This window comes from Macaca mulatta, chromosome 4 (assembly GCF_049350105.2).
Source record: "Macaca mulatta isolate MMU2019108-1 chromosome 4, T2T-MMU8v2.0, whole genome shotgun sequence".
Classification (NCBI taxonomy): Eukaryota; Metazoa; Chordata; class Mammalia; order Primates; family Cercopithecidae; genus Macaca; species Macaca mulatta.
In genome coordinates this window covers 152059618-152129640 of record NC_133409.1, presented here as the reverse complement: position 1 = coordinate 152129640, position 70023 = coordinate 152059618, and the positions used below count along the sequence as shown (strand labels likewise).

At 47.8% G+C, this 70023-nt stretch overlaps 4 protein-coding genes and 1 long non-coding RNA gene across 17 annotated transcripts in view; 3 read left to right on the top strand and 2 right to left on the bottom strand.

Moving 5' to 3' along the window:
- The window catches only part of VARS2 (valyl-tRNA synthetase 2, mitochondrial), a 12531-nt gene extending 12295 nt beyond the window's left edge, over positions 1-236 (top strand). For all 13 annotated transcript variants that reach the window (XM_078000590.1, XM_078000586.1, XM_015135892.3 and 10 more), the window contains one exon: positions 1-236. This exon is cut by the window's left edge and continues 115 nt beyond it. The gene's annotated coding sequence lies outside the window, so the exon portion shown is untranslated.
- A 4870-nt stretch (positions 237-5106) lies between these two features.
- SFTA2 (surfactant associated 2) lies at positions 5107-5948 on the bottom strand. The gene is made up of 3 exons (XM_001109943.5): positions 5791-5948; positions 5463-5551; positions 5107-5329 (listed from the first exon to the last, which is right to left on the bottom strand). Exons 1-3 carry the CDS (start codon positions 5945-5947, stop codon positions 5243-5245), a joined length of 333 nt encoding a protein of 110 aa, XP_001109943.2. The 5' UTR covers position 5948; the 3' UTR covers positions 5107-5242.
- An 8526-nt stretch (positions 5949-14474) lies between these two features.
- Positions 14475-25780, top strand: MUCL3 (mucin like 3). Its single transcript, XM_078000591.1, has 3 exons — positions 14475-14631; positions 22117-24629; positions 25083-25780. Exons 1-3 carry the CDS (start codon positions 14475-14477, stop codon positions 25227-25229), a joined length of 2817 nt encoding a protein of 938 aa, XP_077856717.1. The 3' UTR covers positions 25230-25780.
- On the bottom strand, positions 19572-26970 carry LOC114677648 (uncharacterized). Its single transcript, XR_013416694.1, has 3 exons — positions 26884-26970; positions 24492-24661; positions 19572-20148 (listed from the first exon to the last, which is right to left on the bottom strand). It is a non-coding gene; the product is annotated as an uncharacterized LOC114677648 (long non-coding RNA).
- Positions 26971-55738: 28768 nt separating this feature from the next.
- Positions 55739-60198, top strand: MUC21 (mucin 21, cell surface associated). Its single transcript, XM_078001337.1, has 3 exons — positions 55739-56052; positions 58236-59338; positions 59656-60198. The coding sequence occupies exons 1-3, from the start codon at positions 55992-55994 to the stop codon at positions 59836-59838; spliced, it is 1347 nt and encodes a 448-aa protein (XP_077857463.1). The 5' UTR covers positions 55739-55991; the 3' UTR covers positions 59839-60198.
- The last annotated feature ends 9825 nt before the right edge of the window (positions 60199-70023 follow it).

The window sequence follows — 70023 nt, the reverse complement described above, 5'->3', positions numbered from 1 at the left end:
TCAGTTTTCCTCCCTCTCAGACCTGTCTTTGAGGACAAACAGATTTGTCAGCTGTCAGGGTGCAGTGGGACATCAGAGACTATGTGGTCCATCGCCTTCATTGTGTAAATGAGGAAACAGACTGGCTTGGTCGCAGTGACTGTGGCGTCCTTGAGATGCTCACATTACTGCCCGGCCTGCCTCCCACCAGGAAGTCTGGGAATGAGGAGATTCAGATAAACTTTTAAAATCTCAAACATGTCTGTTTATGGCTCTTTGGTCCCCTTTGCTCCTAGTGGTGCCTTTTGTGCTTCTGAGTTGTCCCCTGAGAGCTTGGTCTGGGAAAAGAGGAGGGGGGGTCCTCGCTGGAGGAAGAGGAGCTTTCTAGTCATGGGTAGGGCTTGGGCACAGTGGTCCCGGTTCTACCTACTTTCTGGACTAACTGACAGTGCCCTGGCTTTTGCAGGCTCTTTCTCCTTCACTTCTCACTAAATGGAAGCTTCCCTGCTCCTTGGCCCTATCCCTAGAGTTGCTGAGAGAAGCAGGACTTCCTCCAGACCGGATGGGCTGCGGGCTGTGCTGCAAATGGCGTGCCCCACCTTCTGTGCTCTGACACCTGAGTGCCAGAGACACACTGCCCAGCCTCTGAGTTACACATTCACAGCACAGCCAGCCACCTTACACACGCCAAACACCGCCTCATCTCCATGGAATTCAGGGGCCTGGCCCTTCCACACCCAGAATACATTCTGTCCAGCAGCTCTGAGTAGCCTGTCCTGGGCTAGGTCCTCTATGGTGCTAGATGTACAATGTCATTTAATCCTACTGAAAACCTCACGAGGCGGGTGTTAGCTCCATTTGGAGATTTTTATTTTTACTTTATTTTTGAGACAGGGTCTCACTCTGTTGCTCAGGCTGGAGTGCAGTGGCATAATCATGGCTCACTGTAGCCTCAACCTCTAGGGCTCTAGCGATCCTCCTGCCTCAGACTCCTGAGTAGCTGGGACCACAGGTGTGCACCACTGTGCCCTGCTTTTTTTTTTTTTTTTGGAGACGGAGTCTTGCTCTCTTGCCCAGGCTGGAGTGCAGTGGCGAGATCTCAGCTCACTGCAACCTCTACCTCCCTGGTACAAGTGATTCTCCTTCCTGCCTTAGCCTCCTGAGTAGCTGGGATTACAGGTATCTGTCACCACGCCCAGCTAATTTTTTTTTTTGTATTTTTAGTAGAGACAAGGTTTCATCATGTTGGCCAGGCTGGTTTCGAACCTCTCACCTCAAGTGATCTGCCTGCCTCGGCCTCCCAAAATGCTTGGATTACAGGCGTGAGCCACCACGGCTGGCCCTGCCCTGCTAATTTTTAAAATTGTTTTGTAGAGATAGGGTTTTGCCATGTTGGCCAGGATGGTCTTGAACTTCTGGGCTCAAGTGATCCACCTGCCTTGGCCTCCCAAAGTGTTGGGATTACAAGCGTAAGCCACTGCGCACAGCCCCTCATTTAGAGATGAAGACATGCTCAGAGAAAAGTCTCCACTGGGACCTATCCCAATAAATTAGGTGCAGGCTCTTTCCAGCTGCTGTAACTAAACTTCAAATATAATGGTAGCTTAGAGGAGGGGAATGTTTCTTCTGCTGGGCGTCTAGTGCAGAGATCTGCAGTAATGGGGGCCCACACCTTCTTCAGTCTTATTTTCCTGCCATTCTGATACATTGTCAGACTTCATGTCCAAGGTCTGCACCAGCTCCCATTACTGTGTCTGCATTTCCACCCAGAGGGAGGAGGGAAAGAAGGGGATGGGCCGTTCTCTTTTTCTTTTTACTCTGTTTCAACAAGCTTGCTGGGGTTTTTTTGTTTTGTTTTGTTTTTGTTTTTGTTTTGAGCACCTGCCTTTTTCTGGACACTTAGATTCATCAGTGAATGAAACAAAATGCTGTGCCCTTGCAGTACTTTCCTTCTAGCAGGACAGTCAGAAATAACATACAAATAAGTGAACGATATACTATGTTTGAATGTCATGAATGCAGGGGAGGAAAAAAGGATAGAACAAGGTAAGGGGACTCTAATGTGTTTGTGTGTGGCGGGGGCAGGTTGTACTTTTAAATAGTGGGCTAGGGCAGAACTCACTATAAAGTTGAGGTTTAAGCAAAGGCTTGTAGGAGGTGTAGGAAGAGCGTTCCAGACAAAGGGAAGGGCCAGAGGAAAACTGAGATACAGGCACACTCGGACAGCTCTAAGAGTAGCCCGGAGACACTGTGGTGGGGCAGAGTGAGAAGGGGAGGACGGCAGGAGGTGGAGTAACAGAGGTAAGGGTGGGGAATTGGTGGGGGGTAGGGAAGACTTAAGGCGGACAATCTGGGGCTTGTGTCCAAAATGGTAGCCACTTGGCTACCTAAAGTATTAAATAAAATAAAACGTTCAGTTTCTCGTCGTACTTGCCATATTTCAAGTGTTTTGGTAGTTGCATGTGGCCAGTGGCTACTATATTCGTCAGCACAGTTATAAAACATTTCCATCATCACAGAAAGTTCTATTGGAAAGCACTGATCTAAGACCTTATAGGCTGTTTCAAGAACTTTGCTTTTCCTCCTCTGAAATGGAAGCTCCTTTCTTTTCAAGGATACTACCAGGAAGTTGCCCACCTCTTTTCTACTTGCATCCTATTGGACAGAACCTGATCACATGGCCACAGTTGCAAGGGAGGCTGGGAAATGTAATGAGCCACATGCTGATAGTTGAAATCTACATTACTATCCAAAAGGAGGAGGATGGCTGTTGTGGGGGGGCCAGTTAGCAGTCTCTGTCACCCCCAGGTCTGGTGAACCCCAAAGCACTCTTCACTGCACTGCTGTTTTGAGCCTTGGGAGAGAATTCTTTGAGAAAAATAATCTGGAAATCACATCCTGGTGATCTCAGGCCCTGAGGTGAAGGAACCAGGTTGAGGTGCATTTAGCTGTCTGCTCTACCAACCTCTTGGACATTCAGATATCCAGTCCCCCAACTTGTTTGGGGATCCTCACAGCTGCCCCATGGGCATCACCTGTTCACTACTGCAGGCTAGGGGCAAATCATAACATACTAGTCTCCTTTGGAGCCCCCTGCTACTTCTCCTCGGGGTCTAATTGTCCCAGGACAGTTGTGAAGGAAGGTAGACCAATTTTTTAAGTGTTTGTTTCCACTCTGCCGTTTTCTATGCTCCCCTCGTCTTCAGTGACACTCCATACTGAACTCTTGTCGTCTTCTGTCTCCAAAGGAGTCGGTCTCCAATTTCATATGGAGATAATGGAGGGTTGTGTAGGTGTGGTGGGCAGGGTAGGTACCACAGGGGACAGAGAGCAATCCTATCAGTACCCCCAATCGCTCAAGTCTGAGCTACAAGTTTGTGTTTTGAGAGCTGGTGAAAAGTCAAATTTTTTTTTTTTTTTGAGACAGAGTCTTGCTCTGTAGCCCAGGCTGGAGTGTGTGATGTTGGCTCACTACAACCTCCGCCTCCCAGGTTCAAGCAATTCTGCCTCAGCTCCCCCGAGTAGCTGGAACTACAGGTGAGTGCCACCATGCCCAGCTAATTTTTGTGTTTTTAGTACAGGAGGGGTTTCACCATGTTGGCCAGGCTGGTCTTGAACTCCTGACCTCAGGTGATCCACCTGCCTTGGCCTTCCAAAGTGCTGGGATTACAGGCGTGAGCCACCGTGCCTGGCCAAGATAATCTTGAGAAGGTGGTGGGGAGTGTCTGCCTCAGAAATCAGGATGAGGACCCTGAACCCCAGGGGACTGGGACATATGTGTTGGGACCAGGTTTCCATCCTAACAGCAATCCCTACTATCCTGCTGACAACCCATAAGACAGGCTGTGGTATGTCCCTAAGTAGCTACCTGTGTGATCCTCACAATCTGATGGTGCAGGAATAATGAGAAAAACTCAGAATTGTGTAAAAAAAAAAAAAAAAAACAAAAACCCACCTTCCCCCAAACTGGGAGGGAGCTGAGAGGCCAAAAAGTGACTCAGACAAGTCCAGCTTGGTGAGTAGACGAGGTTTTTAGGACTTACATACAAGGCACTCCTGGATGGCAGCGGACAGCTTTAGAGATCTGTGCTGCCTCCCATCCTGAAGCTGCTTTCAAGCTAATTTTCTGACTCTTTGCTTGCCGTGTGTGCAAATGGACTGTTTTCCTTGGTGGGTTCCCAGATACTCTACAGGATGTTTGGGTTGTCAGGGACACCTGGCTCCTCGGCCAGGCACCGTGACCTTGGCTGGTCACCTGGCCTTCAGGATTCAGGCAGCGGCCTACACCTTTAAGTAAACAGGTAGGGGACCTGTCACACTACAGCAGGTACCATCATTGTCCCCATTTTGCGAGTGAGGAAATGGAGGCTCCAAGAGGATGAGAAACATGCCCAGGAATTCACCTGTGGGCTGGTGTTACCTCATACTCACATGGTTAGCCAGCACAGGCTCAGCTTGCGCCTGGCCTCTCCTCCCCAGCACTTATGCCTGGCTGGGCATCCTCTCACAAGCTGAACCCCTCATCTCTCAACTGAGTGCCCACCCACTTCCCACCCTGATTACCTGTGTGGATCCTTGGGTCCGGGGAGCCATGTCCTGGGGTGTTTGCCTATGTCTCTTTCTTTGGTTTTTGAGTCCCCAGACCCAATGCTTAAGCAAAAGGAAATGAAATAAAAATCTTGCTTAAACCAAGACCTCTGTCTGGTGCCTGACTTCTCCACTGCTACTAGACCTCAGGCGAGTGACTTGCCCTCTCTGAGCTTCAATTTCCTTATCTGTAAAACAGGATAATGATACCTAGTACGCCACATTCAAGACTGCTGCAAACATTGAAATAGGGACGCAGGAGAAATGCAGGACTTCAGTAAATGTTGCTTCTCTTTATTCCCAGGTGTTCCGAAGATCTCAGTTCGGGGTGTGTTCATGTGCGTGCGTGTATGTGTGTGGTGTGTGAGTGTCCCCAAACAACTCCCCAGATGCCTTCTAAGCCTGTGACACTGGTGTTGAGGGAGAGAGTGTCCATCCCTGGAACCCTCTGCTCAGCAGGGGGACAGTCAGAGACTTGAGCATCCAACCCCCTCTTCCTGCCAACTCTGTGCTCAGGGACTCACAGAGTCAAGCAAGTTATTGAATTCAGCATACACTGAATTTTATTTATTGCCACTCAGGAGGGTGGGGGCAGCTGAAAGACAGGGTCAGGGCCCACCCCCCGCACCCCCAGCCCAAAAGCCCGGGCCAAGAAGGACACAGGCTTCAATGGCTCTCATGTGTTGCAGACAACATGGTGTTGAGATCTTGCATGGTGGAGGGTGACGCTGGTCCCTGAAGGGAGATGGAGGAGGAGGCAGAGCTGGGAACAAATGGTGAAAGGGCGCCATGTAAGAGAGCTCTCCATTCCCACCGCGGAGATAGCCAGACCCCAGCAGAGGCCCAAACTGACTCACAAACACACAGCCCCATCTTTTCCCCTCCCAAAGAACTACCTTTTCAAGCAATTCCAAGAAGCTGGACTCATAGGAGGAATTCGTCAGAAAAGACTCCTTCAGCTTCAGTTGCAAAATCATACCTGGCCCTGCGGATCCAGAAGTACGGCTTAGGACCCGGCAGTCAGGGCTGATTCCCCCGGAGACGCAGTACCTTCCCGCCCACGCTCCCCAGCACAGTTCCTCTTCCCCAACAGCGCCCCTCCAGAGCCTCCTGGAAGCTCAGGATGGGGTGTCTCTGTCTCTCTCAGGGACCATGGAGTCCCACTCCCTTTCTCTGGCCTCTTCACGCCACAGGGACCCAGAAGTCCTGCCCTCTAGCCCTCACCTGTTCCATGTGAGCTGCCAAGGAGGGTCAAGAGGAGGACAAGGGGCAGCCCAGACCCCATAGTGGCCACCGCACTCCTGGGATGGAGGAGACACTGAAGTCCCAGTGGCCTCTCCTTGCCAGGCCTGCTTTCTACACCCCACTCAAGCCTTAGCATAAGTGTTTGAGGGGAAGTGGGAGGGGGAATCTGGTCAACTGAATTTTCCAGTTCTCCCAGTAAGAGAGGACCCAGGAGAGGACCATTCACTGTGCTCTTGGGGAAAAGAGAAGGAGATTCCCTCTCTTCACTCTGTCCCACCCCTACCTTGTGTCTCCAGGTTTGAGGGAGTGAGTGCTGGTCCTACAGACAGGGAGATGAAGAGGGAAGCAGGGACCAGGGAGGCGTCCCTCCTGCAGGTGTCTGGACCCCACCCATGCCCGGACCTCCCAAGGCTCTTTAGAGATTAATTATTAACTGCAGTTAATTTTCATCATTCTTGACACCGAAGGACTCAGGAATGTGGGCCCAAAAGGGAGGGGTGGATTAAGCCAAGTTTCTTCCAGAACCCAGGTGTCCTGCTGCCTCAGCTTTTTTTTTAAAGACTAGTCAAGTGCAGTAGTGAAAAGGGGAGAAGGAGTAGAACAAGGAGTTGGGTCTATAATGGACTGTGAACACTGCTCCCCAAGCCTTGGTGGCTTTCTAGATGAGAAATCTGGTCATGGGAACTTCCATTGCTGAACATTCTGTTTTACTTGCTCTAACGCATCCTAGATTGTCAGGTGGAGACACGAGTTTCCTCAGACATTCTCCCACCCTTGCCTTGTGCAGCCATGAAAAGAGGACGCCCACCTACTCCCGGCCGAGACGCCTACAGGCAAGCGCTGGGACAGGCAAGCACAGGACAGATGTGCAGAGGGAGTTACTGACCCTCTTTAGAAACTAGGAAAGTAAGGCACAGAGAGGGTAAGTGACCTGCTAAGGTCATCCAGTCAACCAGTAGCAGAGCGATTAGAACCTATCAGACACAGGGACACACCAGCCATGGAAACTCGCTTGAACACACAAGGGCACAGGCCTGCGTCTTCCTATCTGCCTCTTCCCTATGCAGCCTCTCCACCTTCCCCAAAGCCAGTGGGACTGAGCACAGAGGGACGAAAGCAGAGAGCGCACTGGGCAGAGGTAGTGGGAGAGCAAAAGCAAGATGGGGAAACAGAGATAGAGGTCTGCACTGTAAATGTAAAGTGAGGCAACCAGTGACTCCCAGACTTGCACAGGAGAACAGGAAGACCACAGTGGGAAGAAAGTATGGAGGAGAAGAGCAGCAGGCACAGGAGGAATGAGCAGGAGGTAGAATTTGGGAACGCAGAGAGATTTTCCTTGGAGAAGAGTAGGAGCCCTCCCTCCCTCCCTTCCTCCCTCTCTCCTTTTTTTTTTTTTTTTTTTTTTTTACAGGGTCTTACCCTGTCACCTAGGCTGGAGTGCAGTGGTGCGATCTTCTCCTGCCTCAGCCTCCCGGGTAGCTAGGATTACAGGCACCCACCACCACACCCGGCTAATTTTTGTATTTTTAGTAGAGACGAGGTTTCACCATGTTGGCCAGGCTGGTCTCCAACTCCTGACCTCAGGTGATCCACCCACCTCGGCCTCCCAGAGTGCTGGAATCACAGGCATGAGCCACTGCACCTGGCCTCCCCTACACTTTCTACAGGCATGTGCTAGGCTCATCACTAAGTATTCCTTTATAGCTCATAAGCACCTGTGAAGTAGGTACTAGATTACCCTGAGTTTACAGGTGAAATTAAGACTTAGGCCTGTGGCTTGCCAGAGAATGCACAGCTCAGCAGTGGTGGATGCCAGTGCAGTGGACTCAGACCTCGTGCTGAGCTTCTGGGGATTCAGGGCTGTCTGGCTCCAGAGCTGGGTTCTGACCTTCCATATCACACTGTCCCAAAATATGACACGTATCTTCCTTGGTGCCCCTTATCTCCCCTTTCCCCTTCCCTGTCAAAGGAACGGAAAGCTCTGTGAGCCGCAGCCATCTAGGTGAGAGATGGCTCAGGTATTGACCTTCCCAGCCCACCCTTAGGTTTCCAGAAGGTCAAATGCACAGTCCTAGACCCTCATCGTCCCCCTACAACCCCAGCTTCCAAATCCTGCTTCCCTGAGGGACTCATACGTCCTGACTTCCAATGGTTGTACTTCTAGGAACAAGAGGATGACCTTGGGATAGGACATTTGGGTCTACCCTTTTAAAGGATGGTCTGGGCTATGGATTGACTCAGACCTGGGGGACAGGTCCCTAGTCCAGGAAGAGCCCAAGGGCCAGGTGGGGGAGCCCGCAGGCTCTTACTCACTCTCCCCCTCATCCAGTGCTTCCTGGGATCAGGCTGGGACAGGTTAATCCTCTGGGACAGCTTGGTGACCTCTCCCTAGGGATGGAGATTCTGGTGTCGATGGAGGCCCTGGCATACCTGGCTCTCCCAGGACTCGTAATAGGCCCCAGAGCCTTTAAAGAGCCTGGGAGATGGGCCTGGCCAACATGCTTCAACTGGCGCCATGGACACTGTGCTGGTACTGCTCCTGGGCCTGCAGGCCTTGTCTGGAGCCAGAGAGCACTTGGGCCTGGACAGGAGGTCTTGAGGGAGGACATGAACTTTGGACCCAGTGGGATGGCCAACTCTTCTATGGTTTTTCTTTTTTCAACAGTTCAGCTGACCCTATGGGGACTTCTGACACAGTATCCCCAGGTCTCCTCTCTGTCTCTGGAGGTCTCCCCTCTGTCTCTGGAAGTCTCCCCACTGTCTCTGGAAGTCTCCCCACTGTCTCTGGAGTTCTCCCCGGTTTCTGGAAGTCTCACACTGTTTCTGGAAGTCTTCTCACTATCTCTGCAACTGTCCCCACTATCTCTGGAAGTCTCCCCACCACCTCTGGGAGTGTCTCAACAGCTTCTTCAACCTCTGGGAGTTTTCCCAGCAGTCCTCAGCCTTTAGCTCCAACTGTTTCTAGGAGCACTTCAGGAACAGTCTCCACATCATCAGGTGATATTTCTGTTGCTCAACCCATCTCTGGAGAACTCTTCAGCTCGGTCTGTAGCTCTGGGGTGGGGCTTCCTGCAAGCCTGGCAGTTTCCCAGAACCTCACTGGAAGCAGCTCCCTTGCCTTTGTGGCTATACAAGGGTCTCTCTTTCTGTTTTCCAATTCATCACCTTTTTCTGTCATGATTACTGCCTTTTGTATCCTAAGACTTTCTGCTTACTTCAAGGTCATGAAAATATTCTCCTCTGCATTCTTCAGAAACGTTATTATTTTAGCTTTCGAACTTAAGCCTATTATCCATCTCAAATTAATTTCTGTGTACAGAGTAGGGTGGAAGTCAAGATTCAATTTTTTTCTCCTTATAAATATCCAGAACCATTATTTCCAAGGACCCTCCCCTGTCCCCGCCACTGAACAGTGAGCACCTGTCCTGAAAGTTGAGTGACTGTATTTGTGTGGGTTTGTCGGTGCCCAGGCTGGAGTGCAATGGTGCGATCTCGGCTCACTGCAACCTCTGCCTCCTGGGTTCAAGTAATTCTCCTGCCTCAGTCTCCTGAGTAGCTGGGATTACAGGCGCCCGCCACCACACCCAGGTAACTTTTTTGTATTTTTAGTAGAGACAGGATTTTACCATGTTGGCCAGGCTGGTGTCGAACTCCTGACGTCAGGTGATCCACCTGCCTCGGCCTCCCAAAGTGCTGGGATTACAGGCGTGAGCCACTGCGCCCGGCCTATCGGTCAGTTCTTACTCCAGGGCCACAGTGCTTAAGGACTACAGCTTTGCAGCAAGTCTTGAGATTATAGTGTAAGTTCTCCCTTTTTTTTTTTTTTTTAAGAGACTGTCTTGGTTATTCTCAGTCTTGATAACATCAGTTCATCAATTTATTCCAAAAGCTTGCTAGGGTCTTGTCTTTGGGTGCATTTGATGTGACTTCTGCTTTGCTCTTGCTTGAATCTCTTCTGTTTTTTCCCTCTGCCCTCTTAGGACCTGCCTCCTCCAGTGCTCCTGGAACTGCTCCAACTGTGCCTGGGACTTCAGCACTGAGTGTTGCTGTCTTAGGGGGTTCCACTGCCACCATGGCTGGAGTGGCCACCACGTCCCCTGGGCTCACATCCTGGCCAGTTAAGGCACTCTTCTCGGCATTACAGTAAAAGGTTGATGGGCCTATTCGATCTCATTCCCCTGCAGCCACCCCTGGCTCCTTGGGAGGAGTTCAGGGATAGTCAATAGCGCCTGCTTTCAACTGTGTTTTAAATCTGTCTGAGGATGTCTGTAGCTCAAAGGTGTTTTGGCGGCCTCTGGTCAGACCAACTGCCAGATGTCTGTTACCTGGCTGCTTTCTCGAAAGGTTTTCATCTTCCTCATGATCTAATCTCTCTGTCCAGGGCGAGAGGCATTCCCTCCAGAGATCACCCCTCTTTCCTCCATCTTCCTCCTCCCCTCCCTTTCATTCCTAGAAGGGGAGCTTGAGGAATACCCCGCAGGAAGTCTGAGGGCAGGAAACGAATGGAAGGAAGACAGGAGAGCAGGCTCTGGTTCCCCTTAAGAACAAGAATCAGGGTGGAGTGGTGGGGAGAACTGGGGCTAGGAGGAAAGAGAGTGCCTACTGAGGACCCTCCCAGTGCAGAGGCATCACAGACCCAGGGATGCGGACAATAGGGCCTGAGAAAGTCAGTGAGGTGGGGACCTCAGTGATGAGTCTGGGACTGACAGACGTGTCCACAGGGAAGAGGCAATTGAGACTTGGATTGAAGCTCTTTAAACCCCCACCCCCACCCCTGCTGAGATTCTGCTTCCAAGGTGATAGGAGAAAACACCAGAGAGATGAGGTCTCAGAGTCAGGGACATCAGTCACAGAAAGAAAGATGGAAAGTCGGAGGGCAGTGGGGGTCTGGGGACCTGGAGGCATCACCTGCCTCAGTCACTGGCCCTGTCTTTGTGCCCTAGGTCTGAAACCCCAGAAGGACTCTGTCTCAGACTGGGCCATTGTGTTGATCACTCTCACTTTGGTGGCAGCAATTGTCAACCTAATGTATGGTATCAAGAAGGTGAGCAATGCTGTGGTCCCATGTGTGGGATCCCTGTGCCAGTGGGGCTGGGACCTGGTGCCCCAGGATTCAGAGGAGAACAGGGCTTTGGGGAGGGGAGTGACAGCTTGCAGGGCTTGTTGCAGGGAGGGGAAAGAGAGCCGTTGTCTCAGTGGCTGAGAAAAACACTGTTCTGGCAGGGACGGGGCGTTGGGGCCACTGAAAGAGGTGGGGGAGTGCTGGAGGCTGACTGGCGCGTGGAAGCACTCAACTCAGCTCTAGGCAATGAAGGACCAGCTCTGTGGAGCCACATTCACTTGGGTTTGAATCCTTGTGCAAGTTACTTAACCTCTCTGTGCTCCGAATTCTTCATTAATAATAATACTTTAATACTTACATCGCACTGATTATGTGCTAGGTGCTGTACATATTTTAGTTCACAGCAAGCCAGTGATATAGGAAATACTACTCCTCATTTTCCAGATGAGGTAATTGAGTCCTGGATAAATGAGAATGATGGCATCCATCTCAAAGGGTGGTTGGGAGGATCAAATAAGCTTACGCAGAGCGAGCACTAATGGTGCTTGGCATGTATTATAGTAAGTGCTCAATATACAGCCTTATTCATTGTTATTGCTGTTTTTGCTCAAAGAGGAACGCTGAGTGCCTGGGTTGCCAAGAGGAAGCAGCAGTTCACAGGAAGAGCTGGACTGAGCAGCAGGTTCTCGGGCCCCTTGATTGACCCGTCATACCCTTCCCTCATCTCACAGGCCTGCCAGTTCCGGAGGGAGTGGCTGTGGCTCCGTGTGACTGTGGCTCTCTGTGGGGTGTGACTGTGGCTCCATGACCCCTTACAGCTGCCACCATGAGGTGGAGGCCACCAGTCAGCGCTACTCTGTCAAATGAAAGGTGGGGCAGGGGCAGCTGAGCGCCTACCCTTTGGCCTTCCTTCTTCGTCTCCCAAATAGTCTCATTCCCAGACTCCCCTATCCCATTCACCCTAGCCGGAACCTTTTTCTGCAGGTAGATTCCTGGGGTCACTGGCCCCCAGGTCTCTTCTACCCATAGCGTAAGGAGTCGTCCACTGTCAGTCACGAGATTCTGCTCTCTGCTCTGCCGCCAACCATGCAGACTGCGGGAAGGTGCCCAGCTTCTCCGAGGACAGTTTTCTCATCGGTGGAAGGAAGGACCAGGGCTAAGTGGCCTGCAGGCACCTTCCAGCCCTCAAGGAGCCCAGGTCTGGACAGCTGGAATCTCTGCTCCTCACCCTCTCTTCCTAGTCCCACCCTCCTCCCTGACGATCAGAGAAGCTCTTTAGCTGAGGACAGTCTGCTCATGGCTTCCCTTCTCACCTTCCTCCACAGGGAGCCCCCTCAGGCTGGCTCTTGAGCCCCCAGGGCCCTCCGATTCTTTCCCCTCACGGCAGGTGCAGAACCGTCCTCTGTGCTGCCCCCTCAGTCCTCTCCAGGAGGGTGGTGAACAAGTTACTGCTAAATAAAATGGCACTTCCTCCACTTGTCTTGCAGATGCTGCGGGTTTGCCCAAATGCATGGGCTTTTGTGTCATGCGGGCCCAGAAGGGCCAAGCCCGGTCTCTGCCACTTACAAGGGCAAGTCATTCCCTGATCTGAAGCTCATTTATCCTCATCTGTAAAGTGAGGGGTGACAGGTGATGACTCATAGGTGAGGTGCTTAGTACATTCTTCAGTACATAGAAATGCCCAAACATTGGTAGTTGGCAGGGCTGTTTTGTGACTGGTCTCTCAGCCTCCAGCTCAGACGAAGCAACATGGACTGACTGTAAGAGACTGTTTTGGGCCTCCACCTACCTCCAGGTTTCTCCACCCCAGACACCAGCGTCCTTGGGGTGGAGTTGTAGCTAAGAGAGAAGGGAAGGGGGTGTTCATTCACAAACCCTGGTTAATGCTTATTCTAAAGCAGAGACCCTCAACTTCAGCACAATTGGTGTCCTGGGCTGGGTAATTCTTTGTTGTGGAGACTGCTCCGGGCATTACAGGATGTCCCATAGCATCTCTGGCCTCTACCCCCTAGATGCCAGTAGCATACCACTCCAAATTGTGACAAAAATGTCTCCAGAAATTTCCAAATGTTCTTTGGTGTGGGCAAAATTGCTCCTCCCTGTACAGAACCACTGTCCTAGAGGCTTGGGTCCCTGGGGAAAGGATGGGGAAGGGGACCAGTGAAAAGGGGGACTGTCAGTCAGCCGAGTCCACATGGAGTTGCAGAGGACAGCCTGTCTCTGCCTTAGTTTCTCCATCCTGCAGGATACATTGCCTGGGAGGCAGGCTGCCCAGTTCTGAGTAGTCAGTCTTTGGCCTGACTCCATGGAGCCTCATTAATCTCCCATGAATCACATTGATAAGCAGTTGGCCTCCTCTTCCCACCTATTCCAGCCCTGCCCAGGGCTTAGGGATAAGTCACACCAAGTAAGGAGAGGAACCCACGTGTCCAGTTCTCTAGTCCTCTCATGAGCCCAAATGCCCTGAGGGCCTGGCCTCCTGCCCTCAAGTCCTGGACTTCTCTACGGCCTTTGCCTGCCCCCACTTCCCTCAGAAAGGCATCCTCTGGCCCTGGCTTCCACTCCGTCCAGGTGGAGTGGAAACATTTATTGATTGCCTACTGTGTGCCAGACACTGTCCCAGGCTCTGACGACACAGCAGGGATCCAAGGTGCCTACTTTCCATCCATGGAGACCCACAGTGGGCAGAAAGGGGTTGTGACTTATCTGTGCTAGAGTCCCAGGGAGTCTGTCCTCCCCTACTCCAGCCCCAGGCACTGTCACTGGGGAGACAAGTGAGTCTCTGAGCTAATGCTTGCGTTAGGCAGGAACTGAGGAAGGGAAGGGGGAGCTCCGGGATGCTCCTAAAAATGAGATGTCTGCATTTCTGTATAGGAGTGAATGGGGACTTCGAGGCAAAGAGACAGCCACTGAGCTGAGGTGGGAGGGAAGAGGTAGAGTGAAAGCAGAAGCCCCTGTATGTCGAGCATCTCTTGGTCAAAGATCTTGGCCTTGGTCCCTCTGGGTGGCCTGACCTGTGTCCCTGGTGAGGGGTGTGACATCTGTCCCTGTGGTTCTGTGTCTTGTCTCTGTCACTCCGTCTGCACTCTCCACACATTGTTGTATGACCACTGAACATCACGAAGCACCTGTCTCTGCAGCGACGGTCATTCGAGGGCTTTATCTCGCCTTTGCTCTTTCACCTGATCCTCGTGGACAGCTCCGCCCAAGGTGGCAAGAATGACCATGTGTGAATAAGGGGTGTGGAAGCTGGGCTGACGCGGGAGAGGTAGGAGGGTGCATGTGAAGCTGGACACAGATCAGAATGTGAACCCCACCCCGTCCTGCTCCCAGCCAGAGTTCAGTCCTTCTAGAAAGGGCCATCTGCTCCCCAATTCCTCAGAGCCCTGGAGGCACCACCCTTACTTCTCTCCACTGGGACTGGCTCAGGTGCCTGCTCCTTTCTGGTTCCTCTGCCCTGCCCCCAGATCCCACCCCTCAGCAGGCACCCACGTGCCTGGCTCCATGACGCAGCAGCTGCGGTCTCCTCTTATCAGGGCTCCCCTGTGGGTTGGGGTGGCTCCATTTGTTTAAGACTTAGTCCTGAGGAGCCCCAGCCCCCATGACGTCAAGATTGGCTCCATATAAGGTGAGGGGTCCGCAGCCCATGGTCCCCACGCAGCCACCCAGCTCCGACATGGCCCAGACGGTCCACAGCCTCTGCTCCACCTTTGGCCTCCAGTGCTGCCTCCTCTTCCTTCTAGCTTCTTGGGAGGCAGGTAAGATGCCCACAGCGGGTACAGAAGATAGAAACAGCTTGTTTCTTAGTGCTCATAGAGTTGGACAACAAATAGAAAGGAATGAAGGGAGCGGGCACAGGGCTGCTACAGACAGTTGTCTAGAGTGTTCTCTGCTCAAGTTTGCTGGCTAAGGGACATGTAGTAGGAGATGAAATCCAGCCTGTGCTCTGCTCTTTAAAACATGGCTCACAGGGCTGCGCCCATCCAGAGGGGGTTTCAACTTTGCATAACGACACTGTAGAGGGTGGCAGCCCTGTGTGGTGGGGGTAGGCACCTGATAGTCGTTGAACACCAACTCCAGCTCCGTGCATGGAATTCACAGCTGCTCATGGTGATTTCTTTCTTCTTCTTCTTCTTCTTTTTTTTTTCTTTTTTTGAGATGGAGTCTCGCTCTGTCGCCTAGGCTGGAGTGCAGTGGCGGAATCTTGGCTCACTGCAGCTTCCACCTCCCTGGTTCAAGCGATTCTCCTGCCTCAGCCTCCTGGGTAACTGGGATTACAGGCGCCTGCCATCATGCCTGGCTAATTTTTTGTATTTTTAGTAGACAGGATTTCATCATGTTGGCCAGGCTGGTCTCAAATGCTTGGCCTCAAGTGATTTGCCTGCCTCAGCCTCCCAAAGTGCTAGTATTACAAGCGTAAGCCGCCGTGCCCAGAGACTCATCTCATCTCAGCATCCCCTGAGGTGGCTAATAATATTCCATCTTATAGTTTAGGAGAGTGGACTCAGCGTGATTATGCGCCATATCTCACAGCTAGAGGGAGGTAAGCAGAGATTCCACCTCCACTGCCCCCAGCCCTGGGGGACAGGTGGAACTTCTCTCTTGAGAGCTCTGTTTTGTGCAGACCTAGTTTCCAGTCCTGACTCTGACCCATTTGGCTACTCTGGCCTTCCACACCATCTGTAAAATGGGCTGGATGCTGCTGCCCGGCCGTACCAATATTTGTTGCCTACAGAGCATTTGCACGGCACCAGGTGTTGCTCTAGGGACTTCATCCACGTTTACTCATTTAATCCACATGGCAACTCAGAAAAGTGTGCATCAAAGGCTCTGTCCTTGTCTTACAGTTGGAAAACATCTCAGGGCTTTGAGAGAAAATGAGTATGGACAAGTTTGACGAACAAAACAAACCCTAAAGATAAGATGAAATTGTGAAATTAGTTCACTTAGTCAAGAAACGGACTGCAACTGAACCCAGGGAGCAGAGATGCTAAACACAGGGGCGCTGTAGAGGGCCTGGGCAATTTGGAGGAGGGTCTCCACAAGGCAGATGTACAGCAGCAGATTCAGAGACACTGTCTACCCACTGGACAGTCATCTAAGGACAGAGCCATCCACAGTAATGGCGCTGATGATCTGGAACCAGGGCTGGGACAGTCGTGAGTCTGGAAGTCTCCTCCAAGCAGTACTGGGGGCAGGGCAGGCAGGCAGCACCTTCTCCTTCCAGTAGTGCAGACAGAGGGTGATGTTAGAGGCAGTGCCCCTTCCCTGAGCGCAGGCAGGTTGCGGCCAGGGGTGGAGGCAGGGGCAGGTGGGTGGTGAATGGCGGGAACTGAGGAATCTTTGAGCTGCCTCTGAAAGATATCAGCAGTGCGTCCTGTCTGTGCCCTGACTTGATGTCTGTCTCCCCTACCTTGAGGGTCTGGAGACAGAGGCACCAGAGCTGCCCAACACCTCCTGGCCCCATCTCGCCTGCCTTTCCTTCCGCTTCCCCTCAGGCGGATTGTCCGCCGGCTGCTCTCTCCTCCTTCCATCTTGCAGCTTAAGGAAGAGGAACCTGCAGGGGGCGGAAGGGAATCCACTCCATTCACAGTAGCTCTGAGATTTGCTTCAGGGCAGAGATCTGAATTCCTGAGATTCCGATGGGGCCATGTGGGCGTGGTCTCGGAGAGGAGATAGGCGTGGCAGGGCGGGATGGAGGGAGGGGTGGGGAGGACATGGGGAGCTGGCTGCTCCCATTCTGCAGATTTTGAAGACAAGAGCGAGTAGGTGACAGGTGGGGATGGCTTGAGGCTGGGCTTGGGTTGTGATGAGGTCGGGTGGAACTGGAGTGTGAATCAGGGCTAGTCCATGGCTGTGCCCAGCAGAGAGAAAGGCCTGGGCAGGACGAGAAGAGGGACAACTGGGATGGATGAAGCCCTTTAGTCTACCATTCTGGTGAGGGGGCCCTGACATTTGTCCACAGGACCAGTCAACACGCAGACAGATAACTAGATCCTGGAACCCCAGAGTCTGCATCATGCAGTCACAGAACCACGGGTACAGTCTAGATTAAATCATCAGGGGGAGCACAGGTGCAGTCTAGCTTAAATAATCAGAGGGAGGCACAGATGCAGTTTAGATTAAATCATCAGAGGGAGGCACAGGTGCAGTCTAGATTAAATCATCAGAGGGAGGCACAGGCACAGTCCAGATGAACTCACCTGAGGGAGCACAGGTGAGTCAGGAGATGGGAATTGGGACTGGGGTCCTTGGAAGAATCTAACAAGAACATTTTCCTATAACAAATGCTATTTGATTTAATTTCCGTAACAAATAATGTATGCTCATTGTAGAAAATGGAAAATAGAAAAAATCAGAAAGAAAAATAAAATCTCTCTGTATACTCCCTAGTCCCCAGGCAATCATTTGATTATATCTCCCTTTAGCTTTCCTTTTTTTTTTTGTTTTTGTAGAGACAGGTCTCGCTATGTTGCCCAGACTGGTCCTTCTGCCTCAGCCTCCCTAAGTGCTGGGATTATAGGTGTGAGCAACTGTGCCCACCAGTTTTCTTTTTCTATGTCTGTGTTTTAAGCCACTTATTGAACTAATACTGTATAGATATTTTAACAAGCATTTACCCACATTATTGCAAATGGAGCATGCCATTTATGGGGGTAAGGATACCAGGAAACACTAGAGATGCTCTTTTGGGAGAGCGTGCTCTGACAGAGACTCCAAGGCATGAGTTGCTTAGTAAGATGTTCTCTCTTCCTCCCTCCCTCCCTCCCTTCCTTTCCTTCCTTCCCTTTTTCTCTTTCCCTCCCTCTCTCTTCTTCCTTTCTTTCTTTCCCTTCCTTCCTTCTTCTTTCTTTCTCTTTCTTTCTCTCTTTTTCTTCTTTCCTCCCTTCCTCCCTCCCTTCCTTCCTTCTTTTCTTTCTTTTTTCTTCTTTCCTCCTTTCCTTCCTTCCTTCCTTCCTTCCTTCCTTCCTTCTCTTTCTTTCTTCTTTTGACAGACTCTCGCTCTGTGGCCCACGTTGGAGTGCAGTGGCATGATCTTGGCTCACTGCAACCTCCGCCTCCCAGGTTCAACTGATTCTCCTGCCTCAGTCTCCTGAGTAGCTGGGATTACAGGCTGCTGCCACCATGCCCGGCTAGTTTTCATATTTTTAGTAGAGATGGGGTTTTGCCATGTTGGCCAGGCTGGTCTCGAACTCCTGACCTCAGGTGATCTGCCCACATTGGCCTCCCCAAGTGCTGGGATTACAGGTGCGAGCCATTGTGCCCAGCTGATGTCCTCCCTTTCAAATGAGTGAACGAAGCAGATGGCAGGGACCTTTGGCACTGTGCATTGTTTTGATGTTGTGGGATTTGTTCTTATTCTTTTATCCCGACTGAACATCCATCCACAATGTCTTGTGCTAAAGTTGGATTTTCTCTTCTGCACCTCCTGCCTATTCTTCAATGACCAAAACAGTTCTTTTCAGGCTACGATGGTTGTATGTGGAATGAATATCTCCTGGTGAAAACTTCCTAGGGAAGTAAGTCACTACCAAAAGTAGATCGTCTGGGGAAGAGATGCTTCTTTTGTCCTGGGGGTTTACACTGATTTGCCTCTTGGCTGTGTCAGGACCAAGGAATCCCTTGAGCTTTACCTCAGCTTTTTACAATCTATGGTTCCACAACTGTTTGATGCAGATCTAAAATTCTAAAATCTTGTTATCTGAGTCTAGTTATGGACTGTGATCCTGTGGTTTAATGAGAACTGGTATCCCAGAATTGGTGGGCCAGAGGCCGCCTTTCAACATCTTTTCATCTCAGAGCTCAATTACTTAACAGCGGAAGTTGCCCCTTGGTGTTCCAGCCTGCGGAGGTCACAAATACATTTGGTTTCTACTTAATGTGCATTATGAAACGTTGTTGGCAAGGCTTCTAAGGAATTTTCATCAGTCTTGTTCTTTCATTCATTATTCGACAAATATTTACAAAGTGCCTCCTATGGACCAGATACTGTTCTAGGCTGGAGACAGTGACAAACAAAACAAATAAAAATCCCTGCCAGGGCAGGCCAGGCCAGGCGCAGTGGCTCATGCCTATAATCCTAATACTTTAGGAGGCTGAGACAAGAGGATCACTGAGGACCATAGTTTGAGACCAGCCTGGCCAACATAGTGAGACCCTGTGTCTTAAAAAAAAAGGGGGAGAGGGGCATAGTGGCTCACATTTGTAGTCCCAGATGACAGGGGGCTGAGGCGGGGGGATTGCTTGAGCCCAGGAGGTCAGGGCTGCAGTGAGCTGTGACCATACCACTGCACTCCAGCCTGGTGCAGAGTAAGACTCTGTCTCAAAAACAACAACAACAACAACAACAACAACAACAATAATAACAACAACGACAACAACCCTGGCCGGACGCGATGGCTCATGCCTGTAGTCCCAGCACTTTGGGAGGCTGAGGTGGGCAGATCATGAGGTCAGGAGATCGAGACCATCCTAGCTAACACAGTGAAACCCCATCTCTACTAAAAATACAAAAAATTAGCTGGGCGTGGTGGCACATGCCTGTAGTCCCAGCTACTCAGGAGGCTGAAGCAGGAAAATCACTTGAACCTGGGAGGTGGAGGTTGAAATGAACCCAGATCACACCACTGCACTCCAGCCTTGGCGACAGAGTGAGACTCCGTCTCAAAAAACAAAAAAACAAACAAAAACAAAACCCTTGCCATAGTGGAAATTTAATTGTATTTATCACATATCAGAAAGTGATGATCAGAAAGTGGCCCAGGAATGCAGAGGCTGCTGTTTTCAAGAGGGTGGCCACAGCAGGTGAGAGGTGGATGGGGCAGGCAGGAGGGTAGGGCTACTGCTCAGGCTCCCCTTACAACCAGGAGAAGGACAGGGCAAGGCATGAGATTATTTCAGAGACTACAATGTGGATTCAACAAACATTTAAACAGCTTCTGTGCTCCAGAGTCTGCCATGGTCCACACTTCCTTTAACCCTCACATTCAGCTGGTGCAGTCAGCATCATGGTTATTTACAGTTGAGAACATGGAGCTTCAGAGCACTTAAGTGACCTGAGCAAGAACGCAAAACTGTTGAGGGACTGAGCCTGGATGCCAAACCTGTCCTCTGATTCTTTAAGGCCAGTGGAAATTGCCCTTTGCATTGCTGCCAGCTCATTTATTCACTCGATAGATAGTCATTCATCCCTTATCATGTTTAAAAGCCTCTGGGGCACAGTGAAAAGTCTAATTTTGCCAATTACTTAACCTCTTTGCATCTCCTTTCCCCACCTGTAAAACAGTAAGATCACCATCCTCACTTCACAGGTTCATAATTATTTGATTAAATAAACAAATATATGAACAGCACCTTTCAGGGAGTCCACACATGTCAGTGTCCTTCCTTCTTTAAAAGACTGGGCTGACCTATTGGCTGTGCACTGTGGTGTTCACCAGCAGCGAACTGGGCCCAGGAGCCCAGATGCATGTTCAGATTCTGTCTCGACCACTTACTTCCTGGGTGTCCTTGAGAAGATTACTTAACCATTCAGAACCTTGTTTCTTCATCTATACAACTGGGAGAATAGGAAATAGTTCTCAACCTCAACAGGTTCTTGTGAAACGTAAGTAAGTTAACGTACGCCCTCACTTGTAGAACCTGCCTCTCTCGTTGTAGAGCTCCAGAAAGGTTGCCCGTTGCTATTGTTGTGGGACTATGTCCAGGTCACTTTTCCTCCATGAAATGTAAATTTCTCAGATGTAAAATAGGGGAACTTGACCGCTTCTAAAGAGCCTTGTGGAGCACTGGGAGACCAATCACCATAGAAGAGAATCCAGAAAGAGAATGTCTGTGAGGCCACCAGCCACGTCCCAGGGCTGGGGAAGGTGTCCAATAAACAATAGCTATTACTGGTATTGCTGCCAAGGAGATCATGTAATGGGATTGGGAGAGCAGAGTGCTGGCCTGATCATTCAGCCCCCTTCTCTCCCCTCACTCGCAATTCCTTTCAGAGACTTGGGCTTCTCTATTAACCTCACACCCTTCTTGTCCCGCCCATATTTCTTTCAAGGACTGAGCTCCCCAGGCTGATTCTGCCCATCAGCAGGCAGGTGGACTGTGGTTTCTTGTGATTGGGAATAGGTCCAGGTTCTGGTTGCCGCCTTAAGCTAACAGGGACTGGAAACCTCAGTTATGTAACGACACTATCTCTTTCACTCTTTGGTGATCTCTTGGCCTTCACTCTTTCGGCTAGGTATCAGAGACCTCTCCTCTGTCTCCATCAGGTTGTTTTTCCATGGAATTAAGGCGTGCATCTGTCCACTGATAGGGGCATTTTCTCTCACACCCTGTCCTTAAACATAGTCAGTCCCTCCCACAAGCTAGTTGCCTCGTTTACTCCTGTCAGGACCCCCAAGCAGATCTCTTTTCCTTTCAAGATGGCCCCCTTCATCTATCCCCAGTTGGCTTTAAATGTGTGAAGAGGGGGACCCAGTGGGGTGACCATAAGGGTTGGGTCATCTCATCCATTCTCCTCATCCAACTTTATCTCCGAAATGAAAACTTCCCATCCCCTTCCTCTACTCATCCTCCATTCTTCTTATACATCTCTCACTCACAACCTGTGTCTACCTGCTAATCCCTATTTGAAGTTCTGCCAGAGGTCTTACCTCAATTTCTCACACTGTTACATTTGGGATGGTGTTAGAATGTTATGGAAAGGTGGAGAGTCTAATGTTTATTTCTGGTCTTCTCAGCTACGCCATGGAAAGGAGACTCCATTCCATAAGTTACAGACCCTAAAGGGGCACCTGCACAGTAAAATGCTAGTCCATATATGCCCTCAAAACCTTATCATTGGATAGGCGTAGCAGGGAGTGGAGGTCGGCAGGCACACAAACAACTGTAACGTGAAGTTGAAGGTAACAGGACAGAATGATGAATAAAGACCTTTTCAAGCACTGAAATGAAGCTGGATTTAATCTGTTTAGGCAGATCAGAAAAGATGCCCTAAAGCCAGAAGGCCTTGAGATGGAGAGTTGAGGAGATGTGGAAGGGGATGAGGTGGCAGGCTTGCTGAAGGCACAGCCTGAGCCCAGAGGCTGGAGGTGAGAATGGGGAATAGATATCATAGTATTCAAAGGAGACTGACTGGGGAGTCATACTGTGGGGAGCAAAGAGATCTCCTAGAGAAGGAGGTGGGAGGCGGGAGTTGGAGAAGATCATGGGGAAGTTTCTTATTTGCCTCTCTCCCTCCACAGGTGCTACTGCATTCCAAGAATATCAGAAAACTGGGGAACTCTCAACATCTGATCACATATTTCCCCTCACTCCAGGCCTTGTTTATAGTATCCCTTTGGATCACACTGTTCATTCAGGACAAAGACCTCCAGAGCTCCCTAAATCTACAGAAATCCATGAGCGAAAACGCCACTGCACCACCACACGCCCTTCTAAGCCAACTGACAAGCCTATAGACAACTCCAAAACTACAGAGCACAAAAGCTCTACAGATAATCATGAGGCTCCTCCCTCTTCTGAAGAAAACTCCAGCAATCAAGGGAAAGACCCAACGATCCGGAATCAGCACTCTGTTGATCCTGCTTACTCCACTACCGCACATAAAGAATCCTCTGAAAAACAACATATAACGCCAGCACCCAAGAGCAAAATAAATTGTCATAAGTCCACAACAGGCAAATCAACAGCAACAAGAAAACCAGATGAAACTGGAAGATCTTTGGAAAAGTCCATGAGTACTTTGGATAATAAAAGTACCACCTCACATAAGACTACAACTTCCTTCCACAACTCAGGCAATTCACAGACCAAGCAAAAAAACACATCTTTTTCAGAAAAAGTCACAGCAGCCTCAAAAACAACATACAAGACTACAGGAACCCCAGAAGAGTCAGAAAAAACTGAAGATTACAGAACAACAGTTGCCTCAGATAAGCTCCTGACAAAAACTACAAAAAACATACACGAGACCATATCAGCCAATGAGACACAATCTCTAGCAAAGCCTACAGAACATGGAGAAAGGACAGCCAATGGGAACACCACACCATCCCCAGCAGAGCCTACAGAACATGGAGAAAGGACAGCCAACGAGAAAACCATACCATCCCCAGCAGAACCTACAGAAAATGGACAAAGGACCCCATTTGCCAATGAGAAGACCACATCATTCCCAGAAGAGCCTACAGAAAATAGAGGAAGGACAGCCAATGAGAACACCACACCATCCCCAGCAGAGCCTACAGAACATGGAGAAAGGACAGCCAATGGGAACACCACACCATCCCCAGCAGAGCCTACAGAACATGGAGAAAGGACAGCCAACGAGAAAACCATACCATCCCCAGCAGAGCCTACAGAAAATGGACAAAGGACCCCATTTGCCAATGAGAAGACCACATCATTCCCAGAAGAGCCTACAGAAAATAGAGGAAGGACAGCCAATGAGAACACCACACCATCCCCAGCAGAGCCTACAGAACATGAAGAAATTACCCCATTTGCCAATGAGAAGACCACATCATCCCCAGCAAAGCCTACAGAAAATAGAGGAAGGACAGCCAATGAGAACACCACACCATCCCCAGCAGAGCCTACAGAAAATGGACAAAGGACCCCATTTGCCAATGAGAAGACCACATCATTCCCAGAAGAGCCTACAGAAAATAGAGGAAGGACAGCCAATGAGAACACCACACCATCCCCAGCAGAGCCTACAGAACATGAAGAAATGACCCCATTTGCCAATGAGAACACCACACTATCCCCAGCAAAGCCTACAGAACATGGAGAAAGGACACCATCAGCCAATGAGAAGACCATACCATCTCCAGCAGAGCCTACAGAACATGAACAAATGACCCCATCGGCCATTGAGAACACCACACCATCCCCAGTAGAGCCTACAGAATATGGAGAGAAGACTACATTGGCCAATGAGAAGATCACAGTATCCCCAGAAGGGCCTACAGAACATGGAGCAAAAACTACGTTGGCCAATGAGAAGATCACACCATCTGTAGCAGAGCCTACAGAACATGGAGAAAGGACCACATCACCCAATGACAAGATCACCTCATCTGCAGCAGAGTCTACAGAACATAGAGAATGGACTACATCAGCCAATGTGATCACACCAGCCCCAGCAGAGCCTATAGAACATGGAGAAAGGACCACATTGGCCCATGAGAAGATGACACAAGTCACAAAAAAGTCTACAGAACACCCAGAAAAGACCATGTCAACCGCAGAGAAAACCACAAGAGCCTCAGAAAAGCCTACACTATACTCAGAGAAGACCAGATCCACCAAAGAGAAAAACACATCAGTCCCAGAAAAGCCTACAGAAAACCCGAGGAACACCACACTGACCACTGAGACCATAAAAGCCCCAGTAAAGTCCACAGAAAACCCAGAAAAAACAGCAGCAGTCACAAAGACTATAAAACCTTCAGTCAAGGTCGCAGGAGACAAATCTCTCACTACTACCTCTTCTCATCTAAATAAAACTGAGGTTACTCATCAGGTGCCCACTGGTTCTTTCACCCTCATTACACGTAGAATGAAGTTGAGTGCTATCACATTAGAAGCCCCAGGCAATGAGAGCCATCCATACCTCAATAAAGATGACTCACAGAAAGGTATCCACGCTGGACAGATTGGGGAGAATGATTCATTCCCTGCATGGGCCATAGTTGTTGTGGTCCTGGTGGCTGTGATTCTCCTCCTGGTGTTCCTTGGCCTGGTCTTCTTGGTAAGGGACAGATGTGCCCCATGGAAATCAACCTATGGGATAGGGAATTGGGGACACATTAAGGGTCAGAGTTACAGGGAATAATGAGTCTAGGAAAAGAGACATGGCAGAAGTGGGAGGAACAGTAATAGAGGAAGAGTTTTGGTGAAAACTGAGGAGAAAGACAATAAATACACAGGAGGTAAAAAGCTGGAACTGGAGAGAAGGCTGTGGCTGAGAATGAAAGGGCGTGAAAGAGAAAGTGTCGGGGATGGAGAGTCTGGGGTATGAGAATAGGAGGTATAAGGACAAGGAGAATATGGTAGAGGAGGGAACTGGGACTTATTGTATCGGATCTAGAGCTGGAATAAACATCAAGATGGAATCTTGAAAACAGAATGAAGACCTGAGGTGAGTGTTGAGAAAAACAAATCGCAGATGGTTCTCATTCCTCCTTTCTCATCCCAATCACAGGTCTCCTATATGATTCGGACACGCCGCACACTAACCCAGAACACCCAGGACAATGACCCAGAGGATGAGGGTGGCCCCAATTCCTACCCAGTCTACCTGATGGAGCAGCAGAATCTTGGCATGGGCCAGATCCCTTCCCCACGGTGATCTTGGAATAGGAGCCCAGCCCTGGCTCTTCCATGCTCTGCCCCTTTCCTGGATGAGGAACTGGACTCACAATTTCTATTTCCTGGACTACAGGAAGGGCAGAGAATACTGATGGTTACCAGTATTAACCCTTCCTCTGTTCTTCATTGAAACTGGTTGGCGAACGAAGTGATAAGCAAGGAGGGTGTAAGTTTAGGGGTCAAAGAACAAAGAATGAATAATACGAGCAGACATTCTCTGTAGAATGTGATGGTCTGAGAACGAAAAGGTGTTTGATGGACATGTTGGGGGACCAATGCAGAACTGCACTGAGTCCTAAAGAAAGGACAGGAGCCTTAGAAGGCAATGCCCCAGACTGACTTGTGAGTGGGGATTATGGGGAAAGGGAGAGACTGAGGGCAGAGTCTCTGGGTTTCAGGACAGCATTGTTATTTCCATTCACTATTATTTAAGAGTTTGCATGTAAACAGGCTCATCTCTGAGTTCTCAGGACCCTTGCTTCCGCCCCATTTTCTTAATAAAAAAACACAAAAAAACAAAACAAAAAAAAACGGATCCAAGAAGAAAAAAGAATTTATTTCCTTCTCCACTCTCTCCATGCCCTGGAGAAAAAAAAATTCAGAAGAAATCACAAATCTCTCTCATCCACATGGTTGACCCCTCTTCCTCCCAAATCCCTTAGTTTTCCTAAACGTCTACAGCGGACACCCTGTTGGTTTGGCTTGCTGGGTTGTGGGTGGACACACAAGGAGGGGATTTTTGTTTGGCCAGCAGTCTCACCCACTGATCTCCATCCCAGACTTTCCCTGATGGTGTCTCAGCATTTATTTTCCTGTCTCTTCCACCAAAAGTCAGCTGTGGCTTTATGTCGTAAAAGTTACCCATCTTCTCTACCATCCCCATACTCTCCCCTCCCACCTTCACCCCAGATTCCAATTTTCCTCCTTGTAGTCATTTCATCTATGTGTTTTCTACATTTTCTCTCTCTCTTCTTATGGCCATTTCACCTTACTACTGATTGGGCAGAGGGGAAAAGAAGAATGATGATAATAGTTTCCTTCTACTGACCTTTTTTATAATAAAGTATAACATGTTTATAAAGGGCATCATAGTTATTAGACTATCTATTGGGAGAAAGTTCTGACTGGTGTTCCTGGCTCCGGCTGAGACCTTACAGAAGAGGAGGAGCCGGAGGAGATGGAGGGCAGGACTGGCAATCTATGGAGGGTCAAGAAAGGGGAGGCTGAATTTCTATTGCTCCAAAAATGCCTCCTTTCTGGGTTTAGATAAGAGCCAGCCTTAGTGCAGGCCGGGTTTATTCGCATGGTGGCAAAATGAGTAGAAAAACCTGTCAATTAAAAAGTATTTTAAAGCACCTATTATATACTCTGTTGAAGATATAAAGAAGTATAAGACATAGTTCTCACCTGAGACACAAAGATAGGAAAATTAAAATTAAATAATTTAACAAGAGTTGTCACAAGGTAGGTGCTATACAGAATAAACAACACCCTAATTCATTAAGCCCAACTCCGTGAGTATCTGCTATGCCCCCTATTTATGTTAGGACACCAGCCCTCCTCCAAAACCATTCTGTGCCCATGTCAGTCCCAACAGAAACTTCCCATCACCCATGCAGCCTTGGCTCTCTTACCAGAGGAAGATGGCATCATCACTAACAGAAAAGATGCCCCACTTTGCTGCCAGGCTCCTAAACGTAACTCCATCCAGAATCAAACAGTGGGGCCACAGGTCACTCACTATCTGTTCCTTTGGGCATCCCCATTTGCTGAAAGCTGGAAACCTATCATGGTCAGTAATCCCAACACTGACACTGATGTCATTGAACTATCTGGCCCTGGCTGGGCTGGGAAGGCCCTTATTACTGAATCTCCCACCAGAAACCTACTCTGCTAAGTGCAAGATTGAAGCTTGACTCTCAGAGAGCGGGCATGCCAGGTGCCAGAGGGACCCAGATTTAGGCCCCTGGAGAAAGGAGGTAGAGGGACACCTGGGTTCCGGAAGGGGCTGGAGAGCCCTCGAGAAAAGGAGGAAGACGCCTGGATTTTAGTTGTCTGAGCAGGTGGTGACTCAGCTTGTGGTATCTGCCAGGACAGGAGTCTCTCTCTGCCCTGGGAGGGATGCAGAGACCCTTAAACTCAGCCTGGACCCCAATTCAAAAACAAAACGAAATAAAAACATCTCTGCCCCTAGAGTCCTAAACATCCAACCGGGCAGACCCCTCCCCTATCAAGACACCAAAATGCAGCACTAGGGGTCAAACGGGGATGGGGAGGTTCTTCGCCCGGCAAATGCGGACTGGGGGCCTTGGGGCGCGGCGGGTGTCTCCTTCCCACTTCTCTCCCCTCTCCATTCCCCGCTAATTATCACTTTGAAATCCAGGTGGAAATCCTTTAACAAGCTCCAGGACTGGGCCCTCATTGGGGATAATTACTTAATGAGTAGGACACGAGAGAATGCGCTCTCTCAGCCCCCAGGGAGGACACGAGTGCCCCCAGGGAGGAACGAGTGCCCCGAGGGCAGGCGGCGGCCGGGGCGCCGGAAGCTTCTGTCCCGGCGGAGTTGGAGAGGGGACTCCGGTTCCCCGAGACTGCGGTCCTCCCTCATTCTTCCGGGTTCCACTTTGCGGGCGGCTTCTGATCTCTCGCGGACAGCGCAAATTTGTGGTTCGAGGCCGCTGCTCCCGCAGCGCCCCAGCCCGACAGCGCCGAATCCCCTCCTCCCAGCTCAGTTCCCGGGGGGGAGGGGGGGGCGGGCCGCACTGACAGGCCTGGGCGTCGCTCCTACCCCTGAGACATTGGCCATAAAACTGACACACGTTTGTGATGTGCTTTCACTTACATCGCACCTGTGAACCTCCCATCACCCTGCGAGTTAGGAGGCCTGTTTCACAGATGAGAAAACCGAGGCTCAGAGAAGAGCCCTGTTCAAACCCACACGGCTCCTATGGAATAGAAGACTTACTTTATTTTTCTCCATTCACTTTGTTCCTCAGTGGAGCCAGGTTCTCACACCGAGGCAGCCCCAATCTAGGTGGGTGGGATGTTATATGGACCACCTAAGGAACAGAATATAATTTAGATTTGCGAGAGTGTGTCCAGCCTCTTCTTCCAGAGTCCAGGCCTCCCTTTCCAGTCCCTTGAACGTCCAGAGTCGTCTTCTGGCCTCACCGCCAGTATCCCACGGCAGGGTTTTTTTCTGCCAGCCTCTGTCCCCTGACACACATTAACTGGCCTGATAGTCACAGGCTCTGCAACCTCCCCTCACAGCTGTCCCTGGAGAGGTGCTGGCACAAGAAGATCCAATGATTTGGGACACAGTAACCTCCATTTTTCTCCCCTCTGCCTCCTACAAAGGCCTCTGTCCCAGAAATGAGACATCCCCAGAGAAAACCGGTTTCTGCTGACCTGTGGCTGGGAGGGTGGGTCTCGTCTCCTCTCACAGATTTGATCCCCTTGTTCTCTCTCCCGTTCCCTGCTTCTTCCCTCATGTTGTCAGGGCTTTAAGATGTCCCTCCCTGGAGAGGGAGGGTCCAGAAGTTGTGACCTCCCCTGCCTGGTGGCAACTATAATGCCACAGCTATGGTCAAGTGAGAAAAGAAACTGAGCCAGACACATTGTTGGAGCAACCCTCAGAAACCAGGAATCCAGCGTTCCCAGTCCTCACTGTCTTGGATCCTACCCCACCTGATCTTACTCATCCCAGAACCCTGCTCCTGGCGAGTTTTTAATTCTTTCTGCAATTTCACGTCCCATTGAGACACCAGGCATCAAGGGCCCCTCTGGAACCCATCTCCGCTCTAGAACCCAGGCACTCTAGATAACTTCCCACGTGGATTATTTCAAGATGAGGTGAGGGAAATTAGCCCCCACCTCCTGCATACAGGTGATGCTTCTCTTTGGAATCTTAACTGGTAAGTGAATTATAAATTGGAGAGGACACGAAGGGCACAAGTCTGAAGGAAACAAGGGTTCCTGTCCCATTGTTTGCTTCTCATTTTTTCAGCGAAAGCAAAATGCAAGCAAAGGTGAACTTTTTCACCCCTTTCTGCAGGTCAGTACTAACGATGATTCTGGACCCCCCCCCTCTTTCACTTTGCAACAAACCCACCTTCATCCTCTCCTTCCAATGCTCCGCTGTAAGCATGAACGCAAACAGCTGCATTGCATTTCGTGGGCTTAATGGCTGCTCGACAAATCCTTTGTATCTAACTTGAAAATTCTAATTTCAGCATCATCCTTAAATCCTTACTACAGCTAGGCTCCAAGTCTAAAGCCAAGCCAAATGAATATATCACAGAAATACTGCCTAAATTAAGATCCTCAGCCGGCTTTCATAATCTCTGGATAGAGACAAGTAGGTATCCTGGGATGAAGGAACTATGTATGGGTTTTATATCAGGCTGGAGACCTGGAGAGTTCAATCCGCATTCATGTCTTCCTAGCCACTTTACCTGATTCCTCTTCTTGCTGCCTTCAGTGTTTCCTCCACGTTTCAAGTTTGTCTGCCTAACGACTACAACCCAATGTCAGGCAGATTTATAAAGCCCCTTCACTTCCACTGTAGGATAAAATGTCATAAAAAGAAAGTGAGGAAGTTGTTTAATTAGAACAGAAACTAACCCTAAACTGAATAAACTGCTTTGTGGTGTTTTCTCTTATGTCTGTTGCCGGGGTTCTCTCGCGTGCGGAATTGATAGATTTTTGGTCTTGCTGACCTAGAGGATGAAGCTGCAGACCCCCGCAGCACGTGTCGCAGTTCTTAAAGATTGTTCTCCAAAATTTGTTTCACTACAGACGTTTGCATGCGTCTGGGCTTTTTCCTGTTGGTAGGTTCGTGGTCTCGCTGACAGAAGCAAGGCTGCAAACCTGCGTGGTGAGCGTTAGCGAAAACACAGCGTATCTGGAGTTTTATCATTCTCCCCAGTGGATTCGTGGTCTTGCACTGACAGGAGCAAAGCTGCAGACCCACGTGGTAAGTGTTAATGGCCTATAAAAACAATGTATCTGGAGTTTTTCATTCTCCCCAGTGGATTTGTGGCCTCAGTCAAGCTTTAGGAGCGACGCTACAGACCGCTAAACAGCGAGTATTACAGCTCCTAAAGTCAGCATACACCCAGAAAATCACCAACAATACTACACACAACGAAAAAACAAAACACCCACAGCACAAAGACGGAGCGTATTGTTACTGGTTAGCGCTGGCAGCCTGCTTTTATTCCCTTATCTGGCCCCACCCACATCCTACTGATTGGTCCATTTTACAGAGAGTTGATTGGTCCACTTTACAGAGAGCTGACTGGTCTGTTTTGACAGAGTGCTGATTGGTGTATTTACAAACCCTGAGCTAGACGCAGAGTGCTGATTGGTGCGTTTATGATCCCTTAGCTAGACATAAAAGTTCCCCCAAGTCCTCACCAGAGTCAGGAACCTAGCTGGCCTCATTTAGTGGATACCGCAGAGTGGTCGGGGCCAGAGCTGCCGGCTTAATCCCGCGCCGTGCACTTGCGTTTCTCAGGTCCTGGATGGTTGACCGGACCTAGCGCCGTGGAGCAGGGGGCGGCGCTCATCGAGGAGGCTCGGGCCGCGCAGGAGCCCACCGCAGGGAGGGGTGGGGGGGGTTCGGGGACGGTGGGCTGCAGGTCCCGAGCCCTGCCCCGCGGGGAGGCAGCTGAGGCTCGGCGAGAACTCCAGCGCAGCGCCAGTGGGCCGGCACTGCTGGGGGACCCGGCGCATCCTCTGTAGCTGCTGACCGGGGTGGTGAGCCGCTCACTGCCCTGGGCCGGCAGGGCTGGCCTGCCTCTCTGAGTGCGGGGCCTGCCCAGCCGTTTACCCGCGCCCGCCGGAACTCGCGCTGGCCTAGAAGTGCGCCGCGCGCAGCCCCGGTGCCAGCCCGCGCCTGTCCTTCCATGCTTCCCCGCAAGCAGAGGGAGGCAGCTCCAGTCTCGGCCAGCCCAGAGAGGGGCTGTGGCGAGTTGAAAGGATCCTCGAGCGCCGCCAGAGTGGACGCTGAGGCTGAGGAGGCGCCGAGAGGAAGGGCTGTGAGCACGTTGCCACCTCTCACACTCTGCTCTATCCCAGGCACTGTTCTGGAGACTGCCTTGCACATCCTGTTCTTTTCCTCCTCCCTGCGTCTCTGTGAGCTTGTTCATTTTAAACGGCCCAAATTATTACTGCAAGAGGCAACTTCCAGACTCATATGGCTACCTTGGCTCTGAAAACCAGTCCTTTGTTTTCAGATGTTTTTCAATAATATCTTCACTTGGATGTCATGTCATATTGAACATGACATTCATGTGTTCATCTGGCAAACATTTTTGAGCATCTACTCTGCTAGTTTTGAAGATACATTAGTGAACAAAGCAGCAACAGCCCCTGCTTTCAAGAAGCTCAAAGTTCACTAGGAAAGGCAGAGATCACACAAAGAAGGCATATAATAAAAGAGAGGCACAGGTGTGCAAAATGCTGTCAGGCCCCTCCTCGTCTTCCCACCATCAAGTCTAAAAAGCTGCCGTCATCAGCATCGATTCTCCCCCACTAACATCGGAGTGTTGGTGCACCGTGGCTCTGGCTCCCACATCCCACCCCTCCTGCCTTCTTCATGGGCTTTTTCCCCTTCCAGTTTTTACTTCTTCCTCTACAGGGTCCTTCCCATCACCAGCCAAATAAGCCCTAAGCGGTATGCACAGGAAGCACCCAGAGGAGAGTATTTTTAAAAAGTAGATTCCCAAAGGCCTGGCACCGTGGCTCACGCCTATGATCCTAGCACTTTGGGAGGCATAGGTGGGCGGATCACGAGGTCAGGAGTTTGAGACCAGCCTGGACAACATAGCGAACCCTGTATCTACTAAAAATACAAAAATTAACCAGGCGTGGTGGAGCACACCTGTAATCCCAGCTACTCGGGAGGCTAAGGCAGGAGAATCACTTGAACCTGGGAGGCAGAGGTTGCAGTGAGCTGAGATCGTGCCACTGCACCCCAGCCTGATTGACAGAGTGAGACGCTGTCTCAAAAAAATAAATAGATAAATAAAATGGAGAGGTCCATTGGATGCAGTGGTTCAGGCCTGTAATCCCAGCACGTTTGGAACACAAGGTGAGAGGATTGCCCAAAGCTAGGAGTCAGAGACCTGCCTGGGCAACATCACTAGACACTGTCTCTATAAAAAAATAAAAAAAATTATCAAGTTCCTCAGGCACTCCTGATGTGGTCCAGGGACACACTTTGGAAAGCTCTGCTCTGCTGGAGGCCATCTTAACAGACCCCCACCCACATGTTTTCAGCCCTGCCCCCATCAGCTCCCCTTCATCACCAAGACTCTTGAAATAATCCCCTACAAACACTATCTTCATGTCCTTATCACATACTCTCTGTGTGTATGTATTTTTTCTGCAAGTTTTACCAGAGCAATCCATGTATAGAGTCCAATAATTCCATAGACTTATTGCAAAAACTAGCAAGGATGCACGCTCCCCCTTTTCATGTCCGATTCCTGTTCTTCAGAGGAAACGACTTTTAAGTTTTAGCTTTTTATCCCAGTATTTGCATGTACAGATTTAAACATCGTGTCCATATTGTATTGCAATTCATAGATTTTTAAAAATGAGACCTTAAATTGCATCTTTTATTGAGCTAAAGAATATTGTAAGGCTCAAAATAGCTTCTTGTCCCAATTTCACCTCTGAAAGGACTTACTAATTTAAATATATGTACTATGAACTGAACAGTGTCCCCACTAAATACATTTAAGTCTTTTTTCTACTTTTTTTTGAGACAGGGGCTTTCTCTGTCATCTAAGCTGGAGTGTAGTGGCGCAATCATAGCTCACTGCAGCCTTGATCTCCCAGGCTCAAGCGATCCTCTCATCTCAGCACTCACCCCTCCCAGAGGTTGCCACCATGTCCAGCTAATTTTTTTTGTTTTAAATTTTAGTAGAGACCATGTCTCACTATGTTGCCCAGGCTGGTCTTGAACCCCTGAGATCAAGTGATCCTCCTGCCTTGGCTTCCCAAAGTGCTGGGATTATAGGCATGAGCCACAGTGCCCAGCTCATATGTTGAAGTCTTAATCATCAATGTGACTATATCTGAAGATAGGGTCTTTAGGAAGTAATTCAAGTTAATGGGGTCAAAAGAGTGGTGCCCTAATTCAATGGAACTGTGGTCTTATCAAAGGAGAAAGAGAGTTCTTTCTGTCTTCACTATGTGAGGACACAGCAAGAAGGCAGTCATCTGCAATCCAGAAAGGAGCCCTGACAAGGAACTGAGTTGTCCAGTACCTTAATCTTGGACTTCACAGCCTCTAGAACTGTGAGAAAACAAATTACCATTGTTTAAGACACACAGTCTGTGGTATTTGCTATAGCAGTCCAAGCTGACTAAGACAGTATCCAAGATCATGGAGGGATACATTTTCTTTTCAAAACAAAACTAAATTCTTTTTAGTTCTAATTTTTAAAAATCAGTAAACTTAATTTTAGCAGTAATCATAAAATAAATTGCAAAGGAAATTTTGTAAGTTACATGACCCAAGAGAAAAGAATATCCATACCTATTGTTTCATTTGTTTAAAACATAATTTATCTAGAATTTGGCTCATAAGTTTTAAAATAAACTGTATGAAAACTTGACAGTGCATTTACTGTTAACTCCTGCGTATGTTTTAGGAAAGCTCTTATGGAAAGAAAAAAAATGTTTTCCAGGTAGCAGACACAGATAGGTTATTTGGAGAACTGATAACTAAAAATTAGAGTCTTTTTTTTTTTTTTTTTTTTTTTTTTGAGACTGAGTCTTGTTCTGTTGCCCAGGCTGGAGTGCAGTGGCGTGATCTTGGCTCACTGTAACCTCTGCCTCCTGGGTTCAGGCAATTCTTCTGCCTCAGCCTCCTGAGTAGCTGGGATTACAGGCACACACCACCACGCCTGGCTAATTTTTTGTATTTTTAGTAGAGACGGGGTTTTACCATGTTGGCCAGGCTGGTCTTGAACTTCTGACCTCAGGTGATCCACCCACTTCAGCCTCCCAAAGTGCTGGGATTACAGATATGAGCCACCATTCCCCACCTTAGAGTCTTTATTAGCATTCAAAACCATGGATGCAATGAAGTGTGGAGTACTCTTAAACAAGCTCCACGTCCATGAAATGCCATGTCAGAATTTTTCCTTTCCTTTTTGCATAGCAAAATACTTGCACAATCCCAAATATTTGTCTTCCTGAGCAACAGCCACAAAGTTGATGCCACCAGACTTGGCCAGGGTAGCTGCTGATTTTCCCTTCTTCCTCCTCCTCTTCTCCTCCTCCTTTTTCTTCTGATTCTTCTTTCTCTTCCTCTTCTCTCTCCCTGCTCTGCTTTCTCCTCCTCCTTCTTCTTATTTTCTTAATCATGATAAAATATACACAACATACAATACACCATTTTAACCATTTATAAGAGTAAAGTTTAGTATCATTAAGTACATTCATGTGGTTGTACAATCATCCCTGGTGATTTATTCCTGATTCTGTGTCCCAGAACTACTGAACTCACACTGAGTTTAGCATAATCATTGCCCATGTACTTGAAAAGTGGAGAGTTAATAAAAAAGAAAAAAAAAAAAAGAAAAAAAAAAAAAGAAAAGTGGAGAGTTGCTGACCTCTGATGCGTAGCTTGGTCTTGCTGGGCAAACCCTTCTGGAAGCTGTTCTAGAACAGCTCAGCCGCCACTTCCATGGACTCCCGCTGTGCTGGAGCTCTCCTGACGCAGCTTTCCCAGCCACACAGTCATTGCTATGTAGAGGAACTAATACTTGAGCGGCTGTTTTCTTACAGTTGGATAACTCTGTTTCCTTATAAATATTTTTATTTCTAAATAGAGAGTGCTGTCCCATCAATCCTGCATCCTTATACTAGCACTCCTGAGGCTTTTCCTAACAATTCAGCCGCGTGTTGAGGCATTCCACATTTTTAAATGCATTGCTGTTTGTTGGTATAATTGTACAGCCTTTTCTGGGTCTACATTTTCTCTGAGCTTTCCAGCTTGCTCCAATGCCTCTGAGGTTGCTGTGTCAGGGCTGCTGTTTTTTAGATCCATCATAGGCTGGTGGTTTCTGTATTTCCTTCAACACTGTACCAACTAGGTTGGGTGTGGTGGCTCATGCCTGTAATCCCAGCACTTTGGGAGGCTGAGGTGGGCGGATCACCTGAGGTCAGGAGTTCAAGACCAGTCTGGCTAACATGGTGAAACTCCATCTCTACTAAAAATATAAAAATTAGCCTGGCGTGGTGACGTGTGCCTGTAGCCCCAGCTACTCAGGAGGCTGAGGCAGGAGAATCACTCAAACCCAGGAGGTGGAGGCTGCAGTGAGCCAAGATTGCACCACTGTACTCCAGCCTGGGCAACAAGAATAAAACTCCATTTCAAAAAAAAAAAAACCAAGAAAACATTGTGGCAACTTGCTTGGAAACGCTGCTTTTCCATACTGAGAAGGGCACTGTCACAATACGGCTTCCACTTTAAAAAACCAGTCTACAGGTATTTCTTTGCTTCAGGCCTCTCATTTCTCTTTTGGTCCTGCACATGGTCCTGCATGGAGGACGGGAGAGACTTTTCCTTTTGGCCCCTGAAAGAGTCCCAGTCAGCTATGCATAGGTTTTTCATTTTGGACATCATCCGTTTACTTATTCATGGTTTGTCGCGGAAGCTCTGTATCCACTTTTCAGTCACTGTGTCCCATGCCTGGCACATCATGTGGTTCATAGAAAGTTCTTCAGGAATATGTTTGAATAAATGATTGAGGAGGCCTGGATGCAGAGAGTGTATATTAGAGAGAAACCAAGACTAATCCCCCAGGTTCTTCTCTAATCCCTTCCCAGTGCTACCACTTGATCTAGTACTTTATACTAGAAAAGTAAGTAAATGAAAGTAAGAAAGACAGGAAGGAAGGAAGGAAGAAAGAAAGAAAGGAAGAAGGAAGGAAGGAAAGAAGGTAGGAAGGAAGAGAAAGAAAGAAGAAAAGAAAAAGAAGGAAGGAAAGAAAGAAAGAAAGAAAGAAAGAAAGAAAGAAAGAAAGAAAGAAAGAAAGAGAAAGTGAAAGGAAAGAAAAAAAAAAATCTTCTCAAGGACTTTTCCCCCTAGTATTTCCTTGTGTCTCTTTACAAACTACTTAACTCATCAACTCATCAACCTTGACCACCTGAAAAGGCTGGACAAAATCTGGCCTCCTGTGAATTTTACACCCCGGAGCCCTGGGATGGTGCGTGAGAACCTGCAGGCTCTCCTCAGGCAGGGATCATGTGCTGAACGTCCCAAAGAGTGATGGGGGGCTTGCACCAGAGTGTCTCTGCTCAAGCTGCCCTCCTATGACCTCCTTGTCACTTCCACCCAGACAAGGGGATTCTTCTGATCAGTCCAGATGACCTGGATGAAGTTTTCTTTCTTTCTTTTTTTTTTTTTTTTTGAGATGGAGTTTTGCTCTTGTTGCCCAGGCTGGAGTGCAATGGCGTGATCTTGGCTCACTGCAACCTCTGCCTCCCAGGTTCAAGCGATTCTCCTGCCTCAGCCTCCTAAGTAGCTGGGATTACAGGCATGCACCACCACACTTGGCTAATTTTGTATTTTTAGTAGAGACGGGGTTTCTCCATGTTGGTCAGGCTGGTCTCGAACTCCCAAACTCAGGTGATCTGCCCGCCTCGGCCTCCCAAAGTGTTGGGATTACAGGTGTGAGTCACTGTGCCAGGCCCTGGATGAGGTTTTCAAACAACACACTTTCCCCTAATCTGATGAGACCCAATTGTCCTTAGTGTTATGACACACACAGAGATAATGTGGAGCCTCCTTAACATAGATTAGGTTTCATTTCACCCAGGCAAGTACAGTGCCAAAAAACGTTGTGGCAGAAAGGACAAAGTGCCAAGCAGATTGATCAAATGACTCATCCACTACAGAAGCATAGCTGAATCAGCAACCGGGCCCTTAGCTGCCAGAGAAAACTGCAAATGCTGCACCTCTAAAATACATGATTCCAAATAAAAGATAACGACACCAGTAGTTCTGCTGATTTAAAGGAAGCAAGAAAGAGATATGCAGGATGCTCCTAATTAAATATCAAAAATATAAAGGTAGGTGTCATATTTGACTAAAAATTGACATTTTTCAGGAAGGACTATACCCCCAGGGCCCACCATAGCCTTTGAGACCGTGGTGGAGTCTGTGTCCACAATGGGTTCAACCACAGGCTCTGACAGTACCTCGACCTCTGAGATCATCACCACCTCCACCGTGGACTCTGTGACCTCCATAGGCTCAGAAGCCACCACAACTATTGTTGCAGCCTCTGAGGTTACCACACCCTCCACCACAGCATCTGTGCCACTGTGGCCTCTACTACCAGCTCTGAGAGCAGCACAGCCTCTGGCACAGCCTCTAAGATCGTCACGTCATCTACAATGTCTGTGTCAGCCACAGCCTCCAGCACAGCCTCTGAGATCACCATGAGCTCTGCAACCATCCCAGTCTCCTCCACAGCTTATGAGACCATCAGGCTCTCCACTGCAGTGTCTGAGCCAGTGACAGCTTCTATCCCAGCCCTTGAGTCCACCCTGGACTTCACCACGGTCTCTGACACCACCACATCTTCACAGTAACATCTGTGCCCACCACAGTTTCTACCTCAGGCTCTAAGAACACAACAGCCTGTGAGGCCACCATGTCTGAAACTACCATTGCTGCCATCACAGCCTCTGAGGACACCACAGTCTCCACTCAAACCTCCATGATAACTGCAGAGTCTGTGCCCCACACAGCCACCAAAACACCTACTGACACCACCACAGCATCTGTGTCCACCACAGTCCCTAAGAACAACACACCATCCGTGATAACATCTACCCCTCCACAGCTCCCAACACAGCCTCTAACACCATGACCACAGCCTCCGAGACCACCATGACCTCTACAATAACATCTCTGCCCACCACAGTCTTCACCACAGCCTCTAAAATCACTGCAGGCTCTGAGACCCCCACAGCCTCCCCCCACCGCAGACTCTGAGACCGCTACAATCTCCATAAAAGCCTCTGGGACAACTGTAGAGTCTGTGCCCTCTATAGCCACTCCAACACCTGCTGAGACCACCACAGCATCTGTGCCCACCACAACTTCTACCACAGGCTCCGAGAACACCAGACGCTACACAGTATCATCTGTGCCCACCACAGCCTTCGCTACAGCCTCTGAAAGCAGCACAGACTCTGAGACCACCACAGCCTCCACCTCTGCCACTGAAGCGACTACAGCCATGACCACAGGCTCTGAGACCGCTATGGTCTCCACCAAGCTCCTGTGACAACCACACAGTCTGGATTTTCCACAGTCACCATAATGCCTGCTGAGACCACTACAGCGTCTGTGTCCACCACAGCCTCCACCACACTCTATCAGAACACCACAGACTCCGTGACCAAGTCTGTGCCCACCATGGACTCTACCATAGCCTCCAAGAGCACCACTCTCTCCAAGATAACATCTGTGCCTACTGCAGTCTTTATCAAAGCCCCTGAAACCGCCACAGGCTCTGAGATCACTCTGGCTTCCATCACAGCCTCAGGAACCACTGCAGTCTGTGACCACATTGGCCTCTAGCAAAGATTCTGAGATTCCCACAGCCTGAATGATAACCTCTGTGCCTACCATAGCTCCCACCTCAGCCTCTGAAACTACTGAGGCCTTCTCCACAGCCTCTGACATCACCATATCCTCTTTCAAAATATTTGTGTCTACCACATCCTAGCCTCCACTATGGCCTTTGAGGCCATGTCAGCCTCTGAGACCCCCGCTACCTCCACAATAGTGTCTGTGCCCACAACAACCTCCCCAATAACCTCTGAGAACACTGCAGGATTTTTGTCCATGATGGGCTATGAGACCACCACAGCCTCCACTACAAGATCTGAGACCACCACAGCCACTGAAACCTCTACGGCTTCCCTCACAGATTCTGAGACCCCTACTGCCTGCATAATAGTATCTGTGCCCACAGCGGCCTCCTCCACAGACTCTGAGACCACACAGATCCCCTTGAATGAATAGGAGGCTGGGTCCCCTTGAGGAAGGACCCCACTACATTACCAACAATTTATGCAGTGGATCTTTCCCCCATCCTTCCCCAAGAAGACCTCTGGCCTTTTACCAGGGTAACTGTGTATTGGGGAAAGGGAAATGATTAGACATTTTGAGGACTACTGGACACTGGCTCTGAGCCGACGTTGATTCCAGAAGACCCAAAATGTCATTGTGGCCCTCCAGTTAAAGTATGGGCTTATGAGGCCGGGTGTGGTGGCTCATACGTGTAATCCCAGCATTTTGGAAGGCCAAGGTGGGTAGCTCACAAGGTCAGGAGTTCAAGACCAGCCTGGCCTACATAGTGAAACCCTCTCTCTACTAAAAATAGAAAAATTAGCTAGGTATCGCGGTGTGTGCCTATAGTCCCAGCTACTTGGGAGGCTGAGGCAGGAGAATCACTTGAACCCGGGAGGTGGAGCTTATAGTGAGCTGAGATCGTGCCACTGCACTCCAGTCCGGGCAACAGAGCGAGACTCTGTCTCAAAAAAACACAAAAAACAAAAAACAAAACAAAACAAAACAAAAAACAGTAGGGCTTATGGGGGTCAGGTAATTAATGGAGTTTTAGCCGAGGTCTGACTTACAGTCGGTCCAATGGGTCCCTGGACTCATCCTGTGATCATTTCCCCAGTGCCAGAATGCATAATTGGCATATACTTGGCAGCCGGCGGAAGCCCCACATTGGCTCCATGACTGGTAGGGTGAGGGTTACTATGATGGGAAAGGCCAAATGGAAGCCATTACAGCAGCCTCTACCTAGAAAAATAGTAAAATAATAATAATAATAATCACATCCCTGGAGGGACTGTGGAGATTAGTGCCACCATCAGGGACTTGGAAGACACCGGGGTGGTGATTCCCACCATATCCCCGTTCAGTTCTCCCATTTGGCCTATGCAGAAGACAGATGAATCTTGGAGAATGACAGCAGATTATCGTAAGCTTAACCAAGTGGTGACTCCAATTGCATCTGCTGTACCAGATGTTGTTTCATTGCTTGAGCAAATTAACTCATCTCCTGCTACCTGGTATGCAGTCATTGACTTGGCAAATGCCTTTTTCTCCATTCCTGTCCATAGGGCCACCAGAAGTAACTTGCCTTCAGTTGGCAAGGCCAGCAATACACCTTGACTGTCCTACCTCAGCGGTATATCAATTCTCCAGCTTTGTGTCATAGTCTTATTCAGAGAGAGCTTGATCACTTTTCGCTTCTGCAAGATATCATACTGGTCCATTACGTTGAAGATATTATACTGATTGGGTCCAGTGAGCAAGAAGTAGCAAACACACTGGACTTCTTGGTGAGATATTTGTGTGCCAGAGGATGGGAAATAAATCTGACTAAAATTCAGGGATCTTCTACCTCAGTAAAATTTCTAGGGGTCCAGTGGTGTGGGACCTGTTGAGATATCCCTTCTAAGGTGAAGAAGTTGCTACATTTGGCCCCTCCTACAACCAAGAAAGAAGCACAACGCCTAGTGGGCTTACTGGGATTTTGGAGGCAACACATTCCACATTTGGGTGTGTCACTCCAGCTCATTTATTGAGTCACCCGAAAGGCTGACAGTTTTGAGTGGGATCCAGAACAGGAGAAGGCTCTGCAACATGTCCAGGCTGCTATGCAAGCTGCTCTGCCACTTGGGCCATATGACCCAGCAGATCCAATGGTGCTTGAGGTGTCAGTGGCAGATAGGGATGCTGTTTGGAGCCTTTGGCAGGCCCCCATAAGTGAATCACAGCAGAGGCCTCTAGGATTTTGGAACAAGGCCCTGCCATCTTCTGCAGATGACTACTCTCCTTTTGAGAGACAGCTGTTGGCCTATTACTAGGCTTTGGTGGAAACTGAATATTTGACTATGGGTCATCAAGTCACCATGTGACCTGAACTACCTATCATGAACTGGTGTTTTCTGATCCATCTGGCTATAAAGTGGGTTGGCTTACGGCAGCATTCTATCATCAAATGGAAGTGGTATACACATGATTGGGCTCGAACAGGTGCTGAAGGCACAAGTAAGTTACATGAGGAAGTGGCTCAAATGTCCATGGTCTCCACTGCTGCCACCCTGCTTTCTCTTCCCCAGCCTGTACCGATGACCTCATGGGGAGTTCCCTATGATCAGCTGACAGAGGAAGAGAAGACTAGGGCCTGGTTCACAGATGGTTCTGCACGATATGGAGGCACCACCCGGAAGTGAACAGTTGCAGCACTACAGCCCCTCTCTAGGACATCCCTGAAGGACAGCGGTGGAGGGAAATATTTTCAGTGGGCAGAACTTCAAGCAGTGCACTTGGTTCTGCACTTTGCATAGAAGGAGAATGGTCAGATGTGTGATTATATACTGATGCATAATCAGTAGGGGATTTGACTGGATGGTCAGGGACTTAGAAGAAGCACGATTGGAAAATTGGTGACAAAGAAATTTGGGAAAGAGGTATATGGATGGACCTCTCTGAGTGGTCAAAAACTGCGAAGATATTTGTATCTCATGTGAGTGCTCACCAACGGATGACCTCGGCAGAGGAGAATTTTAATAACCAAGTTGGTAGGATGACCCATTCTGTGGATACCATTCAGTCTCTTTCCCCAGCCAACCTTGTCATCGCCCAGTGGGCCCATGAACTAAGTGGCCATGGTGTCAGGGATGGAGGTTATGTATGGGATCAGCAACATGGACTTCCATTCACCAAGGCTGACCTGGCTATCGCCACCGCTGAATGCCCAATTTGCCAGCAGCAGAGACCAACACTGAGCTCCCAATATGGCACCATTCCTCAGGGTGATCAGTCAGCTGATTACTGGCTGGACCTCTTTTATCATGGAAAGGGCAGAGGTTTGTCCTCTCTGGAATAGACACTTACTCCGGATATGGGTTTGCCTATCCTGCATGCAATGTTTCTGCCAAGACTACCATCTGTGGACTCACAGAATGCCTTATCCACCATCATGGTATTCCACACAGCATTGCCTCTGACCAAGGCACTCACTTTATAGCTAAAGAAGTGTGGCAGTGGGCTCATGTTCATGGAATTTACTGGTCTGACTGTGTTCCCCATTATCCTAAAGCAGCTGGATTGATAGAACGGTGGAATGGCCTTTTGAAGTCACAATTAAAACATCAACTAGGTGACAATACTTTGCAGGGCTGGGGCAAAATTCTCTAGAAGGCTGTTTATGCTCTGAATCAGTGTCCAATGTATGGTACTGTTTCTCCCATAGCCAGCATTCATGGGTCCAGGAATCAAGGGGTGGAAGTGGAAGTGGCACCACTCACCATAACCCCTAGTGATCCACTAGCAAAATTTTTGCTTCCTGTTCCTGAGACATTACATTCTGCTGGCCTAGAGGTCTTAGTTCCAGAGGGAGGAATGCTGCCACCAGGAGACACAACAACGATTCCATTAAACTGGAAGTTAAAATTGTCACCTGGACACTTTGGGCTCCTTCTACCTTTATGTCAATAGGCTAAGAAGGGAGTTACAGTGTTGGCTGTCGTGATTGACGCAGACTATTCTGAAGAAATCAGTCTACTACTCCACAACGAAGGTAAGGAAATGTATGCATGGAATACTTGAGATCCTTTAGGGCATCTCTTAGCATTATCATGCTGTGTGATTAAGGTCAATGGGAAGCTACAACAGCCCAATCCAGGCAGGACTACAAATGACCAGGACTACAAATGACCCAGACCTTTCAGGAATGAAAGTTTGGGTCACTCCACCAGGAAAAAACCATGACCTGCTGAGATGCTTGCTAAAGGCAAAGGGAATACAGAATGGGTTGTAGAAGAAGGTAGCCATCTATACCAGCTACGACCAAGTGACCAGCTGCAGAAAAAGCACTGTAACTGTCATGAGTATTTCCTCCTCCTTTTGTTAAAAACACGTTTCTACATGTATACACTTGTACTAAGAAAATATCTTCATTTCATTTCCTTTCTCCTTCATTATGTGGCATAAGATTTATTGACTTCACATCAGCATTTAAGTATTGTTAACTTTACGTATATGGGTTGAGGATTGGTGCATTTCCGGTTGTATGCAGGATAGCTGTATTATATTAGGTGTACTTATGACCTTATTATTGTCTTTATTTGAAGATTCTGTATGATCTCAGGAGATGCGCATGGGTTCAAGTTGACAAGCAGTGGACTTGTGATTGTTAATACTGAGTGTCAACTTGATTGGATTGAAGGATACAAAGTATTGATCCTGGGTGTGTCTGTGAGGGTGTTACCAAAGGAGATTAACTCGGACTGGCTCTCCTTGCTCCTCAGCCTGCAAACAGCCTATTGTGGGGCCTTGTGATCGTGTGAGTTAATATTTAATAAACTCCCCTTTATATATAGTCCGTCAGTTCTGTTGCTGTAGAGGACCCTGACTAATACACCCCTCTTCCAACACTGGAGATTACAATTTGACATGAGACTTGGACAGGGACACAAATCCAAATCATATCGCCTTGCTCCGGTCTAAGACCAAAAAATTGTGTTCGTTCTCTGGCACTTGCCATCAGCAAGCTGGTTGCATCTGATTCTATCCTCTTTGTTCTGAGCACACTCACCTCTATTCTGGTGACTGGTGCTGTTTGTGCCTATTTTAACCACTTCTGACCTAGGCACACCCATCGCTACCTAAGCTGCCACCACCGCCTCTGCTGTGTTGATTCTCGCTCGCACCTGTCTGAGCCCCCCCCTCCTGTCCCTGTGAGCAGCTTCTCCACTTGGGTCAGATCCTCCCACATCTGCCCAGGAACACTCACCCCACCTTTGCTGGCCACCACAGTGTGGTAGATGATGTCACCTCTGTCCCAGCCATGGCCACTGGCATGCCCATGAGTGAATCCAATTCTGTCATCTCCTCCTCCAGCTCCCTCCTTACGCCCAGTGATCACAGTCACAAGAGAAGCAGGGCCTGCCGCTTTGGTTATCAGCCTGCCCTCTTCTATTTGGGTGGCCGCTTCTGAAGTCAAATAGATCTTCCACTTCCGTACCCATGACGGTCACGTTTCCTCAACTTTCTGCTTCCTCTATCACCAATCCTGCCAGGCGACACATTCTACCTCCTCCTCTGTATGACACCCACCTCTATTGTGAGGACACAGCCACAGGGGAATGGCTTTCTAGCATCTCTCCTCCCCCACCACCCCTCTCCTGAGCTACTCTCACCATAGGCATGTTAGATTCACCCCCTCTGCTCTAAGCGCTCCCACTCCCCTTTAATTATCTCTGCTATGAATGCATCGTGTTGTGTGAACCCTGGAACCAGTCCTACCGCCCCCAGCTCTGTCACCATGGCCCCTGGAATGGTCTCCATGGCTTCTGCTGCAGTTGTCTTGTGACTGGAATAGTCTCAAACACCTCTGACCTGGGTATATCCACTATGGGAGCATCATCTACCACCTCAGCCCCCCGCATCAGGACCACCACAGGATCCACCCGTGAGCCAACTAGCAGCACCTCCCAGGAAACGGACCCGGTGTCCACGGGCACTAACACAGTTAGCGTGAGCCACACACCCACACATGTGATCAAACTGAGTGGACATTTACAGCCCCAGGCCATCATGCTCATTTCCCTGGCCATAGTCATGGTTGGTGTTGGATTGTCAGTAGGACTGAGGTTTTGCCTTGGGAGTGATTGTGCATGGAAATGGGCAGAGACTTCCTGAGAAGATAGATCACGAGGAGGAATAGAATTGATGGAAAAAGGGCCACTAGGCTATTAGCATGGAGAGGGGACTGGAGAGTCACTTGTACCCTAGTCCAATCAACCAAGAGTGCAGAAGCAAATGTATAGTCCCACAAAGTCAGGTTTATCAGTTTGTTGCAAAATGGGAGGCTGTATACTGGGGAGCTGAGGAGCTTCTCACCAAACAAAGGATATGTCATTACAGTATTGGGGGAAATGTCATTATAGTATTGGGGGAAAGTGTGGATTTTTGGTGAAATTTAAATGAAAGAATTTTAAAAGACTCAAAAGAAAGCAGGGCTGTTTGTAAAGGGGTCACCGGCTGCTTGAAACTGAAATGGATTCAGTTTCCTTGGAAACTACAAAGTTAAAATGAACGTGGAATGTTGTATTCAGAAACGCCTTGTTTGTACCCCAGTTGGAATTGTAGGCTACTTCTCTATGTCAAAGTCACTTAGAGTTTCCAGACAAGATTGGGATATTTCCTTCTTACTGATTTAGAATCGAACAGCGAATTTGTAATAGTCTGTGATTTTAGAGAATGAAATTTTTCATTGGCTAAATCACTGCAAGTGAGTAGGTCACTGGATGTGAGTAAAGGTTGTGATGCTTCACAGCTGCAGTGCGCCCTGGGGTAAAATATTCCTCTCGGTACCCCGCACAGCTGGTTCCACCTGTGCTGTTATGCATCCACCTCCTGATGGACAGTGGCTGACTGCTACTTTTGCAGTCTGATTTTTACTGTCTCATGTAGACCAGGGAGAAGGAGAAAGACAGAAAATATAAATGATAGATATAGCAGGAAGAAAGGAAGAAAGAAGGGAAGGGAGAAGAAGGGAGAAGAAGAAGAAGGAAGAAGGAAGAAGGAGAAGAAGGAGAAGGAGAAGGAGGAAGAAGAAGAAGAAGAAGAAGAAGAAGAAGAAGAAGAAGAAGGAGAAGGAGAAGGAGAAGGAGAAGGAGAAGGAGAAGGAGAAGGAGAAGGAGAAGGAGAAGGAGAAGGAGAAGAAGAAGAAAAGGAGAAGGAGAAGGAGAAGGAGAAGAAGAAGAAGAAGCAGCCGCCAGGAATGGTGGCTCACACCTGTAATCCCAGCACTTTGGGAAGCCAAGGCAGGCGGATCACTTGAGATCAGGAGTTCGAGACCAGCCTGACCAAAATGGTGAAACCCCATCTCTACCAAAAATACAAAAATTAGCTGGTGTGGTGGTAGGCACCTGTAATCCCAGCTGCTCGGGAGGCTGAGGCAGGAGAACATCTTGAACCCAGGAGGAGGAGGTTGCAGTGAGCCAAGATTGTGCCACTGCACTCCAGCCTAGGCTACAGGAGCAAAACTCCATCTCAAGAAAAAAAAAAGAAGAAGAAGGAAGAAGAAGAGGAAGGAGGTCCCATGTGAGAGGAAAGTGTCTGGGTGTGAATAGAAGAGCATTGACAATATGATGGGAAATGTGTCTTTAAAATAGCTGGGAACTGTAGCACTAGAAAAAGCATCTTTGGAAAGTGATGAACATTTAGGTCCTCAACAGGTTTTTCACTTTCAAGATAAATAAAATCATAAGCTCCTTCCAGAGGTGAGAGTGGGGCACCCGCCACCTCATGCCTTCATGATTTTACCCAAGTGAAAACAAATTCCCTTTTCTAAGTGCCTCTTAGCACAACTCAAATAGGCTGGAAATTTCAAAACTCTTCACTAAATGCTAAGAGAAGTTGACGAAGAAATGCTCTTCTGGAGAACGGAGGCCGTAGAAACGCTGCCCCTGGAGTAGGGGAGGGTTTGATGTTCCAGAGGGCCCAGCCCTCTGCAGTTCTGGTGCAGGTGTGACAGGCACTGGCCAGCAGCAGACTGCGTTCTATTGTCCACCCTGGTCTTAATCTTCTATTCAAACGTATGTTTCCTGTTCTATTTTAAGAAATAGAACATTTATATTTTCTCGTTTTGGCTTTATGTATTCCGGTAAGTGGTTTGTAAATTGGTAGGATGAGCCAGAGTGCACAATACATAAATGAGAAATTCACACAAGCCACAAACGGTTAACATAATTTATAATCAACTTACCTGAGTTTCTTATTTCAGAGTCTCTGATTCCTCCCTAAGGGAAGAACAATATGTGACTCACCAGCCATGAGCAACCTCCTAAATGTTTAAGATAAATATGTAATATTAGTAAATAGCATTTTATTAACTATCTACTAGGTATGAGGTCTAGGACCCAGAGTGCTTAGAGAGCATCATCTCTACTTTGCTCTGCTCAGCCACCTTTGAGGGTGTGTACTCCTATTATCCCATTTTACAGACTAGAAAACTGGAGGCAGGGACATACGTGACTTGCTGAAGACCACAGGACAAGGCCATGCAGAGCTAGGCTCTAATTCTGGTCTGCTTGAGATGGAGTTTTGCTCTTGTTGCCCAGGCTGGTGTGCGATGGCGTGATCTCAGCTTACCCCAACCTCTCTGTCTCCCGGGTTCAAGCAATTCTCAGCCTCAGCCTCCCAGGTAGCTGGGATTACAGGCATGAACTATCATGCCTGGCTAATTTTGTGTTTTTAGTAAAGACAGGGTTTCTCCACGTTGGTCAGGCTGGTCTCGAACTCCCGACCTAAGTGATCTGCCTACCTTGGCCTCCCAAAGTGCTGGGATTACAGGCGTGAGCCACTGCACCAGCCCTTTTTTTTGAGACAGAGTCTCGCCTTGTCGCCCAGACTGGAGTGCAATGGTGCGATCTCAGCTCACTGCAACCTCTGCCTCCTGGGTTCAGGCAATTCTGCTGCCTCAGCCTCCCAAGTAGCTGGGATTACAGGCACGTGCCACCATGCCCAGCTAATTTTTTGTATCTTTAGTAGAGACAGGAGTTCCCCGTGTTGGCCAGGCTGGTCTCGAACTCCTGACCTTGTGATCCACCCGCCTCGGCCTCCCAAAGTGCTGGGATTACAGGTGTGAGCCACCCCGCCCGGCCCAGTGTGTTTTAGATAGTTCTCCAAACTTTAACTCTTTATAGGCTCTCTTATCTTTCTTTTCTTTAAAAACTGAGGTGTAATTCTTACCAATAAAAAATGATAAGAATGCAAGGCAATAGATGTGTTAATTAACTTGATTTAATAATTTCACAATGTATACATATATCAAAACATCACGTTGTACACCGTAAGTATATGCAATATTTATTCACCAGCTCTGAAAGTGGGAAACACACAAACTGTGTTTCCTCTGCTCTCATGTCACCACCAACACAAAACACTTCTGGGACCAAATTAAGGGGGAAGTTCTCCCCACCACTAAGCAAGCAATCAGTTCTGCAGCAGACACCAGCTCGATGTCCTCCGATTCAGTGCTGGCACTGCTTACCTGGAGATAGCATCAGAGCCACAGATTGAGGGCTCAGTCCCTCAACACCAACCCCTCCTTCCCATAGGCTGCAAGTCCAGGCTTCTTGAACGTCTAACCAACTGGAACCAAGTTGGAGTTCTCATTACTCCTCTTTGGTTTTAATTAACTTGCAGGAGTGGCTCATTGAACTCAGGGAAACACTTACCTTTACTGGTTTATTACAAAAGATATTACAAAGGATACAGGTGTAGAGGCGTGGAGGGAGAAGGAGCAAGTAGCTTTCATGCCCTTCCCAGCACCCCATCCTTCAGGAACCTCCATATGTTCTCTGAGCCCTGGCCTTTAGGGTTTTTACAGAGGCTTCATTATGTAGACACAATTGATTAAACCATGGCCACTGGCAATCAACTTAACCTTCAGCTCCCTCTCCTCCCTGGAGGTTAAGAGTTAAGGGGTGGTGCCTTGGTCTTTCCAGTGAGTAGCCACCATCCTGAAGCCAAGAGTCGACTCATTTGCATACAAAAAAATCACTTTGGAGTACCTAAGGATTTTAGGAGCTGCATGCCAGGAAATGGGTAGAAGTTCAAATATATGTTTCACAATATCACATCAACTTAATACAGTTGGGGGAAAAATTAAAAGTTAAATTACACTTAAAAATAAAAAGAACAGCTGGGCACAGTGGCTCACGCCTGTAATCCCAGAACTTTGGGAGGCTCAGGCAGGTGGATCATCTGAGGTCAGGAGTTCAAGACCAGCCTGACCAACATGGGGAAACCCCATCTCTACCAAAAATACAAAAAATACAAAAATTAGCAGGGTGCGGTGGTGTGCGCCTGTAATCCCAGCTACTCAGGAGGCTGAGGCAGGAGAATTGCTTGAACCCAGTAGGCAGAGGTTGCAGTGAGCCGAGATTGTGCTACTGCACTTCAGCCTGGGTAGAAGAGCATGACTCCATCTCAAATAAAAAAAATAAAAGAATAATATTAATAGAAAAAAAGTGCTGTTCACAGATGAAAAAATTTTGAAGTATAATTTATAAAAGTACACAAATATTATTTGTACAGCTTGGTTAATTTTAAAATGTGTAAACACTTGTATAACCATTACCCAATTTAAAATATAGAATATTTCTACCATCTGAGTAGTTTCTTTTGTGGCCCCTCCCGGATAATACCCACTCCATCAAAGGTAAACACTATTCTAGCTTCTATTTTATGAACTTTAAAAAAAATTTTCATTTTAATTTTTGGATGGGGTCTCGCCCTGTCACCCAGGCTGGAGTCTAGCGGTGCCATCTTGGCTCACTGCAGCCTCTACCTCCTGGGTTCAAGAGATCCTCTCGCCTTGGCCTCCCAGATACTAGGGTTACAGGCATGAGCCACTATACCTGGCCTTATGAACTTCCATTTATTTTTACCTGACCTCATAGACATGAAACCTTCTTTGTTGATTAACACAATAAAACACCCCCTATTCCTGGCCGACTCTACTCCCAGCTACAGGATGTGAATTTACCTTGTCTTTTTTTTTTTTTTTTGGTAGAGATGGGAGTTTCACCATGTTGCCCAGGCTGGTCTCTGGAATGCCTGGGCTCAAGTTATCCACCCACCTCGGCCTCTCAAAGTGCTGGGATTACAGGCATGAGCCACCATTCCCAGACTTACCTTGTCTTGAAAGCTGAGCGCATAGAACCCTACCAAGGTACAAGTATACTAATTAGGAAGGCTGTTTTCTCCAAGAAATAAATAAATGAGAGAAAGAGAGTCCTAAATATCATACACACACACACACACAGGAAGACTTGATGAGAAAATAGACAATATTGAAAAGTGAAATTTATGAGTTTTGACAATCATAAAGAAGGTTTTAATGATAAGGAAGAAAAGGAGTTAACTACTAATATACATATATTTTTCTCTTTTAGAAAGATCTTTCTTTACTTCTGACAAATAGAGGCATTATTAACCTCCATGACCACAACCTTGGCCTTGGTCTATACCTGGACTCAGTCCTGGGCTCTAGGACATTCTACAGCCTGCGAAATGTAGTCATTCATGGAGGGGGACTTGAGATGGGACACACAGGAACACATGACTTTGGACAAGGAGTGGGCCATGAACTGAGCCACAGCTATGGAGATGTCTATGGAGTGAATCATGGTGGGCGTTACGCACTTGGAGGAGGCTACAGCAATAACCATGAAATGCATCACAGAGGAGGTCACCAAGGAAAAGGAGAGTATGGACATAGACTGGATAATGGAAGGTGCTATGGAAAATAAAATCTCGGGGAAGAAGGGGGATCATGGAGGAGAAGGTAGTGACCATAAAATGGGTCAGGATGGGCTTCCCTGAGGTCTCCAAGGAATTGGCCATAGAGATGGTCATGATCAAGATCAAGAAAAGAACCAGAGAAAAGAGCACAGAGGGTTCAGCCAATGGGACAGCCAGAAAAATAGGGAGTGGTTCTGGAGGAGACTTGCAGCCTCATCAGATTTGAGTGTGAGCTTAGGTGAAAATATCCCCCCAAGCTTAACCATGGTTCCAACTCTTGTTGGGAGGAGGGGTCAGAATGATCAAGCTCAGAACAATTTCTCTTTGATCTCTCAACACACAAGTCAGAACTCTTTAGGTTTTGGCTTTCTATCGTTTCCTCAGGATGGAACCTGACCAGTAGGAGGAAGAATAAGATTATCACAGTTTATAACAATGGAGGGGGGTAAAAGATGTCCCCTGAGAATTTGTAATTACATGACTTTCTTCATTTGGATTTGTAACTTCAAACTGTACAAACTGAGTAGCTCAGAAAACTCTCTTAGACTCACTCAGTGCCCTCCAGTTCTTCATCTTTGGGAAGAGTCTCCCTCCCTACTTCTTTGCCTCTTTCAAATGCTATGTGATAAGTTAGAAGAAATTTACTGGGACAGTGCTACAAATTAAAATCTCAAAATACACCTGGCCTCTATGTATTTATGTATTTGTGTTTGTCTTTTTTATTTTCCCTTTGTCCTTTATTATTGCATGCTTATTAAGTGCCAAACACTATGCTAGTGCCTGTAAATACATCACCATTTATTTCTCAAAACAATCCAATGACAACTTAAACTTCTGGCTATATAATGGACTACATGCCCTGACTGAAAATACACTGCAAAGCTAAGTTATGGACTTCAAAATCTCCTTGAAAGAGTCAGTGAATTGGTGTGAAAGTACGGAATGCTAAAATTACAGACTGAATAGGACCCAGGAGGTAAGGGAAGTACTGAAGCCAACTTTTGCCAAACCCAAAGAACTTAAGCTTCGGGTATTACAGCTTCAGTTGGATCAGCCCAAGGTCTGGGGTGGGGAGGAATCACGTAAATCTGTAACTTTCAGTGAGAATGTAAACTAAAAATAAACCTGCCCCTCCTCTAAGGAAATGCAAGCAAAATTTCCTGTCTCTAAATTTGGTGCAGAGGAGGGTAGGGGGAGTATCCCTTGAGAAATAAATTGTAACCACAACAACCAACAATACCTTACTTACATGGTTGGTAGCCACAAATCATGCAGTCTAGGTAATTCAAAAGACCGCAATCTTATATTTTAATTTAAAATAATCCTGAAATTATACAGTATATATATGTATCAAAACATTAAATTGTACCCCATAAGTATATACAGTAACAAAATGTTAACAAAAATTTTTAATTAAAAATATAATAATAAAATAATCCTCAAATGGTAATGTCTCCATATGCTTGGAAAAAACATGCAAATTCTCTATGAAAGATCATACCTTAATCTGTAATTCCAGAATTTGGGGAGGCCGAGGCCGTAGGATTGCCTGAGCCCCGGAGGTCGAGGCTGCAGTGAGCTACGCCAGTGCCACTGCAGCCTTGACCTCGACAGAGAACATTCCAAGAAAAATAAATTTATAGTCATGATTCTCAAATCATAAGTGAAAACAGACACCATGAGTGAAAACCAGGAAGGAAGAAAACAAAACCAAAAAACTAGACAGCAGTATCAGATCCTCAAGGACTTTAGGTATTGAAATTATTAAATGCAGAATATAAGGTAAGTAGGTTTAAACGTGTTTCATGGCTTTATTTTTAATTTTTTAAATTTTTACTGCTTGTGGTACCTAGTACGTATTTATGTTTATGGGGCACATGAGTTGTTTTGATTACAGTCATGCAGTGTGAAATCAGCACATCGTGGAGAATGGGGTAGCCAACCCCTCAAGCATTTATCCTTTGAGTTACAAAAAAATCCAATTACACTCTTTATGTTATTTTAATATATACAATTAAGTTATTATTGACTATAGTTACCCTGTTGTGCTATCAAAGAGTAGGTCTTTTCATTCTTTTTTTCATTCATTTGTTTTTTTAAATTAATTTAATTCATTTAATTAATTCATCCTTTAACCATCTCTACCTCCCCCGTCCTCCCACTACCCTTCCCAGCCTCTGGTAACCATCCTTCTAGTCTCTAGGTCCATGAGCTCAATTGTTTTTTATTTTTAGATCCCACAAATAAATGAGAACGTGCAATGTTTGTCTTTCTGTGTCAGGCTTATTTCACTTAACATAATGATCTCCATGGCCAGCCATGTTGTTGCAAATGACTGGATCTCATTCTTTCTTTACGGCTGAATGGTGCTCCACTATGTATACCTACCACGTTTTCTTTTCTTTTCTTTTTTTTTTTCCCCCCGAGACGGAGTCTTGCTCTGTCACCCAGGTTGGAGTGCAGTGGCTCAATCTTGGCTCACTGCAAGCTCCGCCTCCCAGGTTCAAGCAATTCTCCTGCCTCAGCCTCCTGAGTAGCTGGGATTACAGATGCCTGCCACCACGCCTGGCTAATTTTTGTATTTTTAGTTGAGATGGGGTTTCACCGTGCTGGCCAGGCTGGTCTCGAACTCCTGACATCATGATCTGACCGCTTCTGCCTCCCAGAGTGCTGGGATTACAGGCGTGAGCCACTGCGCCCGGCCTGTACCACGCTTTCTTTATTCATTCATCCATTAATAGACACTTTCAAATCTCAGCTATTGCAATTAGTGCTGCAACAAACGTTGGAGTGTGGATAGCTGTTTGATACACTGATTTCCTTTCTTTTGGGTGCCTACTCAGCAGTGGGGTTGCTGGATCATGTCACGGCTTTATGATTGTCTGCTAACACCCATTCTCCATCTTTAACAACAGAACTCTCAAATGTCAGCTGAGCATGCGTCTACCCAGCTAGAGACAGTCTTTCTCAGTTTCTCTTGCAGCTGAATGTAGCTGTGTGACTGTGTTCAGGATGAGGGTGTGCAAGCAGACAACAATAATCTTTCATGAAGTTAAAAAACAAGATGGAACTAAAATACTTGATGATGTTAGGGTATGACTTGGGAGATGGGTAATACGAATTAAAATGTTCTGAGGTCTTTGTATTATGTTGATATCAAGTAAAGATATTAATTACATTAGGCTCTGATAAGTATGCATGCTACAATTTTCAGAGTAGTCTCTAAAAGGTGAAATTTGGACTTGAATCCAGGATCTCTGTTTCTAAATAATTCTGGAGGAAGAAAATTCTTAGAGTGCTATTGGCTTTTCAGCTGCAGAATACTGGCACTTCAGAAGGATCGCTGGGAGTCCAGGACCCAACCTGTCACTGAGCATTCCCACATACCTGAGCCTGTGAAACTTCCCATCACAGCCACTAGGCAGACTCACTTCTGAGTCTTTCCCAGCACACTGCTGACCCTTCCTGATTCTCCAGCTCACTCATTCAGAGCTCCTTCATGTCTTCAGCCACCTCCTGTTTGCCAGCTTCCTTCTAACAGAACTTGCGTGTCAGGAAAGCTCGTTCGCCTACAAATAAACTATCTGAGAGACTCTGTCTTCCAGGAAGTTTCTCGTCATTGATGGGGGAAATGCAGACAACTCACTTTGGTCATTGCTATAGTTTGGATACGGTTGTTAGACTCTGCCAAGTTTCATGTTGAAATTTGATCCCCAATGTTGAAGGTGGAGCCTGGTGGGAGGGGTTTGGGTGGTTGAAACAGATCCCACATGAAGAGCTCGGTGCCATTCTCAAAGCAGTGAGTTCCCATTCTTAGTTCCCACAAGAACTGGTTGTTGAAAAGATCCTGTCACCTCCTCCATTCCTTCTCTCCAGCTTCCTCTCTCTCGCTATATGATCTGTGCAAACCAGCTCCCTTTCTCCTTCAGCCTTGAGTGGAAGTTTTTTGAAACCCTCACCAGCGCAGATGTTGGTGCCATGCTTCTCGTACAACCTGCAGAACCGTGAGCCAAATAAACCTCTTTTCTCTATGTTACCCAAAGTCAGGGATTCCTTTATAGCAACACCAATGGACTAAGACAGAAAATACAGACTGTATATTGGGACCCCATCAGCCTGGTCACAGATGCCATCTCAGACCTCCCCAAACCCTCTGCTCATTTGGGTCTCTTCAGTCACATTCATTTAGCTGTTTCCTCTCTGCTGGCCATATCCAAGTGTCCAGACAAAATTCAAGGCTCCTCCAGGACTTGGACCGTTGATCTCCCTCCTCCCATCAGATTTGTGTCCTGATATGTCACTGTGTCTCTCCCTGCAGGGTGTACTCTCCTGAAAGATGCTCCCTTGGAACTGAAGCAGAGGCACATCAGAAGAATCTCAGGGTGGAAAGGCTCCTATAGAGCCCTCTGAAAACAAAAACAAAACAGAGGGGAGCTCCTATGTTTGACAGTCAGCAGGAGACCCTACCCTCCTTCTCCTGCTATGAGTCTGACAGGGGACATATTCAGTACTCTCCCACACCCTCAGTTCCCATGCCCCAGAGACCCCAAACATGTTTTCATTATCTCTCTTCATTATGTTTCTAGATCTCTCTTCCCCTGTTACTTCAATGTGCATTGTTGAGTGCCTACTGCATACTCAGCAACATTCCATTTGTCTTCTGCCCATGACCCAGGAGCCCAGATTCCTAGTTACTGGTCTCTTTTGGGTCCCCTATTACTGTCTGCTGTAGAGATGTGAGGTCCTACCCTCTTGGCTCAGCTCATTAGGGCTTCTTTCATGCTAAAGCAGGCCTACAGGACTTCCTGACCAGAAAACAAATTCTTGAGCTGGAACAGGTTTCTAACCCGATCCCTGCTTCAAAGGGTGGGTCCCTTCCACTCTGACAACCATGATCTCCTTATCCCTTCTACTTCCTGCTGCAACCCAGCCCAGCACCCTGCCTAGTGTGACCATGTCATTCTCCTTTCTCACCTTCCTCTTGACCCCCGCTCTATTCCTTCCCAGGCTTGGTATCATTCTGTCACCTGCCTGTAGTTGACAGACTGTCAGGTCAACTGCCCCACCCCTCCCCAGACCATATGAAGCTATAAAGGCCCCTGTAGCTCTTTCACAACAGAGAAAGAGGCAACTACATTGCCTGGAGGAAGCCTAAGGAAGTCAGGCATCCAGCTGCCCACCCCTGAGCCCAAGATTCTTCCCAGGAACACAAACGTAGGAGACATATGCTCCTGGAAGCACCAGCCTTTATCTCTTCACCTTCAAGTCCCCTTTCTCAAGAATCCTCTGTTCTTCGCCCTCTAAAGTCTTGGCACATCTAGGACCCAGGCATCTTGCTTTCCAGCCACAAAGAGACAGATGAAGATGCAGAAAGGAAATGTTCTCCTTACATTTTGTCTACTATTGCATTTAGAAGCCGGTAAGTGATTTTATTTAAAAGCGGGTGGTTTGAGAACCTTTGAGGAGTTGGGGGAGACATGACCACTGCTGGGGCTAGCTCTGCTTCTCTTCCATAGCGTGAGGATCATCATTTTACTCTCATCACTTCAGCCTAACAATGTATGTCACGCAGGAGGCAGTCAGACACAGTGGTTAAAATTGGTCTCTGGTCTCACATTGCCTACGTCTGAATTATGGCTCCATCTATTAACTGTGTACTTTAGGTCAGTTGCTTCTCTGTGCCTCAATTTCTGCATCTGTAAAATGGTAAGAACCTATGTGATATGGTTGGGGGTTTAAATATTAAGAACAAGAAGGGTTGGCTGCTTTTAAAATATCACTTTTCTGGTAGGGTGCGGTGGCTCATGCCTTTAATCCCAGCACTTTGGGAGGGTGAGGCAGGCAGGTCATTGAGGTCAGAAGTTCAAGAACAGCCTGGCCAACATGATGAAACCCTGTCTTTACTAAAAATACAAAAATTAGCTGAGTATGTTTGCTTGCCCCTGTAGTCCCAGCTACTCAGGAGGCTGAGGCAGGAAAATCTCTTGAACCCAGGAGGCAGAGGTTGCAGTGAGCTGAGATGGTGCCACTGTACTCCAGCCTGGGTGACAGAGTGAGACTCTGTCTCAAAAAAATAAAATAATAAAACAAGGCCAGGCCTGGTGGCTCACGCCTGTAATCCCAGCACTTTGGGAGGCCAAGGCGGGTGGACGTCTTGAGGCCAGGAATTTGAGACCAGACTGGCCGACGTGGTGAAACCCCATCTCTACTAAAAGTACGAAAATTAGCCTGGTGGGGTGGCTTATGCCTACAATCCCAGCTACTCAGGAGGCTGAGCCAGGAGAATCGCTTGAACGTGGGAGGCGGATGTTGCAGTGAGCCGAGATCGCTCCACTGCACTCCAGCCTGGGCGGCAGAGGGAGACTCCGTCTCAAAAACAAATAAATAAATAAACAATAACATAAAATAAAATGTCACTCTTCTATATTCTACAAACTCAATTTCTCTCCTACCCCTACACCTAATTCCACGTCAGCCTCCCACGTACAGGCTGAGGAGGTCGAATGTCTTCATCCTTCAGGGAAATAAAGGGCAAAAATTTGACATAACCTTAACTCCAGCCAAGCCTCCAAGAAGTTAAAAGCCTTCCCTCTATCTTTATACATTGGTTTACAGCCCTTAATCCTGGGAGCTCTTATGTATTTGAGCTACATATAACTTGTTCTTCTCTAGCCTTGGCCATAGTGATCAAGGGCCCCGGAACTTGAATGCATATAGTCACCTGGCTTCTTGATGAAGATGCAGGCTCCTGGACCCCATCTCAAACTCTAATTCATTTAGTCTAAAATGATTTGCTTAAGAATATTTTCAACATACTCCCTTAAGTAATTCTAAGTGTTTTCTGAATATTATTCTGAGAAATATTTTCCAAGAAGGAAGCAATACTACTTAAGAAAAAAATTGGTCAATATATACTAGTTTCACCTAGTCCTATAATTCTTTTAAAATCCTTTTAATTTGTATTGTATCTTGGATAGCAGAATGTGGAATAAGCTTACCTACTACTAAAACTAGATGATGTAACTCTGGTGTTGGGGGTAGGTGGGTGACTTAGCTTAGTCTCCACAAGTGCGGATTCAGTAGCCTGGGTTCAGTTTCCTGTTCCACCACTCACTAGCTGTGTAAACTTGGGCCAGTGTCAACATTTTTTTTTTTTTTTGAGACGGAGTTTTGTTCTTGTCGCCCAGGCTGGAGTGCAATGGCTCGATCTCGGCTCACTACAATCTCTGCCTCCCGGGTTCAGGTGATTCTCCTGCCTCAGCCTCCCAAGTAGCTGGGATTAATGCCTGGCTAATTTTGTATTTTTAGTAGAGATGGGGTTTCTCCATGTTGGTCAGGCTGGTCTCAAACTCCTGACCTCAGGTGATCCACCCACCTTGGCCTCCCAAAGCGTTTGGGTTACAGGCGTAAGCCACTGCACCCGGTCCAGTGTCAACATTTTTAAGCCTCAATTTCTTCATCTCAGCTGGTGATAATAGTAGTATCTATGTTATAGGGCTGTAGTGAGCATTAAATAAAATTATTTATGTAATGAATTTAGCCAAGCAGTAAGCAGAAAGCCTATATACACAATATATATTTGTCATGATATGATTTCTTCAGCAATAAATCCCAGTGGGACTAGCACCTCTGCCAACACTGGACCCACTGTGACCTCCAGTGGGATCAGCACAGTCATGAACTCTGGGCCCAGTGTGACCTCCAGTGGGGCCAGCACAGCCACCAACTCTGCGTCCAGCACAACCTCCGGCGGGGCCAGCACAGCCACCAACTCTGAGTCCAGCACAGCCACCAGCTCTGAGTCCAGCACAGCCACCAACTCTGAGTCCAGCACAACCTCCGGCGGGGCCAGCACAGCCACCAACTCTGAGTCCAGCACAGCCACCAACTCTGAGTCCAGCACAGCCACCAACTCTGAGTCCAGCACAGCCACCAGCTCTGACTCCAGCACACCCTCCAGTGGGGCCAGCACAGCCACCAGCTCTGACTCCAGCACACCCTCCACTGGGGCCAGCACAGCCACCAGCTCTGACTCCAGCACACCCTCCAGTGGGGCCAGCACAGCCACCAGCTCTGACTCCAGCACACCCTCCAGTGGGGCCAGCACAGCCACCAGCTCTGACTCCAGCACAACCTCCACTGGGGCCAGCACAGCCACCAGCTCTGACTCCAGCACACCCTCCAGTGGGGCCAGCACAGCCACCAGCTCTGACTCCAGCACAACCTCCACTGGGGCCAGCACAGCCACCAGCTCTGACTCCAGCACACCCTCCAGTGGGGCCAGCACAGCCACCAGCTCTGAGTCCAGCACACCCTCCAGTGGGAGCAGCACAAACTCCAGTGGGGCCAGCACAGCCACCAGCTCTGACTCCAGCACACCCTCCACTGGGGCCAGCACAGTCACCAGCTCTGACTCCAGCACACCCTCCACTGGGGCCAGCACAGTCACCAGCTCTGACTCCAGCACACCCTCCAGTGGGGCCAGCACAGCCACCAGCTCTGGGTCCAGTGTGACCTCCGCAGGCTCTGGAACACCCACTCTGACTGGGACGCACACAACTTCCCACAGAGTTATCACAAGTGCCTCTACTGCAGTGAGTGGGGCGAAGCCTGGGGGGTCCCTGCTGCCGTGGGAAATCTTCCTCATCACGCTGGTCTCGGTTGTGGCGGCCGTGGGGCTGTTTGCTGGGCTCTTCTTCTGTGTGGTGAGTGCCTAATATGTAAGAAAATGCCTGGGGGAGGGAGCAGCAGAAACACAAGGAAACGGGTGTGAATAGAAGGGGTCTCAAGTCAGAGGTGGGTAGGGAGGAAGGGAGATCAGGAGAGAGTAACACAGAAAGATGGCAGGTCAAAGCAGAGGAAGCTGGTGACCTGCAGGAAAAGGGGGCCACAGAAAGGACTGGAGGAAGGAGAACTAGGAAGGAGTGTGGCTGGAAGTGGGAGAAGATTCCAGAAGGCATCTGTGGTGAAGGCTTGGGAGACAGGGATACAATTATGAAACTATTGACTCTTCTTTTTCTAGAGAAACAGCCTGTCCCTGAGAAACATCTTTAACACAGCTGTCTACCGCCCCCATGGCCTTGGCCCAGGCCCTGGAGGGAATCGTGGAGCCCCCCACAGGCCCAGGTGGAGCCCTAACTGGTTCTGGAGGAGACCAGTATCCTCGATAGCCATGGAGATGAGCGGGAGGAACAACGGACCCTGAGCAGCTCCAGAAGCGAGTGCCGCATTCTTCAGGAAGGAAGAGACCTGGGGACCCAAGACCTGGTTTCCTTTCATTCATCCCAGGAGACCCCTCCCAGCTTTGTTTGAGATCCTGAAAATCTTGAGGAAGACATTCCTCGCCTCTCTTGCCTTTACCAGACACTGGAAAGAGAATACTATATTGCTCGTTTAGCTAAGAAATAAACACATCTCATTTAACACACATGACAAAGAGAAGCTGTGCCGTGCCTCGGGGTGGGTGTCTGTAGCTCTGAGATGAACTTCTCAGTTACAGGAGAAAACCCCCATGCTGGACTCCATCTGGCATTCAGAATCTCCACAGTAAAATCCAGAGACCTCATTCTTATCTGTGTGTCTGCATTTTCTAATCCTTTTTGCCCCAGGCAAGTTCCCTGCATCTCTGAGACACTGCGGTTGGCCGGAAAATTGACTTGGGAGAGATAAGGAGGGAGGGCGGGTGCCAAGATGCTGCGGGCTCGTGTGTGACGCCTGTGGTACACAGCGATCAGGTTGTGATACGTGAAGAGCCGAGAGCAGGATGAGGTGGAGGTGGTACAACTACCTGCTCTGTGTGTGTGTGAAGGGGGAGCGGGGGGGGTGGCATATTCACTTGAAGTTGAGGTTCCCAGGGCATTTCCATGTGCTCCAGGCCTGACTACCCATCAGGGTGGAGGAGCTGGTGACACTCGTCTCCCTAAGAGTGCTCCCTTGGGGAGCAGAGAGACAGTGTTCCCTGGATTCCCAAAGGAAAGACTTTCTGGTCTGCTAAGGTCAAATCTTCCAAGAGGCTCTTGGCAAAGACCTGAGATTCTCATAAATCCCCTCCCAGAAGAGCTGCACGTATCCTTTTCATGAGTCCGGGGAAGAGGGTCCTCCAGGTCTTGGAAGACAGAGGGGAGTTGCTTTGGAGGCTAAGTTGCTCTGAGCCCACAAGGTAATGGAGGGCTCCTACCTGGGACAGAGCCCTCAGCAGAGAATTAGCAGTCTGTTGGTGGGTTCACCCCAACTCACAGCAGTAGAAACTGCTCCATCTTCCACCACTTATTGGGTTTCTCCAGTGTCAGCAAACCAAAGAGTTGGATGTTACCAATACGGCTATAGGAAAACAGCCTGTTGCATGGTAAGAGTGATACCATCTTGAAGTGAAATCACCATGATGGCCATTTTTTTTTTTAGATGGAGTCTTGCAGTGGTGCAATCATAGCTCATTGCAGCCTTCCACTCCTCGACTCAGGCAATCCTCCTGCCTCAGCCTCCTGAGTAGCTGGGACTACAGTTGTATGCCACCACAACTGGCTAACTTTTAAAATTTTTTTGTAGAGAGAGGGCCTCACTTTATTGCACAAGCTGGTCTTGAACTCCTGGCCTCAAGTGATCCTCCTGCCTTGGCCTCCCAAAGTGCTGAGATTACAGGTGTGAGCCACTACACCTGGCCAGATGACGAGTGTTTGACTCCTGCCATACCAAGGTGTTCTGCATCAAGGCTTTAAAACAATGCCTGTAGCATAACTAACATCTCACAAAGATGCTTATCTAACTTCCCCAGCAGTCATGGGTTTCGGCAAGAAAGTCTGCGATGTGACCAGTTGCACATGTTTTCTCCTAAAAGCTTACTCTAGAAAGGATATTTTTTGGAGAGGGAGTGCAGGAATCCACCATCTCGTGGCCGCCTCAGACATCACTTCTGTTTGGAAGTCTCCATTAATATTTCTCTGTGAGAAACTGTGTTTGTCAGTCTCTTTCTTTGATCTCTTTTCCCCTCAACTTTTAGGGGTAGATTTGTGTAGACCTGCTCATGGTAGAACATTTGGTGATCCCCAGCCAGGAGCTGGGAGAACAAGGAATGGGTAAGGAGAATGAAACGTCTGTAAGGAAATCCCAGGGTGGCAGCCACATCTGTGTAGGGTTGGACAGCACAGCTGTTCGATACCTGTGCACCTCTGTGTGAGTGCAGGGATGCCTTGAAAATGCCTGGTGGCCTGGAGCAGTTTTAACCGAAAGCTGCATAGTGCACCGGGGTACGGAAGGGCGGCCAATAGCCGCTGCAGTGGGTTGGCTGCTGCTTTTGGCAATGAAGGTCCAGCTAGCAGCAGAAGCCAAAATTAAATGTCTAGAGAAGGAATTGCAACTAGAAAAGGACGTGTAGCTCTCCACGTCTCTCCTCGCAGCCAACTTAGCAAACAAAATTGAAGACCAAGAGACAAAAATTGAAACGTTAGCATGTAGATTTGTTCATCTAGGGAGAAGGACATGGAAATGACCAAAAATCAGAGCTCTCATAAGAAAGCCCAATTGGGATATGAAAACTTGGAATCTCTGGGATTGTTATGAAGAGGAAGACTGATGACACAGAAGTCACAGGTGTGGAGGAGCATGGGGATCATTGGCCAGCTTGCTGTCTCATGCAAAGGAAAGCAAAATCTAACACCTGTAGCAAAATGGGGTCAGCTGATACAGGAGACTCTCACTGTCAGGGAATCTACTGCTGCAGAACTCCTAGAGATTGCAAAGACCTTTAAACAACTACCTAGGGAATCTCCTGGCTGCTTGGATGGCCTGACTGTGGGACACAGGGGTTGATGATATTTCCTTAACAGGAGAAGCAGAAAAAATGAGTAACATCACCACCCATGCAGCCCTGCAGCAGCGTCTTTGTTAAGGCAAGGCAGACACAAGGGAGTCATAGCTTATGGACTGGCTCATTCTAGCTATGAGGGAGGCTTGACCTAATGAGGGAAATTTATGGGGAAGGATGACCTCCTGGCAGTCAACAGAAAAGGCCCAGGGGCTTCTCTAAGAATTAGGAATGAGTCAAGTCATCTATGTTTGGGTTCTTACAGGACTTAAAAGTTTTTTCCTGCAGGGGTGAAAAATATATTGCTGCAGAGTGCACCAGGATAATGGCACAGCCCTTGGCTGATGTTATTAAGTCATAGAAATGGGACGAGATGTATATGATGTGGGAAGGCCGGGCACAGTGGCACAGAGAGGCTGAGGCAGGCGGATCACTTGAGGTCAGGAGTTCGAGGCCAGCCTGGACAACATGGTGAAGCTCCACAGTTACTAAAAATACAAAAATTAGCTGGGTGGTGTGCCTGTAATCCCAGCTACTTGGGAGGCTGAGGCAGGAGAATTGCTTGAACTCAGGAGGCGGAAGTTGCAGTCAGCTGAGATTGTGCCACTGCACTCCAGCCTGGGCAACAGAGTGAGACTCTGTCTCAAAAATAAAATAAAATAGAATAAAATAATTAAAAAGGCTGGGCGTGGTGGCTCATGTATAATCCTAGCACTTTGGGAGGCCGAGGTGGGCAGATCACCTGAGGTCAGGAATTCAAGACCAGCCTGGTCTTGAATGGTGAAACTTCGTCTCTATTAAAAATACAAAAATTAGCTGGGCGTGGTGGCAGGCGCCTGTAATCCGTCCTATTGGGAGGTCATCCTTCCCAATAAATTTCCCTCATTAGGTCAAGTCTCCCTCATAGCTAGAATGAGCCAGTCCGTAAGCTATGACTGGGTGGTGTGCCTGTAATCCCAGCTACTCGGGAGGCTGAGGCAGGCGAATCAGTTGAACCCAGGAGGCGGATGTTGCAGGTTGCAGCGAGCCGAGATTGCACCATTGCACTCCAGCCTGGGCAAGAAGAGTGAAACTTCGTCTCAAAAAAAAAAAAAAAAGATGTATATGACGTAGGAGAAGCCATCACAGATTTGGGAGCAACTGAGAAAGCCAGGGACAGGGTGTGCTCTGTAACCCGGCAAAGGCTGATAAAGGGGAAAGATAAAGCTTCACAGGAAGAAGGAGGGAAATAAGGGAAGGTGACCAATTATAGTCAAGGACAGGCACATGTGGCATGACTTATTGGGAGCAGAAACATTCTGAGAAAAAATATGTAAAAAATGCTAAAATATGAAAAATGTTGTGTTAGCAGTCTTAGGGAGGGAAGTACAGACCGAAGAGCTGTTTTGTGCCTTCATTTCTGCCCCTCTAGCAGAAGAGGAAGATGACTCAACCCCTCATTCTACTACTCCAGCCTATCAGGGGTGGATTCCACGCTGGCCCCAAGATTAGGAGTGGGGCCAAGGTCAACCCCATGTTGCAGGTGACCAGAGGCCCTATGTTGAGCTCACCATTTATTGTTCCTCTCAAAAAAATAAGGAGACTATTTCCTTAGTAGATACTAGGGCAGAATGTACTTTAAGTCATGGAAATCCATAAACACACCCTGGTCAATGGCCGGGCATCAATGGTTATGGGGACAAACGATCTGGATAAGAAGGACTTCAATACATCTAGGTGTTGAGAAAGCTCCCCCTGCCCCGTATATGCTGTTTATTTTTCTTATTCCAGAAAACATTTTAGGCATGGGTATTCTGTGAGGAAAGACTTCGCAAACTTCAGTGGAAAAATTCAGATCAAAGGTGCGTGTAGTGAAGGCTGTTCTTGAGAGAGGAGCAAAATTGGAGCCTGTGACAACTTCCTGCCCCTACATGGGTTGTCAACATTAAACAATTCATATTGTCCAGGGGGCATGCTGAAGTAAGTGCAATTATTATCCTCCCAATAAGTGCAGCTATTATCCGCCCAGCACGAAGCCCATGAAAGAGTCTTGTCTTTGTTCTCATTTCTGTCTCTTCTTCTAGTGTTGTTATTTTGTTGGCATTATGTCAGCCGCTGAAGCTTTTACTGTGCTGGAGTCATGGCTTTTCTTTTTTTAGCTTTTATTTTAAGCTCTGGGTTCATATGCAGGTTTGTTACATAGGTAAATATGTGTCATGGGTTTTTTTTTGTACAGGTTATTTCATCACCCAGCTATTAAGCCTAGTACCCATTCGTTATTTTTCCTGATCCTCTCCCTCCTCCTACCCTCCGCCCTCTGATAGGCCCCAGTGTGTGTTGCTCCCCTCTATGTGTCCATGTGTTCTCATCATTTAGCTCCTACTCATAAGTGAGAACATGTGGTATTTGGTTTTCTGTTCCTGCATTAGTTTGCTAAGAATAATGACTTCCAGCTCCATCCATGTCCCTGCAAAGGACATGATCTTATTCTTTTTTTATGACTGCATAGTACTCCATGATGTATATATACCACATTTTCTTTATCCAGTCTATCGCTGATGTGCATTTAGGTTGATTCCATGTCTTTGCTATTGTGAGTACCACTGCAATGAACACATGCGTGCATTTTTTTAAATTTTTTCTTTTTTTGAGATGGCGTTTTGCTCTTGTTGCCCAGGCTAGAGTGCAATGGTTCAATCTCAGCTCACTGCAGCCTCTGCCTCCTGGGTTCAAGCAATTCTCCTGCCTCAGCCTCCCCAGTAGCTGGGATTATAGGCATGCGGCACCACGCCTGGCTAATCTTATATTTTTAGTAGAGACAGGGGTTTCTCCATGTTGGTCAGCCTGGTCTCGAACTCCTGACCTCAGGTGATCCACCTGCCTCAGCCTCCCAAAGTGCTGGGATTACAGGCATGAGCCACTGCGCCCAGCCACGTGCATGTGTTTTTGTAACAGAATGATTTCTATTCCTTTGGGTATATACCCAGTCATGGAATTGCTGGGTCAAATGGTATCTGTCTTTAAGTCTTTGAAGAATCATCACAGTGTCTTCCACAATGGCTGAACTAATTTACACCAACAGTGTATAAGCATTCTTTTTTCTCCACACCTCTCCAGCATCTTTTATTTTTTGACTTTTTAATAATAGTTGTTCTGACTGGTGTGAGATGATATCTCATTGTGGGTTTGTTGTTGTTGTTTGTTTGGTTTTTGTTTTTTGTTTTGAGATGGAGTTTCGCTCTTATTGCCCAGGCTGGAGTGCAACGGCACGATATCATTGTGGTTTTGATTTGCGTTTCTCTAATAATCAATGATGTTTAGCTTTTTAAAATATGTTTGTTGGCCACGTGTATGTCTTCTTTTGAGAAGTATCTGCTAATGTCCTTTGTCCACTTTTTGATGGAACTGTTTGTTTTTTTAAAAATAAATTTGTTTAAGTTCCTTATAGATGCTGAATATGAGACCTTTGTCAGATGCATAGTTTGCAAACATTTTCTCCCATTCTGTAGGTTGTTTATTGATAGTTTCTTATGCTGTGCAGAAGCTTTTTAGTTTAGTTAGATCCCATTTGTCAGTTTTTCCTTTTGTTGCAATTGCTTTTGGAATCTTTGTCATGAAATTTTTGCCCATGCCTATGTCCTGAATGATATTGCCTAGGTTGTCTTCCAGGGTTTTATAGTTTTGGGTTTTACATTTAAGTCTTTAATCCATCGTGAGTTAATTTTTGTGTAAGGTGTAAAGAAGGGGTCCAGTTTCAATTGTTTCCATATGGCTAGCCCATTATCCCAGCACCATTTATTGAACAGGGAATTCTTTCCCCATTGCTTACTTTTGTCAGGTTTGTTGAAGATCAGATAGTCGTGGGTATGTGGTCTTACTTCTGGGTTTTCTGTTCTGTTCCACTTGTCTATGTGTCTGTTCTTGTACTAGTACCATGCTGTTTTGGTTTGCAGTAATGTCTTATGGCATTGGGTGCTCATCTGTGGAATGCAGATGGGACATCAGTCTTCAGAAGATGCAAGGCCCAGGGCCCACAGTGAAGTGTTTTCTGTTTTGTTTTGTTTTGTTTTTTAGATGGAGTCTCGCTCTGTCACCCAGGCTGGAGTGCAATGGTGCAATCTTGTCTCACTGCCACCTCTGCCTCCCGGATCCAAGCGATTCTCCTGCCTCAGCCTTCCCTGTAACTGGGACTACAGGCACCTGCCACCATGCCTGGCTAACTTTTGTATTTTTAGTAGAGATGGGGTTTCACCATATTGGCCAGGCTGGTCTCAAACTCCTGACCTTGTGATCCACCTGCCTTGGTCTCCCAAAGTTCTGGGATTACAGGTGTGAGCCATTGCACCTGGCCCACAGTGAAGTTTTTAGGGGCTACGTGGTTGGGTAAGACTCCTTTGATACTGGGTGCAATAACTGACAAAGCCCAACTATGTCAACTCCAGAAACAGTAAAAGAAATCCAAACATTTGTGGGTCTTTTGGATTACTGGAGAGTGTTCATCCCACACTTAGCCCAGTTTCTGAGATCCCTACACAGACTTATTACAGAAAGGGCACATTGGGCCTGGGACACACCACAGCAGGAAGCTTTGAACAGGCTGAAGTGCTGGTACAGCAGGCACAGGCCTTATGCACCCCTTTGGAGGGTACAGCTAGGACTTTGGATGTTACTGCTGCTTCTGAGGATATGAGTGGGGCCTTATGCAACCGCAGTCTAGGAAATCAGTACCTTTAAGAAAGGAGCCGAAACCAGATACTTTCCTGTTGAACAAGAAGTGTTAGTAGTAGAGAATGCTTTACAGCAGGTGGAACGGCTAACAAAGACCCTTCCCATGCCTGTGAGAATAGGTCTACCAATCAAGGGATGGTTAGAAGGATTTTTAAACAACCCACCTCCACTGTAGCCCCAACACCTACCTTGAATAAATGTCATGATTATTTGCAACAAGGAAGAATTCTAGCAATGAGTTCCTGAAGCCCACAATTACATACTGCATTAGGCTCTGTTACGATGTGAACAACCAAAGGATACTACTTGACCCTCTCCAACTCCAGCACCTGACACAGTAAGCACCTGACACAGTAAGCACTTGACACAGTAAGCACCTGACACAGTGAGCACCTGACACAGTAAGCACCTGACACAGTAAAGCATCCAGGTAATGCTTGGTGTACAGAGGACTCCTAGGGAAACTGCTGTTCTTGGACTGCTGTTGCTATACAGCCACAAACTGATACAATCTGGTTTGATACAGGTAGGCATCAGAGGAGCCAGTGGGATGAGTTGCAAGAGGCCTGGTTCATAGTCACATATGAGCCTGGCCCCTGGTTCTTTGCACTGATAGCTGAGCTGTGCTCAAAGGCCTAATTATGTGGCTGGTTCAACAGGAACAAGAAAAGTGGATGATTATGCACAAACCTATATGGGGCATGAACATGTGGCAAGACATATGGAAAAAGCTGCAAAGCCTTGTAGCTGATTTAACTGTATTTCGGGTGACTGCACATAAAAACCACTCAGTTCCACAAAATATAGAAGCTAAAACCCTAAAAAAAAATTAGAAGCATCATGCCAGCTCAGGCCGCTGAACTATCAACCTGGGTACATAACAAAAGGGGTCACAGAAGTGCAAGAGTAGGCTGGGAGACAGGCAAGAGAGCAGGATTGCTCTTAAACTATAGTGACCAGGCTGGGCATGATGGCTCACGCCTGTAATCCTAGCACTTTCAGAGGCTGGGGTAGGCAAATCACCTGAGGTCGGGAGTTCGAGACCAGCTTGACCAACATGGAGAAACCCCATCTCTACTAAAAACACAAAATTAGCTGGGCGTGGTGGTGCATGCCTGTGATCCCAGCTACTCAGGAGGCTGAGGCAGGAAAATCGCTTGAACCCGGGAGGTGGAGGTTGTAGTGAGCCAAGATCACGCCATTGTGCTCCAGCCTGGGCAACAAGAGCAAAACTCTGTCTCAAAAAAAAAAAAAAAAAAAAAAAAAAATACACACACACACACACACACACACACAGTCCCGGTACAGTGGCTCACACATGGGGAGGCCATGGTGGGACGATTGCTTGGGGCCAGGAGTTTCAGGCCAGCCTGAGCAACATAGCAAGATCCGATCTCTACAACAACAACAAAAAAATATATATAGTGCCCTCCCAACAGCTCTTACAAATCGTTTACCATGTTCTCTATTGTAGATCATATCAAGCAGGACATACTCAGATATTCAGAAGGCTATCCACCATGTAACAGATTGGCAAGTGGATTATTTAGACTCTGTCCCTGTAAGCCAAGGAAATAAATATGTGTTAACCTGCATGGACCCCACTACTGGACTGCTGCGAGATTCTCCCTATAAGCAAGCTAATCAAGCCAGTACTATTGAAGGCTTAGAGGCTCTCAGTACTATGTATGGATATCCATGGCATATCGACAGTGACTGAGAGACCCATTTTGCTGGATATAACATGCAGGACTGGGCCAGGAAACATGATACAGTATAGCACTTTTATCTCCCATAGAACCTCCAAGCAGCAGGGTTAATTGAAAGAAATACCAGTCTGTTGAAAGCACAAATTCAAACTTTAATTTGGGAAACCTACCTTGCATAGTTAGATGAATGTGTTATCTGCAGCCTTTATTTCTTTAAATTCAGCCAAAGCGGGGACGCCTGCCCCATGTGACTGGCTAGGACAACCATCTCCCAAGCCTACCACTGTTCCCATAGGGGTAATTGAGATGATTGCTTTGCTTGCTCCCAGACCTCATTGACAACCAGTGAATTTTGCACATGAAGATGCCAGCACATATACTACCGAGGAGGAAACACACCGGGCTTGGAACGACAAATACGCCCAGGCTGGATAGGCTATTTCCTGCCAGAGAATGACAACACCCTAAATAAAGAACAAAATAACCTGATACCCAAATACAGGCTGGGTTTATTTGGTTAATTCCATCTTTTGGCCATGTTAGTCAACTTGCTCCTCAGTGTTGGGAGCAAATGAATCATTCTAAAGATACTTGGCCAAATTACACAAAGGATATGTGATGGATAGCAAGAGACTGATGTTTATATACTATGCTATAATATAACAACACACTCACTGGACATGTTACAGAACAGACACTGTGTCCAGGAATCTTTTGGTTGGCCCCAAATGGAACTTCCTGGATATGTGGCACCAATTTATGGCCTTGGTTACACCCTGCATGTTTAGGAAGATGTTCTTTGGATTATACATGGGCTCAGGCTGAATAGTTCACACACTACAAAGCCTATCAATCTCCCTCATTTGAAATCCCACTGGTCCTCATCTGTTTTGTATTGGTATGATTGTTTGGCCCCCATTTTTCTTCCTCATCTGGTTATTGAAGATATTATCTGGCATATAGAAACTCTACAAAGCCTGTAATCTCTGCGCTTTGGGAGGCCAAGGCGGGTGGATCAGTTGAGGTTGGGAGTTCAAGACCAGCCTGGCCAACATGGTGAAACCCCATCTTCACAAAAAATACAAAATTAGCTGGGCATTGTGGCACATGCCTGTAATCCCAGTTACTTGGGAGGCTGAGGTAGGAGAATTGCTTGAACCTGGGAGGTGGACGT

Bases quoted from the DNA above. Each gene is read 5' to 3' on its own strand.
- SFTA2 (XM_001109943.5), bottom strand. From the start codon at position 5,947: ATGCTAAGGCTTGAGTGGGGTGTAGAAAGCAGGCCTGGCAAGGAGAGG. The intron at 5,552-5,790 runs GTGAGGGCTAGA...CTGGATCCGCAG, and splicing joins TGGCAGCTCACATGGAACAG to GGCCAGGTATGATTTTGCAA. The intron at 5,330-5,462 runs GTAGTTCTTTGG...ATTTGTTCCCAG, and splicing joins TCTTGGAATTGCTTGAAAAG to CTCTGCCTCCTCCTCCATCT.
- MUCL3 (XM_078000591.1), top strand. From the start codon at position 14,475: ATGACGTCAAGATTGGCTCCATATAAGGTGAGGGGTCCGCAGCCCATG. The intron at 14,632-22,116 runs GTAAGATGCCCA...CTCCCTCCACAG, and splicing joins TCTAGCTTCTTGGGAGGCAG to GTGCTACTGCATTCCAAGAA. The intron at 24,630-25,082 runs GTAAGGGACAGA...TCCCAATCACAG, and splicing joins TCCTTGGCCTGGTCTTCTTG to GTCTCCTATATGATTCGGAC.
- MUC21 (XM_078001337.1), top strand. From the start codon at position 55,992: ATGAAGATGCAGAAAGGAAATGTTCTCCTTACATTTTGTCTACTATTG. The intron at 56,053-58,235 runs GTAAGTGATTTT...TGATTTCTTCAG, and splicing joins ACTATTGCATTTAGAAGCCG to CAATAAATCCCAGTGGGACT. The intron at 59,339-59,655 runs GTGAGTGCCTAA...TTCTTTTTCTAG, and splicing joins CTGGGCTCTTCTTCTGTGTG to AGAAACAGCCTGTCCCTGAG.